General features: G+C 35.0%; 2 protein-coding genes across 2 annotated transcripts; one reads left to right on the top strand and one right to left on the bottom strand.

The window, feature by feature from the left end:
• Window positions 1-4,537: 4,537 nt before the first annotated feature.
• LOC149415161 (uncharacterized) lies at window positions 4,538-24,071 on the top strand. The gene is made up of 5 exons (XM_089643021.1): window positions 4,538-4,890; window positions 7,567-7,719; window positions 10,741-10,896; window positions 10,992-11,075; window positions 23,989-24,071. Exons 1-5 carry the CDS (start codon window positions 4,755-4,757, stop codon window positions 24,069-24,071), a joined length of 612 nt encoding a protein of 203 aa, XP_089499147.1. The 5' UTR covers window positions 4,538-4,754.
• Window positions 24,072-50,926: 26,855 nt separating this feature from the next.
• LOC149415162 (uncharacterized) lies at window positions 50,927-51,613 on the bottom strand. The gene has a single exon (XM_089643022.1). The coding sequence runs from the start codon at window positions 51,611-51,613 to the stop codon at window positions 50,927-50,929; it is 687 nt and encodes a 228-aa protein (XP_089499148.1).
• Between the last annotated feature and the right edge of the window lie 20,476 nt (window positions 51,614-72,089).

Consider the following 72,089-nt stretch of genomic DNA (forward strand, 5'->3'; position numbering starts at 1 on the left):
GGAATGATATTAAGTTCTGGAATAAACATTTTTATTGTTTTAACTAAAGTTCGTGTACTAATCTCAGAATATTATTCCTTTTCAAGTAACATTGAACAAATGTTTACCTTCATAATCTTCCTCAATCCTTTTGGAAGAAGGATTTTTATATTGCAAGACGTAATCATGGTCTTTGGTGACATCACACCGTCCTGTAATGTAGGGTGGACTGTCTGTCAGTACAGCCCTTCGCACAACAGAGCTTGATAATTTTACCTTCAGACATTTTCACAAAAAACAACTCATGAATTCACGACAACAAACAATCTGAATCTGTCAGAAGGACTCTACAATGGGGTCGGCTGGTTTCCTGGGAAATGGAGCCTAGCCTCTCTTTCTGTCACACGGGTTTTATGCTGGGGAGAGTGAGAGACCAAACCACGACGGCTTTTCATTGGATAGTCGTGTGAAGACGTCATCAAAAAACCAAAAAAGTATCGGAGTTATACCCCCCTGGAGGGCGATTTTCGTTCTTTAAAGGCCTGATTATAATAGGAATAAGCGGTAAGAATAGGCCGGTGCCGTAATCCGTAATATTTTAGATCATCGTTTATAATTGAAATAGGAATAGAATAGAATACGTCCATAGAAGTGACTATGCCGCTGTCACCTGTCAATTTCAACTGTCAACCGAGAGTATATTCTTCCTCCATCTTATAAAAGTAATATTGTTTTATATAAATAAATATTGAAACGATGGATTCATCAGATATTGTTGCATGTGGAATGTTTTTGTCAATTCTGGGGCTAGCATACGCTGAAATAGGAGACACACAATTGGAATAAGGAAAAAACGACGTTGGAGTGTGCGTCCCATTAATCATAAAAGGAAGAAAACAGGACATTTCCATAATTTGTTAAAAGACATGGCGACGGTAGACAACGATCAATTTAAGAAATATACAAGAACGTCGCAGACCAATTTCTATAAATTGTTAGGACTTCTACAACACAAATATTACTGTTCGATTGTCAAATACATAAATAAACCATTCTTGTCTTTAGGCTACTCAGAACGAGAATCAGCGACGAAAAAAAATCTAACCTTTTAAACAAAAATACACTGGTTTTTGATATAATATTTTTTGCGTCCGAAATGGAATCTTGTAGCCACCCCCCCCCCCCCATGGATTTCGAAAAATTGTTGTGGGGAATCACATATGATGTAGGCGGAATTTTTCTCAGCGAAGTTCCATAACAACCCCCCCCCATGGATTTCAAATATCTTGAGGGGAGCACTCATTTTGAATTTTTTTTGCGGGGAATTATGTTTTATAGAAATTCTCTAACAACCCCCCCCCCCATGGAAATAGGAACCGTCAGTATTCAGTGGCCCGCCAGTGATTTTAAATCGTCAATTTGGCCCAACTGTTAAAAAGGTTGGGCAGCCTTGCCATAGAGTATCGATCGAAAATACATAAATCTCGGTATATATCTCAGCTTTCTATCTTTTATATCCGTAACCGCAAAAGATAAAGTTGGACCATCTTTTCGGTTATGGAAAAAAATAAGAGATTATTGCCATCTATTATAAACGGTTACACAGGTTTCCTATCTTCCAACTTCTACGGCCAAGGGCTTTACGGCTTATTCTTACCGCTAAATGAAGAAATCACCTTGAAATACCTTTCAAAAATAGATATTAAAAAAGGACCAGGAATTGATAGGCTACCCGGAAATTTTATACGCAACTGTAGTAAGTATATCTGTCTTCCGGTTTGCGCCATCTATAAAAAATCATTGACAGAAGGAACGTTTCCCCTCAAGTGGAAATCAGCAGTTATCACACCCATCTATAAAATCGGTGATAAGCATGACGTTAAAAACTACCGTCCAATTTCCCAACTTCCTATTTTAAGCAAAGTTCTAGAAAAAATTGTCTTTGATCAATTATACTCGGCTATTTCCACAATAATTACACCGAATCAGCACGAATTCATGAGAGGTCGGTCTACGACATCCAACCTGGCCCTTTTCATTAACTTCTTGCATGACAAGATGGATGACAAAGAGCAGGTTGATACTATGTATACAGACTTTTCTAAGGCTTTCGATCGCGTAATACACTCAATTCTTTTGAAAAAGCTTGTCTTATTTGGTATACACGGTGACCTATTTAGATGGATCAAATCTAACATTAGTAACCGTAATCAAGTAATCTTAATCAACGGTGTCTTCTCAAAATCCATCGAGGTAAAATCTGGTGTCCCCCAAGGATCCCACCTATGTGGGATCATGTTTTCAAAATTCCAAATATGTACTTTATGCCGACGACATAAAAATATTCAAAGTTATTCGTTCTCTTTATGACTGCGAAGCGTTACAGAGTGACCTAGATAGGCTTTGCAAGTATTGTAAAGTTAACTGTCTAGATATAAACGTTTCTAAATGTCACACTATGACATTCACCAGAAATAAACTTGTAATTAAGTACTCATATTCACTCAACAATGAACCTGTCATCTCTAAAACGGAATGTAAAGACCTCGGCGTTTACCTTGATAGCAAACTTATATTTAATAAGCACATTGACTCAATCGTTAATAGGTCATATAAAATGCTTGGTTTCGTGCTACGTATAAGTAAAATATTCAGTAATTAGCGTACAATTGTAATGTTATATTTCGCATTAGTCAGAAGTACACTGGAATATGCATCGCCTATTTGGAATCCGCAATACAAACTTTACATAGATAGTATAGAACGAATCCAAAACAAATTTATAAAATATATTACCCACAGATTCAACAATAATTTTGGGTGTACATTTGAAACTTTGCAGCGAAGACGAGCAGTAGCTGACTCAATATTTATACACAGAATTTTAAACAATGAGATTGACTGTTCTGAACCTTAGTCCCTTATTAACATTAATATACCTTTGAGACGTACACGACATACAGTGCTATTCCACACGCTAAATTATAAACCAAATGCAGCATCTAATTCGACAATTAACCGAGCTCTTCATACTCTAAATAATATTTGTATTAACTCTAACATTGACATTTTTTCGGATTCACTGCCCAAATTCAAACGTGGCATCATGTCAATAATTTAAAGAATTCAATGCGCATACATACAGACACACACACACACAAACACTCACACACACATTACACACGTCACACACACACCTATAAACTACACAAGTCACCTGGAAATTAAGGAATAAACATACCACTTAGCAGACATTACAAGGAAACATATCATAGGTACACAACATGAAGAATCTTATTCCTGTATATTGTTTCATCTCTGTAAATCATGTACTGTTTGTTTCAATAATATAAAATAAATAAATAAATACAAAAATAAACAGGCCTTAAGCGAGTATATATTTTTAATGATTTTATTGGTGTGGTGATTTATTGTTTTTTCCTGTTATTAAAAATAAATAGCTGTTTATTAATAAAAAAATATAGATAATATGCTCAGGTACCTACCGTTGTTTTCTTATTTAAATGCTTAGTAAAAAGCTTACGAGAAACATGTTTTTATTTATTTTCGAAATAGTGCATCACTGTCTAGAAGAGACGTTTTTACGAGATTATCTATGTGTATGAATCATCGGTGTTTGATCAAATAAATCGATAATTTCAATATAAAGTAACGTTTCAGAGAAAAAACGAAAAAACATGAAGAACTAGATTGAGTTAGTATGTATTTTAATAAATGTTGTGAAAAACCTCGGTCATCAGCCCGATATATTCATTTTATATTGGGTTTTTATGTCCGTGGAGACGAAACATTATAGTATTTCTTTTATCAACTATTGATTTCACTGAAATATTATTATTTTAATTCATAGTCTAAGAAAATGGTCATACAGAGTAAACAATAAAAATATCATTGTCAGTATGAAAACATTGCTGTTTCCCATTTATTACAAATTAATTAAGAACATTATTACCAAAATGCGGCCCAATGGATGTACAATATTCATATCCCCCCCACCATCTTCGGAAAACAAAAAAAGCAGCATCTGTCCGCAGCTACTGAACCCCGTGCGATTACATCAATTAATCACTCGATTCTTTTGATGTTTCGTTCTCAATAAAATAATAATAAACATATATATTTGGATGATTTGTATAGCGCCGTTTTTGTGCAAAATCACCTCAAGGGGGTCAAACATATAAATGTTTCGGTGCTGCACATCACTAGTTAGTAGGCACTTAACTAGTTTGTCAGAGTTCTGGAAATAAAATAAACTTAAGAAAGGTTCTAGGGCAAGTTTTTTACATTATTTTTTTATAAATTTTTGTATTCTCATATTATTTGTTTTCAATTATTCATTTATTTGTATTAACTTCATTTGTATTATAAATTATTATCAGCAATAATTAGTCGCCTGTAATATCAATACAAATTGATAAATATCTCCCGAGTAAAAATAAATGCCGCCGACGAAAATTGCAAATGAATACTATAAAACGTACGTGCGTTAAAAAAATTCTTCAAAAAAATACTTGAATATTACTGAAGATATGGCAACACTTAGATTTCACCATAATCCCAAAAATTATTTTCTTTTCCGTATTATCTATGGAACTACTTCCGTTGAATGCTTGTCATTTTTTTGTTGGTTATGTCATTTGGTTTTCTTCCTTTAATCAATTTGTACGTCTTGACCTGAAACAATGAACCCTATTCTCAAGAAATCCTCATTAAAGTTAAAGTAAAACAGAACTACAAGATCCTTACTTAAAATCATGAATTCCACCGCCCTCAAGTTAGAGCCAGGCACAAGTGCCGAAGAAAGTGTTGCTATGATATATACGAAAATCGATAAAGACTATCCTTTAATGAAAAAAGAAAGCCCGGAATCCATTACCGAAACGAATTCAGGTATTTTGTTGTCTTTTTTTGGAACACAACAATTATTGTTATACAGACCCAAAATTCAATTGCAAATAAAACTGCAGGTTTTTTTTACGTATCAACATGTTCATACCTACATCTCGATTCTTCATAATACGCTATTCTACTGGATTATGTTACTTTCGTTTATTTTATTTTCAGGCCGTATCTGCATTCTCGTATTGCTCATACCTACAATTAGATTCTACAAAATTTGCTGTTCTGCTGGGTTGTTATTTTAGTTTTATGATATAAACCTGACATCTCACTGGAACGTCTTTTCTGTGCGTTAGGCAGACGGGAAACTCTCTAACCTTAGGTTGAGCAACGTTTTGAAGTGGGTTTGGGAAGAGTGTGGTGGTAGGGACTTCTTTAATGCCTACCTTGAAGAGGTCTGCATTCGTTGATGTATTTGATTATTTTAAAGCGGAGTCAGTATATATATATAGATTACGCGAGCACTCGCCATGTGTCCATTGTGCTTTTGCCATTTTTCCTCCTTCCTTTGGGCTTGTTTCTGGGTCCCGTGAGGAGCACTGTTTGAGTTTCATCGCATTTAAAAAAAAAAAATTCACTTATTTAACTAGAAAAAACTAAAATATATATTTTTTAATTACTTCACACGTAAATAGATTAAATAACAGTATTTTTCACTGTAATTGTTTGCTAATTGTGAATAAAAGTAAACAATGTTCTTTTAAATGTACCTCCCCTTTTTCGTTTTTGATTTTGTCTGGAAGGCAATTATATATGTCGCCCACCTCGTAACCAATACTGTTGCTGTGTAAAGTGTGTATGTATTTGGGACGTTTTAATGAATTATGTATTTGTATAAATGCGTTTATTATTTATTTTGTATTTAAGGAGACATGTAGGTATTATATTCATATAGTTTTCTTTATGAAAACAGTTTTGTTTCCATTTATCATTTTTGTGGATGTTAAAGGTTTGAAGTGAAATAGCTTTTTGATTACTTTGTTTTGTTTTACCTGTAGTTCATTTATGTTTCATTCTCAAATTTCAATCGAGTATTTTAAATGTTAATGTACGAAGCTATAATATAGTCCTTTTAACATTTTATTTGGTAACATATATGATAACCGGCTAGCAGGGAGATTTTATCTTTATATGGTTGCAGAAGTCGTGAACGCCCGAGGAAGACATGGCACGATCGAGTGAATTAGATACTTGAGTCGTGCCATGTCAAGAGTCAGAATAATAGAAGAGTATGTATGAGAAGATATATGAATGTGCATGAGGCAAGAAGTGTGTGCCAAGACCGAGTTGTTTGGAGGTATGTTCTCTCTGTCTACCCCTTCGGGGAAACGGCGTGACGGTTAGTTACTTTTTAGTTTTATCTTTAATATCTTAAATATGCTGGTTAAATGTTTAATAGTTATTAATGATAAATTTATTACAATAAGTATTCGAAGTATTCGATTGGTTCTATATGATGTTTTTAATTTATTTCCAAGTGTTTATAAATATTTTCATTAATTATCATCTACTTTTGTTTTAGTCTATTTTCGTCTTAACTGCATCAATAAGTACACTCCATTAGTAAACTTTTCTTTTCACAAAATTGCTACCAGATTGTCTCTATACAGGTGAATTGGAGTTCAACGGAGCCTTCAAATCTCAAGGTGGTCACTAACAAACCAAGTGAAATTTCATATTCTGAAATGGATCTCAAGGTTCCTTGTATTAAAAAGGAATACTTTAAGCCTTCTGAAAGAATTCATGAAACGATGGATAAGCCAAATTTCCTCAATAATATTTTTGTAAACTCGTATTTACAGTATTAGCTACAGGTTTAAATAAAAGTTTAATCAAAATATATATTACTCTCCTGTCTTCAAGACCCCCTACACAGCATCCCTAAATATGACATAGGCCTCGGGGAAAATAATTTCCCTGCTTTTTAGAGTTAATGTAAAAAAACACGAATAGCTTAGACGTTTCATAGTAGTAATAGGCTACTCAAAGGGAAGTTTTCCACTTCACACGAGGACCTCCGAGCCTCTCCTGGATATTTAAAAAAAATATCTTCTATTTTATTATATACGATGTTGATATGATTGCCCAAATGACTCGGAAATATTTGCTAATAGCTGGAAGTTGAACGTTGCCTGTGCATGTTTTCTACAGCGTACTATTAAAAGTCTAGCTGAGCAAAAAAACAAATAAAATAAAAATATATTTGATCACTTATGCTGCTACACGGCTGTAATTGCACGAATACTTTATTAGTAAAGCGCACTTGAGGGAAAATAACACAAAAATACTGTGTAATGATTATAATCCATATCGGATGAGCGTGGCCTGGGGGCGGGCGGCCTGTCTTTGTTTTTTATACAAATATATGTATTCATCGAAGGAAACCATTCTCAAATTCGGAGAATAGTCATTTGCTTGCTCCGCGTGTTAACTATGATTTAATCCTGTTGAATGCTCTTATGCATGATCAGCCTTCAGTTAAAACCGGTCTTGTACTCCAGTAAGAATAGTCATTTTACTCTGGATGAATCGATCGTGAAGCAAGTTTCTTTAATTAAAACAATGTGGGATAACTATACTTTCTCGGAGAGAAACGACTGTAATTTTTAATGTAATGCATAGTTCGACTCGGTATTTCAATATAGTATTATTCTTTTATTTTTTCAGGTAGCATTTATCTGGAGAATGTTCCCATCAAAGCAGAACCGGGAAGCCGTGTAAAGGGTGAAGCTAGTATTCCCTTTACGGAAATGGACATAGAACTCTCGGATGTTAAAAAGGAATTCTTAGAGCGCTCTGAAAGAATTATCCAGACACCAGGTAAAACAGATTTTTGGTTTATTTAAATTAATAATGCGCGCTTTCCCAATTTTAGCGTTTATGTAAATCCTCTGTACTTGTGCTTATCTGTTATCCTTTTCAGACTTATTAACAAACTTGATGAAGCATCCTGGTGAAAAACGATACTCTCGTCGCCATTGTAATTAATTTTGCTCTCATGAACTAACGTTAGAACAGCACTTGCGTTCGCATAGTAGAAGAAAACCTTTTTCATATTCCAACTGTACATCTTCATGTGCTAGAAACACATATTTACGGCGTCACATGCTGACTCGCAGTCGAGCTAAACCTCTTTCGTGTCTCGTCTGCAACTATCCGAGTTCTCAAAAAGCCCTCAGTAGTGAAAAACCCTTTTCGTGGACCGACCATAACTTTTCATGTTGTGGGAAGGGATATTTAAAAATTCACATATACATATATAAAAAACTTTTTTCATGTCCCGACTGCGACTTTTCTTGTTCTTAAAGGGGAAATTTAAAGAAACTAATGCCGATTCCAAGTGGAGAAAAACCGTCTTCATGTGCCAAATGCAACTATTCTTGTTTTCAAAGGTGAGGTTTAAAAAAACAAATGCAGATTCACAGTGGAGAAGAACATTTTTTTTCTTCTAACTGCAACTTCTCATGTTCTCGAAGAGGTTTATTAAAATCATTTGCTCACAGTAGAGAATTTATCTTTTTGATGCATGATGTTTTTTTTATTCGGGTATTTTGGCTTTCCCGACTTTGATTTTTACCCACAGTTGTGAAAAACCATTTTCATGTCTCGACTGCATCTATTCATTTTCACTCTAAAGTTATCTTCAAAGCGTCACGTCGTATGCTTAGTCACAGAAGACTTGTTTTATCCTCTTTATGTAACTATTCACCTTCAGTCACGTTTGCCTTGGTAATACACATACGGAATCATCAACAGAATGTCTCGAAACTGTTTCTAGGTCTAAAAGGTTTGAAGTAACACTAGAAAGCCACCAGCATTCAAAATTAAAATGTTAAAAATTGTGGACCCTTTTGATTTTCTACAATTTATCCTGAATCTTGTGGTAAAAGATTTGTTTTCATTTTTAAACAAAGTAACAAATATTTTCTAAAATCAAATTAATTGAGATTTTATTTACTGAATAATGTTTTTTACTGTGATTCCATCTAACGCAACTTTGTTCAGGCTCTTACTTGATTATTCTCTGTAATTTATAAATAATATGTCCTGCTGACAAAATGTTCTGCTGACAAACTGCTTTGGCAGTTTAGCGGGTGTAAATGATAAAAAAAAATTTAAAAAAATAAATGCTTTTGCTTTGCTTCATTCATTGATTGCGTATATACCCTTCACTTTCTGTAACTTTTAGTTTTTATCATTTCATGTTATATGTATTGCATAATTGAACAGTAGTCTGTTAGTAGAAAAAAATAAATAACAAAGAAATGGTTAATATTTTTGCACTTAAAAAAAGGGAATACCAAATAAGTGCCTCAACCGCATAAAAAAAAATAATGATTAAAAAAAACACCACCTATCTGTAATATTTGAAACTACCATCACATGCCATTATTCTATCAACTTCACAAAAGACACAATCAAACAAAATACACGACATCACCAAACTAATGGAAAAATAATTGTTTAAATTTAACGACTTGAATCTATAAAACTGAAGGCTTGGCAACATCTATTCGAACATTAAAATCGGGAAGAATTATAATTATACACTTTTTATTCGCTTCGGAGATCAGCTAACTCAGAGAGTGAAACGGAACATATTACTTTTCGTTCGGACGATCGATACAGGTGTAACCTGTTCCTCAGTGAACCCGTGAAGGGGTTGTTAACGTTTATTACATTGTCTGACTTATTGAACTGCCTATAAATACATGACATACTTGCAAATTGATTTTACCCAAAAATGAAGACTGATTGTGTTAAAATTGTGAATTTAATTAAAAATCCTGGTATAATTACTAAATAAATCATTTAGTATAGATTTATGTCGATATATTATACCTGTCCAATATTTTGTTTTGTATGCAATGTTATCTAAGACAACCAACTGCAAGTAGTTTATCAGGAGGAACTTTGTTTAACAATATAATTCAATCCAACAAAAAATACAAATAAAAATCATGCACATAAAACCAACCCAACACGATTTTTTAGTGTAATGCAAGCAAGTCTTTATTTTATTTAGTTTTTCGCCCAGCTAGGCTTTAATATGTATTATGAAATCAGAATATACCTAATGAGCTATCGAAAACTATACACAATGGTTTTAAAGCATAAAATAACATTAAACAATATCAGTAAAACGTGTAACAGTAACTTGAACAATACAACATATAAGAAAAATCAAAGTACATTACAAACGCTACTATAATAGTAGCATTTAACAAAGTGCTTGTTTGGATAACGCTTGGTTCTATAAATGGTCTCAAAAAATATAACAATAGTAATCCAAACTTGTTGCCTTGATCATGCATCTTATTGGTTATTGAGTGTGTCTCATAGTTGGTTGTATATGTATTGCAAGAAGAATGTTTCATTTTGCCTTGAATTCCTAGTCGGTACATGGAATTTAATAATGGGGACGATAGCATGGCTGTATTCCTAGTTGGTTCATGGCATTTAATAATGGGGACGATGGCATGGCTGTCAATTAAGTTGTTAATGACTCTTCTGTGTTACAACCAGATATATTGACATCCATATTTTTTTTTATATTGACATCCATAATTCAGACAACGTTTTTAGATACAATTGGGGCCTCAAACTAATAAATGTATTCAATTGGAATTTTGAGCTCAAAATTTTTGTACTTACATAAGAAATTTGTGCCGTACTCGTCGTTTATTGTTAGAGTAAACTTTACATAAATGAGACCAAATAATTGAATTATATTCTACTTGACTTCTATGAAATGAAATATAGAGCGTTTTCATACAATCTACAGACTTAAAATCACTGAAAGTTCTAAATACACATTTTTTCATTGTTTTGTTGTTCCAGGTAGAATCATTGTGGAGACTGTACCCATCAAGGCAAAACCGACACCCCCAGAAGAAGATGGAGGTGGAATCTCTTATACGGAAATAGACATAGAAGTTCCGGATATTAAAAAGGAATGCTTAGAGCAATATGATAATATTACCGAGACTGCTGCAGGTAAAATATTTTTTTATTTGTCTTAATTCGTTTTCATAATTTTCTGTCTTCATTATAGATACCTACTTAATGAACTTTTTCCACCATTTTTTTAGACATGCTAACGGACCTGAAAACGCATCCTGGAGAAAAACCTCATTCATGTTCTCATTGCAACTACTCCTGCTCGGAAAAATCACGTTTAACGAGGCACTTACGCACCCATACTGAAGAAAAACCTCATTCATGTTCCCATTGTAACTACTCTTGCTTAGACAAATCAAGTTTAACTAGGCACTTACGCACCCATACTGGAGAAAAACCTCATTTATGTTCTCATTGCAACTACTCCTGCTCAGAAAAATCACATTTGACAATGCACTTACGCACCCATACTGGAGAAAAACCTCATTCATGTTCTCATTGCAACTACTCCTGCTCGGAAAAATCGCGTTTAACGAGGCACTTACGCACCCATACTGAAGAAAAACCTTATTCATGTTCCCATTGTAACTACTCTTGCTCAGACAAATCAAGTTTAACTAGGCACTTACGCACCCATACTGGAGAAAAACCTCATTTATGTTCCCATTGCAACTACTCTTGCTTAGACAAATCAAGTTTAACTAGGCACTTACGCACCCATACTGGAGAAAAACCTCATTTATGTTCTCATTGCAACTACTCCTGCTCAGAAAAATCACATTTGACAATGCACTTACGCACCCATACTGGAGAAAAACCTCATTCATGTTCTCATTGCAACTACTCCTGCTCGGAAAAATCGCGTTTAACGAGGCACTTACGCACCCATACTGAAGAAAAACCTTATTCATGTTCCCATTGTAACTACTCTTGCTCAGACAAATCAAGTTTAACTAGGCACTTACGCACCCATACTGGAGAAAAACCTCATTTATGTTCCCATTGCAACTACTCCTGCCCAGACAAATCACGTTTGACAATGCACTTACGCACCCACACTGGAGAAAAACCTCATTCATGTTCCCATTGTTACTACTCTTGCTCAGACAAATCAAGTTTAACTAGGCACTTACGCACCCATACTGGAGAAAAACCTCATTTATGTTCCCATTGTAACTACTCCTTCGCAGAAAAATCACGTTTAACAAGACACTTACGCAGACATACTGGAGAAAAACCTTTTTCATGTCCCCATTGTAACTATTCCTGCTCAAACAGGTCAGATTTAACAGTGCACTTACGCATACATACTGGAGAAAAACCTTATTTATGTACCCATTGTAACTACTCCTGCTCAGAAAAATCACGTTTAACCGTGCACTTACGAACCCATACTGGAATAAAACCTTATGCATGTTCCTACTGCAGCTATTCATGTTCTCGAAAAGTACATTTAAAAAGTCACATTCTCATCCATACTCGAGAAGTGTTGCCTCTGTAACTACTCCTGATAAAAATAAAAAAAACACATTTAAAATTCACCTACGCATTCATAGTGGAGAAAATCTCATTGTCACTACTTCTTTAAATCTGATTTTTGTTAACGAAAGCGTAGATTAAAAATGTCCGATCCAAAATATATTTATAACTTTGTAAATTGTCTCAAAGAACACAATGTGTGTCCTAGATCAATGTACTCGGGGCGTAAGCATGCAGACAATGATCAGGAAATAGTTGACCTCATTACTTAATATTTTTTAAGTGCTTATCAACAAAATTGTGATATTGTAATAATACCTGAAATTAAATCTTCAATATACAACACGTCACATTTCTCTTCATGTCATTAAGAAAAAAAATTCTTCATTATAAAATGGGATTAAGTTTTGACAAAATTCCACCGGTATTCATAAAGGAATGTATTCATTGTATATCAGTTCCTCTTGAAAACATATTTGTGTTTAATCGGGCGATAAAATTTGTGTTTTAATAAAGACCAATTTTTATACTGTCTACCATTCCGAAAAAAATATTGTCTTAGATAACATTGCTGTTTAAATTAGGCATATGATTATCCGGTGACCGGATAAATCATCACAATGTTATATATATATATATATATATATATATATATATATATATTTTATTTTATTTTTTCTTTGGTTTGTCAACAGTGATTCATATCAAAGCTCTCGAAATACAATAACATTAATTAAACTTGGTTAATACTATCACTAATTATAGACAAACACAACATTGATGAACACAACACTGTAAGTAAAGTCTAATGTACATATATGCACCTACATGCATGCATGTATACACACATACATACACTTACATATACATTTCATAACAGCAACAGTAATTATGTTTTAGATCAACACGATAGGTAGCTTTAAGTCTTGTTTACGTTTGATTTGAAGGTGGCCAGTGATGACATTGACAAATCAATGGGATGACTTTTATATGTCTCGTTAAAATAACGGTACATTCTCGGTAAAGGTGAGTCAAACCCCAGCTTAGTTTTATATTTTTTAATATGTAACGGAATATAATGTTTAAGTCGGCAACCAATTCTAGGAACGTTGAAAATAATTTGATAGAGTAAAAAAGGGCAGTTTATTAGAGCATTAACAATTTTGAAAAGAAAATTTAAATCAATATTTAGTCTTCTCTGTTCAAGGGTGCGTACATTGTAGAAATTTAGTCTATCGTTGTAATGAGGAAGTGATCGAGCTCGCTTATCACAATACGCTAGGTGGTACATAAAATGTTTTTGAACCCGCTCTATTCGCTGAATATGAACTTTGTAGGTCGGACTCCATATAGAACTTGCGTACTCCAACACGTTGCGGGTGAAGGAATTGTACAGCGTTATTTTGATTTGGGATTCTGAAAATTTTTACTATTTCGTTTGATAAATCCTAGCATTTTCAGGGATCTAGAAATAATGCTGTCGATATAAGGTGTGAAAGTTAGTTTTTTATCAAATATTACGCCTAGGTCCCGAATGGTTGTGACTTCCTGGAGTTTAGTACCGTCGACAAAATATTGAGTTGAGATAGAGTTGCGTTTACGTGTAAAAGTTATGTGGACACATTTTAAAGAATTCAGAAACATTCTATTGTCAATGCACCACTTAGAAACTCTGTTGATATAATTTTGAAGAAGTATTGAATCAAGTAATGTGTGGATAATTTTAAAAATCTTACAATCATCGGCGAACAATAAAATTTGAGAATCCAAAATAACATCGCACAAGTCATTTATAAAAACAAGGAACAAGATCGGGCTCAAATGGGACCCTTGAGGTACTCCAGACGGCACATCTAATCCTCTTGACTCATAACCATCAAATACTACTCTTTGTTCACGGTCAGTTAGATAGGAGTAAAACCAGTTTAGCAAGGTACCATGAACACCCATGCGTTTTAGTTTATGTATTAATAATCTGTGATTTACCTTATCAAAAGCCTTGCTAAAGTGAGTGTAGATGCTGTCTATCTGTTGACCTTTATCGACAGCTTCGGTTAAGGTAGTGACATAGCAAAGTAAATTAGAGGATGTAGATTTCTGGGAGAGAAATCCATGCTGTTTTGGAGTAATAAGATTTTTGAGATGATAATTCAGACTTGGACAAATTATTTTTTCGAAAATTTTAGCAAATGAACAGAGAATGGAGATGGGTCTATAGTTTGTGACGTCGTGAAGGTCGCCACTTTTAGGTATAGGTACAATATTTGCTTGTTTCCATCTTGTTGGGAAAACGGATGAAGACAACGATTTCCTGTAAATGATAGTCAGAGGGAGTGCGAGACTGTGTGCAAACTTTTTAATTAGGATAGGAGGAATTTTGTCGGGACCCGGACCTTTGCTCTGGTCGAGGTTAAGCATTGCTATTTTTATATCGTGCACACTAATATTTACTGTGTGCAGAACGCCGTTTGATTGATCAATTGAAACGGGATGAGGTTGAGTCTCTTCGTTGCCTCTTATGTTATCTTTCTCATATACTGATGAAAAGTGTTGGGCAAATAGTTCACTGGTTTCCTCGCCATTGGATGACTTTTTTTCTCCATACGTCATATTTTGGGGGATGGTACTGTTATTTTTTTTCTTTTGTTTGATAAATCTTCAAAAAGTTTTAACGCTATTATGATTAACCAGACACGATTCGATTTGTTGAATATATTTAAAGTAGCAATTACTAATGAGTTTGGAACAACGGGTGCGTAAGAGTTCGTAAGAATTTCTATCACGAGGATTTTTATATTTTTTATAGAGAAGTCGAAATTTATTTTTTTCCTTAATAACTTTAACGTCTAAAAGTAACTAACTATCCAACTTATACGTCTTTAAAGTCCAGTGAGTACCAGTGGGGATTCTGCTTGTTACAATTTACAATTTTGGTTACGCATTTCTCAATTATACGATTCAGATGAGTGTAAAATATAGAAACCATATTGTCTACCGACATGAATTCAGGTAATAGTAATGCCCAATCTAGTTCTTGTAATTCCCGATTGAATTGAATGTTATCATTTTTGTTAAAATCATATTTAAGTAAGGTTTTATTTTTTAGCATTTTTTGTTAATTTTAAATCAAAACTATAGTCAATCTCTAAGGGTGGATGATGTACATCAATGCGACTTAAGATATCGGTACTTTGCCTGACTTGTAGTTCATGTGAATTGGATAAATCGAGATCTAAGATTCTACCGTTACTGTTTACAATGTCATTGAATTGATTGAGGTTATTTAGGGCAAGAAAGTTCACAAGATGGTTGCCGATGTCATAATTATAATTTTCTGGAGATAAGAAATGAGTCTGGTTAGGCTCATTGCGGGTCCAACGAATACCTGCCAGGTTGAAATCTCCTATAATTCATCACATCTTTAAAAAGTTATATAAATTCATGGAAAGTGATGAAACAAAAACTTTATTAACTGGGTTAAGTAGCTTACGTTAGGTTAGGTTAAAAAAATTTCATTGTTTCTAATGACTTTACATCACTTTTTCAAAGTGTGTTGAATTGTCAATGTGTTGAGTTATCATGGAACTGATTATTCCAGAACAACACGGTTTTGTAACTGGCCGATCTGCCACAACCATTATTTTATTATAATAGCCTATATTCGTCTCGTACACAAGTAGATTCTATATATTCTGACTTTTCATAAGCTTTTGACAAAGCAAATTTTATCCCCTCGGCTAAATTGTTTGTTTTTGGGAACAGCTCTCGTTGTCTCTCTTACTGTCATGGTGAGAAATACGATCTAAACCGTGCACCGTTAGAAAGAAAAAACACCACGCTTTATGTTCAAATCTAGAAGTTAACCACCTCAAATCCAGAAGAATCAAATCGTGCACCTCAGTAAAATCTATGTTTCCGACCGCAATTTAGAAAAAAAAATAAACTTTATGGATGTTTTATTAATTATGTTTATATAAAACGAAAAATAAGTGAGTTAACAATAACGTTGATGATACGTTTGTCAAATGAAAAGTGCGTGCTTTTCTTATTTTTCGTTATCAGTAATTTAGTTCGAATAAACGTAATGTAAGCGAGTTCTAAAACTTTTTATGTTAGGATTTAAAATTTTAATATTTAAAAATGATTAGTTTTTTTCTTAAAATAAAGTTTGAATGCGTTTTTCATATCCCTTCTAAAACAGTTTTTAGTTTCCGGAAACGTTCGGAAAAAATCCATTTATTTGATTTGATTGATTTCATATTTCAAAATCACAATTAACATATCATCTTGCAACTATTTTTCCTATAATTATTTATGAGCTAATTGTTGAGAGTTGATCACGTGCGTTGTGCAGGCTGTCTGCACGAAGCTAGTCAGTGTTTGATTATCTGACGGGCCATATTTTTCGCGGACGGACAGGAATTCTCTGCGGACCGGCAGTTGTTGGGAAACGTTGCTGTAAAGTATACAATAATACCCGATAAGTTAACTAAACGAAACAATTTAATTGTTGTGGAAATGGTTTTATTTTAACGCATTTTTACAATCCAATAACGGTAGTGACGAGATGTCAGAACACATTTTACATGGTGTTCTTTAATTAAAATCTGTTTATTTTTTATAAAAAACGTCTCGGTACTTAACTGAGTAATAACTGAATTTACCCTGTCGAAATTAAAAGTAAACTCGTGGTGACGATTTGTTGCGTTTTGGCAATATTTTAACTATTAAAACCGTAAACCTAAAAAGCCCTGAACGGAGCTATTCGAGAACAATTAGAAGCCGCGGGGAAGGGGGAAGGTGTATGGAAAATGACTTAACGTACTTAATTTTTCAATTACATGTCCCGTTTCCCGTCTCATCAAATACCCCAAAAATCATAAACCGATCGTTATAACTGCATTAACAACACAAAAATACCGCCTTAAATAAAAATAATTTCAAAAGTTTGCCATACAAGGTGGCTGCCTGACAATATCCCCTATTTTGCTTCAATGGCATATAAAATAATTCTGAAATCGCACTAATGCTCTATCCAGGGCTTTTTAGGTCCATGATTGGAACTATAACAATAAACAATACGCAGATGTTAGAGGGTTAGTTGGACAAACCGCAACTCCAGAGACCGTGAGAAAACAACACTGGCGCTCTGCTTGACTTGAAGCCGCTTAAATTTTTCAATTTAAGTTTGAACATCTCGAAAGTATATTGACAAGTGTGAACCTTCTTTTAAAAGAGTTGGTCAACGTCGCTCTTGTTCGTTTTTGTCCAACAGACCATTTATGGCGAAATTGAGTTAAGTATGCAGTTGTTCTCATAAAGCATGTATTTATAAGACCAATTGAAAAAAAAAAAATTTAATGTGTTTTCAAAACGCAGTTTGTTAGCCTATGTATGAAATTCAAACTCTCCATTACGGGCGTATTACTCTAATAGACAAAGCAGCCAATGGCAGCACAGCGGGAAGACCACGTGATTGCTGTTTTACCATACATTCGTTCGTTAGCGCAAAAAAAGTAAATGTCTTCGCTTGTGATTTTGCTATTTACAAAGTTATTTTAGTGGTTTTCTGGAAAATTTCAACAAACACAGTGCCTTAATATGTACGCTATAGAAAACAATAAAAAAATACATGGAAAATGCAACAGGTTAATAGTTTTTCATTATTTTATCAGAAAATTTTTTCAACTTATCGCCCGTTACAGCCCTGTACAGGGTGGTCATAAATACATAGTTTTTTTCTAATTTTTTGTACATAACATTTTATAATACATGCCAAATTCTACATTATTGTAAAATATCGTACTAACTAACTGACTAACCATTCCCCGCAAGGGTAGGCAGAGAGGATGCCAAAAAACTCGGTCTTGGCACACACTCCTTGCCCCATTCACATTCATACATACTCTTCTATTATTCTGACTCTTGACATGGCTTGTCTCGAGTATCTGATTCACTTGATCGTGCCATGTCTTCCTCGGGCGTACCCGATTTCTGCTAACATTCTTATTTGCATCATATATCCTTATATTTCTTTCTTCTCTCATTCGCTCTACGTACCCAAACCATGTAAGCGTCCCTTTCTTAATCTTACTCATTACGTTTACATCAGCCTTGCATTCTTTGTACTGCACTTTCGTACTAAAAATTGAAATAACAAAACGTCGTTGCTGTTTTAATCGCGCAGTCAATTAATTAATTGAAATAAATCACAAACAGTGAGGCATTTTACTGAGAGTAGTGGCTGCAGGATGTCTACAATATTTACAAAAACACAACAGTATTGAAATATGTTCAAGTATAGTTAAAACATAAAAGCTTAAAAATAATAATTAACGAAACAGCTTCTTAATACTAGGGCTATATGTAGAGAAAACAAAAAATAATTAAAATGGAAAAGAAAACACATTACATACATTCATATTACACCCTTTCACTGGCAGTTCATCAAGACTTCCAAAAGGAATGCATTGCTCATAATGAAAAATATAAGTAAAGGGGAGCTTGAATAGTTGGGCTCATGCAGTGTCAGGGGAACGTATGACGCAAAAATGAACACTTATTGTGGATCATGTTAAATGTTGTAATAATGAAAGAGTATCTGAGATTATTTTCGAATATGGATGGAGCAAGGATTGGGGGCCAAAACACAGTTGCTTGGCGATTCATCCACTCTGCCTATTCCTCTGGATCTTTGATATAGCAGCAGACAAAGTTGTTGTTTATTTAAATGATACAATAAATGATTCTTTGAGAGATTGTACTTGTGATGTTTAAAACAAGACAGAGGTAAACGTAATAGAATGACAATGAAAGGTTTTCATCATTTTGTACATTTAGTACCTAACATTAAAGAAAGAATAATAACAATCTCATGGGTTCGTTTGTTTCTTACTTGTTCCTTTTTTTGTGGTCAAGAATTATGATTTAGAAAAATAAGTATTTATCGCAGAGCTAATAGAATGTCGATAAAAACGTTTTTTTCGTACATTTAATTTTTATATTTTTCATTTTGTTTATTTACCTACATCTATTTCCAATCTCTTCATTAACCCACTTTTGTAACCCATGCCCAACTGAATGGTAAGACGCAATGGTTCGCCGATATCTCAAACACTGGAACACTTGTAACGGAGCTAAATGTGGTAAGAAGGTTTTATGACCTCTACTCTTTACAAGGTAGTCTTTATTGTGTAATAAATATAAATCCTACTCCATGTGTTCCAATGTAAAATCATTTTTAAAAAGGACTCGTCGTCTATTGTTTTACACATTTCTAAAGATTTATTGTGTTTCGAGATCCTTTGAATTATCTTACTATTTTTAAAGCTCCGATTTATATTTATATGATGAAAAAAAATTGAAAATTTGTGTGGCGCCGTTTAAGTATAAAATCACCTTTAAGGCGTTTTACAATAATAATGAATACACAGGCTTAAGCCCCGGCATTTTCAATTTCTACCGATTTTATAGCAAGTTTCTCGCTAAATCCTTAAGTCTTGGAGTTCCAAAAAAAAAATGTTGTTTTTGAAGATAATATCCATACATTTGTTTTGCCGAACCGTTATTTGAAATTCCCTCGATAGAAAAAAATCGCAAAGTAAGCTCCGAAAATTATTAAAAACACGTTTTGTTCTGCTATTTAATATGTTACAGGCACGACAAAATTCAGAGTGTATGTTTAAATGCAACTAAAACATTGTAGAGAGATTTTTGCTTTATTTCAAATGAGTCGTGTTTCATAGAATATGTTCACAGCAGTCGCTTACGTCTGTTCGTTCTAATCGTTTTAAATATTAGCGCGCTCTCTCTAACATTCGGATTTGCATAAGTCTATTTCAAACAATCGCCATTCGCCGTCCAGACGGCAAGCTTGGTGGACTTGTTCTAGTATTTTTGGCATCTAAAATTACGTAATTTATTGTAAATAATATTTAATTTCAAATATTTGATTAACTTATTTTAGGTGCATTTTCAGTTAAGTAATATTTTTTTTTTAAATGGGAAATAAACAAAAAAAGTGTCGAATTTCTAAAAAAAAATTATATCTCCAAAAGTTTTAACCCATGTTGCAATCTAAACGGTAAGAAGAAACCAATTTCAGTTTATGTTACATCGTATATTTATTATTATTTTGAAAATAAGTATTTGAAATATTTACTAGTATATTATGTACTAAAAATTATACCTATTTTATTATTTCAGAATTCATACATTGGGTGATATTTCTAATTCAAATGCATTGGAAACTGGAATTTCCGGGTAAGTTTTTTTATTTAGTTTTTATTGTTGAGGAATATTGCGATTTTTATTGTTGAGGAATGATGGTTTGGGCATGTAGAGCAAATAAGCGAAGAAAGGAGTGTAAGGAGAATAGACGATACAAATGTGAATGGTAGCAGAAGTCGGGGACGCCCGAGGAAGACATGGCAAGACCAAGTGAATCAGAATAATAGAAGAGCATGTATGAGACGATGTATGAATGTGAATGAGGCAAGAAGTGTGTGCCAAGACCGAGTTGTTTGGCGGGCCGTCCTCTCCGCCTACCCCTGTGGGGAAACGGCGTGATGGTTAGTAAGTTAGTTAGTTTGTTGAGGAATATTATACAAGCCAAAATAATTATCGTGATTTCTTTTTGGGGTAACTTTCTGTATACAAAAACACAAAATTCACCACAATCTACACATCTGCCCTGACGATGGACAATGCTAAGCTGCCCGAAATGTTATCTAAAGCGCAACACGGCGTAATACCCCAAAATATATCCCGACGATACTTTTCGCCGTCAGAATGTCAAATCATAAAATTATGCAACGTCTAGAATTTTGCGACCCATTACTAAGCGAGCTTTCACGTAAGTTTTTTCTCTCGTGTTTTTTGTTTTTTGCACCGGGGAGTTGAGGAATCTTAAACTGTGGGACGATTATTTATTTAATGAGTCAAGCAGTTTTTTTAAATATTAATAATAAATTTAACTCTTACGTATAAATTTATAAAATTTACATATTTATTTGTAAAATTATATTTTCATTTAATTTAAAAAAAACAGTCTACGCAAAAAAAAATAACAAGCAAACTTCAGTATCAGAAATTATCGTTAAGGGACAACTCTGTATAAAAAATGCATTAAACTTCTGCTAAAAAATATTTTTTCTATTGTTTTATAGCTACATACTTATTTGTACTTTTAATTTATTTCAGAATGCGTTTATTTGAAGATACGAGTATATATAATGCATTGGTTACTGGAAATGCCGAGTAAGTTCGTTTTGAATTGACCATTGAATAATGATTGGACAGATTGACAGGAGTCACTGAAAAAAATAATTTCCCTAAAAGCCTGTGTCATCTGTGAGGATGCTGTGTGGGGGTCTTTTGAGGAAAGGGAGGAGTTAAAAAGTGTCTCGAAAAACTGTTGTTTTGTGTAAAACTTGTACCTTGAACTTTATGTTTGAATACAATAAATTCGATATACATATGCAAAGACGTGTCTACATAAACAAGAGTAAAAACAAGAAACCTACTAACCGAAGTGGTCTTTTGCATTGCAATGACAATAGGTATGTTATTTTACAAACGATAACAAATGTGTTCCGGAGAGATGAATTACGGATCTACAAAGTTTCTGCCTCATTTGAACAAATCTATCTTCGGCTAACACACACTTTTTATCATTCTTTAATAGTAGTATTGGCCACCAAATAAATGCTATCCACTTTCAATGCTGCTTTTGCTTTTCTAGGTTTGATAAAAATAATGCAGTCGAAGGAGGAGTGGACATCACAAATGTGATGTGTTATTATATTTTTTAGATAATTTACTAATATCTACACATATTCAAATTATCATAAAGCATTAAACGTTATAAAAAATTACGTTCCAAGTATTTCGAATTTCGATGCTTATTCAGCTTAGTTATTTGTAAGAATATAATGTCCAGTTTTGAAAAATTAATAAGATTAGACGTTACGTTAGACTTACATTATTTGATAGGTTTACTCCAAGCTCAGTCTATTTAAGGTCCCACTTTTTTTAGCCCAGTTCAGAAGTTTTTACACATCAAATTATTTATGTACAACATTTACGGTTATAAAGTCATTTAAAGGTTATTTACAGATTGTTTTTTAACGCATTTCTATATTTTCGAATCCATATTCAAAACACCAGCTGTCGCACTTTTCCAGCCTTAAGATTGCACCTGCGGTCGGATATAATTTGTCCAATTTTGGAAAAAATTCGTTCACAAGGAACGGATGTTGCTACAATACCGCATTGTTCAATGAAGATTTTTTCAAATTAGGAAAATATACTCTATGTTCCTCACTCCACTTCAGGGGACAACTCTTTCTATCAAGAAGACCCATTTCGAGATACATGTCCAGTTCTTTGCGGAATTTGTTATTTGGATTATTCACTGGCATAATTTTTTCGACTACTGAATTTAATTCATTCCAAAATGATAACGGTTCGTCTGAAGATTCTGTTTGATTTTCAGAAATATCTTGCGTATAGTCTTGTTCTTCCAAGGGAGTAGGTATCCCCCTTAAAAAAGTTCGTGAACTATATTTTTAAACATATTAACAGTGTTGGGATTAGAGTAATAAATCACCCTGTTTAATATTTATCATCAGTTCAAAGTTCAATCACACTACGACACTTACACTAATAATTATTATTCACTTAGAAATTAGTTTAGTCATCAAATTTATATCGAACACTTATGTATTTTTACATCTACAAGCCAGTATAATCAAACTAAACGTATAGGAGATCGACACGATACCAACAAAAAACAAACAAAAAATAGATCAAAATCGTATTAGGGGATCCCCATTAACGGGTGGTTCTCCGGATCATTGATGTATTATTATTATCTCTATGCCCCATACACGTGATAATAATCCTATAATAAAGTTGAAACTGTTGGAAGACGTTGGTTTCGGTGTTAAAAACATTACCCTGTTGAAATATTAAAGACATTGAAGATATATTTTACTTGTCGTTGATAAATTAGATTGTCCCTTGGCGCTGCGTATCGGCCGTATTGGATGGGAAAATAAAAAAAAAACGTGCAGTAGGTACGTACATTACCAAAAGACCATTTCAAATTAGGCATAATATCGTTCACGAAGTGTAATCTCTTGACCCTTTTGATTTAACAAGCCAAACTGTTGAAAACAATAGGTACAAAACGTAGCTAGGCGGCCGACGTTGGTTATTTTTTGCTAGTCGTTGATAAATTTGATTGTCCATTGGCGCTGTGTATCGGCCGTATTGGATGGAAAAATAAAAGAAAAACGTCTAGCAGGAGTTACATAACTAAAATACCATTTGAAATATCGAGTAATGTTGTTCACGAAGTGCAAACTCTTAACCCTTTTATTTATTAGGCAGTTGAATCGTTGACTGCGTTGAATAATATTCCCAAGTAGGTATTATATTTCAACTATTGGCGCTAATTATTATCAACAGCGTTGGACGTTGAAACAATATAACTATCGTTTCCAACGGCTAGTTATATTTTGATACAGTACTAGTTCATACGTGTGACCCAAACCCTAAAAATACCATGGACATCAATGTAGCAGCAGTATCGAGGATGACTCCTGCAGGAATTGGTCTTGCTCAACTCTCTGAATTTGTGACGGCTGTCAATATAGCCCCGATGTCTCAAACAATATATGATAAGACAAATGTGTCTGTGTCAAGGGAGTGGGAGAAATGTGCATTACTCGCCATGGATGCCACAGCGGAACGGGAGCGTCAAGCTGCTATCGAAGAAGGTTGTATGAAGGACGGAGTAGCAATGATAGATGTGATCGCGGATGGGTGTTGGTCGAAACGATCATATAGATCAAATTATACAGCCCTCTCGGGTGCGGCAGGGATTATTGGCAGAAGATTTGGAGAAGTTTTGTATCTCGGCGTAAAAAATAAATAGTGTTGTATTTGTGCTAGAGCTGAACCGACGAACATTGCCCAAAAAACATGCTTGCTTCAAAAATTATGCAGGGCCTTCAACTGGAATGGAAGCTGAAATTCTTCTAGAGGGGTTCAAGAGTTCCGTTGAATCGCATAAATTGATATATGGGCGACTAATAGCGGACTGAGATAGTAATACCTATCATAAGCTTATCCAAACGAGACCAAATCCGAACCATACCATCGGAAAGATTGAGTGTCGCTATCATTTACTTAGAAATATGTGCAATAAACTATCTGCTTTAACGAAAGACACAAAGTATCCCTTATTTCAGCGAAAAATGATCACCACACAACGGCCATAAGAAAGGTGATTTGTCATGCCATTCGAGAACATAAACAAGTCTCTGAGAACTTGTCAAATAGAATTAATAAATTATACGTAGACGTCAGCTACAATCACGCTTTCAGTCAACATGAAGAATGCCAAAGTCATTATTGTCAGAGTGATAACCTTGTCAAAAAGCTTGTTGGTTCTGCCTTGTGGTGTAGAGTACAGTTTATTGTCGGGACTGTTGCATCGAACGCAAGAAGTTTGATCCACGATGTAGACAGTAGGTAATCGCGAGTGTAATAGCAAAGTTTGTTGGGGGGAAAAATGGTTAATTATAGTCTTCCACAGTTTTACCAGAGCCGTTGTTCTGCAGCAGTCGTTTCATTCAATACCGAGAGACCCATTTACAGTCTCCACAAAGCAATATTGGGGCACAGTCCTAGTAGCAAAGCTAAAGAATTTGCAGACAGAAGAATTAAATAAAATTTCCTAAACCGAAATTGTCTTCGTCGTAAATTATTTAATAAATCACGGTCTGCTCAAGAAGACAAACATTATGGTGATCAATGTCAAAAACCTGACTTGGCTCTAGAACAACTCCAGCAGTTAAAAGAAACGTTTCTCAAAAACCTTAAAAAAACTGAAGAAGAAAGGATTATAACAGAAAGAGACACAATTCTTCAACGCGATTTTAGTGAATGGCTTGAATTGCGAAGGAACCTTATAACCGCCTCAAATTTTGGAAAAAATATCAAAAAAGAGAAACAACGGGAACTTCAATCGTTAAAAGTTTACTTTACAAACAAGACCTTTCTAATGTACAATCCATCAGGCTAACTAACTAACTAACTAACCATCACGCCGTTTCCCCGCAGGGGTAGGCAGAGAGGACGGACCGCCAAACAACTCGGTCTTGGCACACACTTCTTGCCTCATTCACATTCATACATCGTCTCATACATTCTCTTCTATTATTCTGACTCTTGACATGGCCCGACTCGAGTATCTGATTCACTTGATCGTGCCATGTCTTCCTCGGGCGTCCCCGACTTCTGCTACCATTCGCATTTGCATCATATATCCTCCTTACACTCCTATCTTCGCTCATTCGCTCTACATGCCCAAACCATCTAAGCGTCCCTTTCTTAATCTTACTCATTACGCTTACATCAGCCTTGCACTCTTTGCGGATCTCCACATTCCTCACACGATCAAACATGGTTTTACCACACATACGCCTCAGGGATCTCATTTCAACAGCATTCAATCTACTTTCATCCTTTCTTTGCCAGTTCCATGCCTCACTTCCATACATTAAGGTAGGTACCAGCACTCCGTTGTGGACTGCTAACTTCGCTTCTTTGGACAGTTTTTTGTTAGCGCCAACGGCGTTCAGTCCTCCATTAACGGAATTACCTGCATTTACCCTTCTTTCAATATCTCTGTCAGCCTTGCCATCTCTCGTAAACATACTTCCTAAATACACAAACTCATCAACCTGCTCCAAGTATTCCTCATTCACAATTATATTGCACACTGTTTTCGTACTCTCTCTTTCAAACACCATTACTTTAGACTTACTTACATTCATCATTAACTCATTCTTCATGCATACTTCGTTCATCCTAGACACGAGAGACTGTAGATCTTCTATACTATTAGCAATCAGCACCGCATCATCAGCATACAACAGGCAACATACTTTCAACAATCCATCAGGCATGGTATCAATAATGAAATGAAAGCATTAAAACAGTTGTCATCACAATTTGGTATTACCATACGCCCATGTGAACTTATAACGTTGTTACATTGTACATAAAATTAGGTAGGTAATAGTAGGTAATAGTGAAAAACATATGTTATTGAATTTCTACTCCAATGAATAGTGCTAGCTCTTGAGCTTGGCGTAGGAGTTATTTCACAGTTATTTCATGTTTATATCAGTAATTAACATAAATACAGTACAATAAATAATATAAACTTAAAAAAGAATTGTGACGTTAATTTTGGTTGTAACATGAATTGAAGTTTATAACATTTGAAAGGTGATATTAATTTTTTTTAAAGATAAATTTGACCTTCTTTTTGAATAAAATAAAATCTGGTATTTTTTTCACTTCTTCGGGAAGACTATTAAAATATCTTATGCCTTTGTAAATGTAATTATTGTGCATTTGTTGTGTTGAAAATAGAGGAATTTGGATGTTAAAATTATGCCTTAAGGATGAGTTAAATTTAAGTTTTTTTATTACAGTTTCTTTATATTTTTGTAATATTGCATCTTTTTTATAGAGGTCTTCAATTTTTGGTACTTCGAAAATTTTGAACAATGATGCTGAAGAGAATGTTGGTTGTTTTTTCAGAATTACTTTGATAGTTAGTTTTTGAACCACTTTTACAGAGCTTTAATTTTTTCATAATTGTGAAATTTTTTCATTGATTGTGAAATTCCATATACAGGTGACACGCCCGATGGCTTGGTTGACGATGATCAAATTGTTGAAATTAAGTGTCCGTTTATAGCGTACAATTCGATATCAATAATAGAGTTGGTACAACAAAATAAATTTAACTTCTATAAGCTCAAAGGAACAGAATTGGTTATCAATAAGAATCACAATTGGTATTTTCAGGTGGGTTGTGTAGTTCAGCAATAATCTCTATTTAATAAATTCGTTTTCGATTAGTAACAATAATCAAGAAATATTCAAAATTATTAAGATATATTATATAATTTCACACACCATTATTTTAAATATTTACAAAATTGTTCTCTTATCAGGTCCAAGGTCAACTTCATGTTACCAAAAAAGATATTTGTATTTTTGGAATATGGTCCGGTGAGAATAACCATCTCAAATTAGAGATAATTCAACGAGACGATGAATTTTGGAAGAAAACTATGGTTGAAAAGCTCAAAGTTTTTTATATGGAATATGTATTGCCTGAGTTAGTAGACCCTCGCCTCACAAGGAATTTACAAATCCGCGAACCATCAATCAAAAAACACAAAACATCTGAACTTTCATCAACACTTAAATCTGAAAGTTCAAATAAAAAGAGTAAACCTACGACATCATCTCCAATTTCAGAAGCCACTGATTGCATTGTAACTTTTGTAAAGTTACACTAATAGGTACAACTTCTTCTATCAATATCTGTAACAATGGTGTATTGGGTATGTGCGTGTGCGTGTGAAGATACCGGTGATAAATCTTGCCGCAGCGATGAAAACGGATTGCAATTTGTTATATGGGAAGACTTGCATAAATTGCATTGCAATAATCCCATGGGAGGCAGTGCAGGAGAATTTGTAGTATGTAGTGGGATGAGCTGCACAAGATACGCTAAGTGAGTTTCTATCGCAACGATAAATGTTATAGTTCTTAAGAGGAAGCTACAAGCCAAAAATATGTATATTCTTGGTATGCCTTATTTCTTGACGAATACAGATAGGCATTAAAATCACTTGGCAAACGGAGTCAAGAAACGCTCGATTTCATGCGCAAAAGTGGTTTTTATTTATTTTATAAAAAAAAAATTATAAGTACGCAAAAAAGTTAATCTATGGAAATTGTCACAGATAATCTTTACCATAATACGGTATTTTTTTAAAGTTCTTTCATTTGTACGTTCATAAATTTTTTATTGAATAAATACATTTTTTAGTGGTTTAAATTTACATTTTGTTTTGAGTAAATAATTTTTTATTTGAATTCTACCCAAAGGAGACGATAAGAAAAGCATAAATTTATATAAAACATATTTTTGGTATTTATAATTTAAACCAATTCGTTATAAAAATTAATGAAAAATCACTATTTTGCATTAAGCTTCTCCTTAAGTCCGAGTTCTGTTGATTTTATTTCCGAGTAGAGCCGATTTTCCGTCAGCACATTTACGTCGTAATGGGGTAAAGTATGGTAGATTGTAGTTCACAATTTTATTATTTTTGTAAATTTCAGATATTTTTTTTTTATTATTATTTTTTTTTATTATCAATATAAAGTTTTTTTACAGGTTTTTTTTCGATGTCTGTCTCACTAGGATAAACCTGTGTCGAGACAGACGTATTTGATACATGAATTAATGTTTACATATTTTTTGATACATAAAATATTTCATTACATTAAATGACACTGTGAAAAAGATAAAAAATAATAAATAATAATAATAATAATAAATGATAAATTTGTTAATCAGCATCTAGTTGGAGTACATACTTATGAAGGGATTTTTATAAAATTTTTGATCTTGGATCTGTCTTGGCTGATGATCCAAGACTTGATGTCTGTTTTATATTTCAAAAATTTTTTTTCGTTCAGTCTAATGGCTAGTGGGAGAGCATAATATAGCCTTGTTGCAAAATATCTAAAAATTCTCTAGCCAAAAGTTGTTTTAGCGAAAGGGATTTGTAAGAAATTATGTCCTTTGGTTCTAGTATCACGAGCAGTTTGGATATTGTCAAAAGTAGTTTTGTGTTTGAAGAGGTATGTTAGTAACCCAAGAAAAACTTGGAAAACCATTAACTCAATTCTGTCTAACCGTGTACATAAACCCACCAACACAATTGAATCTCTCATCGTAAATAATTGTGAAATTAGGGAACCCCGTGAAATAGCGTTGGCATTTAATGAGTTTTTCCTGTCAGTTGGAGAAAAATTGGCAGCTGCCATTCCATCATTCCCGGATGACTGTAATACAATATATGTACAACCAAAGGCACGACAATCCTTATATATGACTAGGACGAATAAGGATGAGGTAATAAAGGTCATCTCTAAACTTAGGTCGAATGCAGCGGCAGGAATCGATGGAGTAACACCGTGCATTCTTAAAACCTGTAAAGAAGAACTAGCGGGGCACCTAACCCAACTTATCAACTTCTCCATAGGCTCGGGAATATTTCCAAACCAGTTAAAGCTAGCAAAAATTATACCAATTTTTAAAGAAGACTGCAAGAAGTGTATTTCTAACTATCGTCCAATATCGATTTTATCGGTATTTTCAAAGGTGTTCGAGTCAATTATCAAAGATAGACTGATAAAATACATCTCTAGAAACGATATCCTAACACCACAGCAATATGGCTTTCGGAAAAACTCCAACAAGGTGGCACATTAAGATGTGCCACCTTCGATTTCATTTCTAACATTCAGCAGTACATAGACCAGGGCGAATATGTGGCAGCTATATTTATAGATCTGAAAAAAACCTTTGATACGGTAGATCATGAAATACTAAGTACAAAAAATGGAACATTTGGGAATAGTCGAGAAATCTTTAAATTTGCTCCGAAGTTACCTAGCTGATAGATTTTGCCTTATCGATAACGGAGGGAACCTAAGCGACGTTGGAAAAATCACATGTGGAGTGCCACAGGGCTCGATTCTTGGACCTCTACTTTTCTTACTATACATCAATGATATAACTAAATGTGGCATCTCGGGAAAACTTCAACTTTACGCTGATGATACTGTGATTTACTACCATTGTAAAAATCTGAAAGAACTTGAAGCTTCAATGAATAAAGATCTCGCAAAGCTGGCTAAATGGCTTCGATTAAACAAATTAAGCCTAAATGTTAAAAAAACCCATTACCTTACTTTCGGAAAAAAAGATAACATGGGTATGAATATCATTCTTGGAAATGAAAAGCTACAACATGTTCAAGTAACGAAATATTTGGGGTTACTCATAGACTCTAACCTCTCGTGGAACTCCCATGTTGAGAATGTAAAATCCGAAATTTCCCCGATAACCGGTGTACTTTATCGACTCCAAGGTGTGCTCCCCACATTTTTACTGCGTGCAACATATTATGCTATGATCCACTCCCACCTGAGTTATCTAGTTAGTATCTGGGGAACCATAACCAAAAAAAAAGTTATGAAATACAAGCAATTCAAAATAGAGCCGTACGTAATATATATAATCTGCCATGGGATACACATGTCAAAGATATATACTCACAGACACAAATACTTCCTTTTACAGTCCTGCCAAAGTATAACATCACAACTGCCATTCTACAAATAATTCAACACTCCTCACACACCAACACTGAACCAGTCTTCAATTCTGACATACACCAGCACAAAACACGATCACAAAATCAAATACATTTATCATCATCTACTTACACGACCAAATTTGGAATTAACTCCTTACAATACATTGCACATAAACAATATAACGCATTACCTAGTAATTTAAAACTTCCGGCAACTAACAAAAAAACATTGACAAAAGCTCTTAAAAGATATTTCCTTAGCAGTTTCATTAATGACTAACACAATCTTTCTCTGGTACTCCATAATAACATCTGCGTTTATTTATTTTAATGTATTTATTTTAATGTATTTTATTTATTTGCCTTGTCCTTTCTAATGTTGTCTTTCCCGAAATGAGTTTTATAAACTCATTGGGAATAGTACATTATTACTTTGTTATCATTTTGTAATGTATTATCTTGTAATAAAATAAAAAAAAAATAAAAAAATAAGTATGTTTTTGGCATAAAGTTGCCTAATGTCCATAACACAGATTTTCCTAAAGATTTCATCCGAACTGCTTGTGATTGGTAGTTTGAGGATAATCTTTATTATAAGTTTCTGAGCTTTAGATATTGGATCAATGGCGGCAGCGTTTGCTCCTCCCCATGCTATGATACCATATTCTATTAAAGATTGACAAAGTGCATAGTAGATTGTTTTGAGCTGGCTTAGGTTGAGAAAGTTGCGAGTTTGTCTAAAAAAGTAAATGAATTTTCTAAGTTTGTTTGCTGTAGTGGTTATATGTTGTTTCCACTTTAAATTGTTGTCAAAAATAATACCTAAGTATTTAATTTTAGTTACCTGTTCTAAATAAGGGCAATCACATATTATCGTATTTGTCAGGTTGCAAGCACATATTTTAATTTGATTTTCTGGGTTTCTTAAGGAAGGATTAATACTAAATTCAATGTATTTAGTTTTGGTCACATTCATTGTTAGTGTATTATTGTTTAACCATCTTTTAACCACAGTTATGCCCCTGTTAGCTTTTATGTATACATCATTCCAATTGCTTGATTTGAAGAGGAGAATCGTATCATCAGCGAAACTTACAATTTTGGCATCTATTTGAAGATTACAAAATTCATTTATGTATATTAAGAACAGGGTATGACCTAAAACACTTCCTTGAGGCACGCCGTAGCTAATTGGTAATTGATTGCTATTGCAGTTGTTGATTTTCACACTTTGCTTTCGGTTTGACAGGTAATCGCTAATAATAGTAAATTTATCACCATTTATACCAAAATTAGATAGTTTTTGTAAAAGTTTTGAGTGAGAGATAGTATCGAATGCTTTGCACAGGTCTAAGAATATTGATATGCATTTTGATCCCTTGTCTAAGTTTTCATTTAGAAAATCGGTAACTGTTGCCAGGGCTTCGGAGGTGCCTTTATTTTTCCTGAATCCAAACTGGTTGAGTGATAGTATGTTATTTTGTTCTAGGTATTCGATCAGTTGATTATTAATAGTTTTTTCAAAGACTTTAGATAGTGAATTTAGTAATGTAATTGGACGATAGTTAGTTATGTCCGCTCTAGAGCCTCCTTTATGTATTGGGATTATGATTCCGTGTTTTAGTTTGTCAGGGAATCGGCCTTTTAGGATGCTTAGGTTAATAAGATTTGTTAACTCCTTGAGGTACGAACTTTTTTTTCTTATTTTTTACCTTTTTTTTTTTTTTTAATCAATTGATGTAACTTATAATAACGAGGAAAAAATATTTAAAAAAAAATTGGACTGAAGGCTTTTCAGGAATGAGGTGGTCAAAATTTTATACCACAGTACACATGGGAAAAAAATATTAGGTTCAAATCAAAAGTTTATTAGAAATAAAAAAAGGCCATTTTATATGACTAATAGTGGAAATTTTCAAAACAGTTTTTATCTTTTTTTACACAAAGGGGTACTTTGCAAACACAACATATCCAGTTGGAACGTATGGGCCTGTCTTTTGTACTACAATTCGCACAACGACGTGAAGTAGTATGTTCTGGCCGGTGGGCGCTATTTTTCAGACGTATTTCAGGGTCCACGTAAGGCTTATGTCTCTTAATTTCCACCACCTCCGATGTGGACCCACGCTTTTTGGTGCATTTCAGCTCCTCTTCAGCCAAAAGTCCTCTGTAAACTTGCCTCCTGAAATCTTTGAGCCTCAATGGATTGTCTTTGTCAGCCTTACCCAACTTGCAGAGCTCTGTGTAAACAATGTAAGAATTTACAATTGTTGCATCTAAAAAGTGGAAAAATAAACGATGCCACCATTTTTTAGACTTTCTGTTTATCGAGTAAACCGCCTTCTTTTCATCAAACTTGTCCACATAATTCATGCAGTTGTTATAATTATTTAGAGCCAACGGACATGGCACCCTTGTGATCTCACCAGTTTTCTCTTTACGGTTGACATGCATGGCATCCTTTGGGTTGTGAAAGTTTGAAAGGAGGTGTACAGCTCTTCTATCTCTCCATTTTATCATGGAAATTCCTGTATCACTCACGTACCAGTCATTTTTATCATCCTTCATCTTAGGCAAATATTTTCTGGTTGATTGGACAGTTCCACATGAGCGAATATTCATATCTTTCAGCTGATTTTGTAGGGGGTAGCAATTAAAATAATTATCAAAGTAAACTGTGTAGTTACGACCTTGAATAGATTGACAAAAATTTAAGACAACTCTTGGCCCTAAGTTAGACTCAGCGTAGTCACCAATTTTTCCTGTGTATATTTCAAATTTTAAGTTGTATCCATTTTCTGCACACATCATCCAGATCTTATAGCCTCTTTTAACTCTTTGAAGTACTGTGGTTTCAAAATTGGGCCACCTTGAAAATAAATAATTATGCTAAAACGGCCATCTATTGACAAGTTTTTTAAATGCCATGTGAGACATAGATTTTCTACCATTTAGTTTCCAATAGCGATAATAGGTGGCTTTGCACGGTTTGGTTATGTGTTTGACAATTGCCAGCGAATTGTGGTTTTTTGTGATCTCCGACTTTAAAGTGAAATATAACGGTATGTATTTAGAATTTTTGTCCATTTCTTATGAATTCTAGTGCCCTTGTATTTCATTTGTTGAATTATCAATAAGAAATGTCTATAAATATAGTATTTTTTTGTAAAATCGAAATTTTTTGGTGGTTTTGCTTTTCGACCACCGTACTTGAGGTAATTTTTTTAGTCTTACAACATGGTTATTCTGATTTTATAATTTTACAGATACACCATGCCGAAGAAAGGTCTTCGCCAAGAAGAAATCGCAGGAATACTTTTAGAAGAGATACCTTCTGATGATGACAGTTGTTATGGGTGCTCAGACAATGAGGAAGAGGATCTACAGGAGGAGCATCTAGCAAATGTCACAGTTAGCGCCTCTTCGGACGATGATGATGATGAACTGCCTCTATCTTGTGTGAGGAATCAAATCCCGGCGTTTTCTTCATCTACCACACTCAATCACCCTATAGCAGGCACATCCAGCCCTTCTGGTTCACAATCACCATCTACTTTTGATGTTCATCTTTCGCGTACGCGTAACCGACCAGTATCGTCTTCTCCATCTTCCCAGTATAGTCCTAATATCTCAATGTCCGTTTTGTCATCCACCGCTGCTGTTCCAGGCACAACTGCATCTACACCTGTCATACCTGCGATTATAGTCGTGCTTAAATGGAGCCGTACGTTCAATACCGCCCTCCCTGGTGAATTCCGTGAAGAAACAGGACTACATAATGACTTTCTTACGATGGAAAATCCCACACCTTTGGAAATTTTTCTGAAATTTTGGACTCCTAGTTTGATTGAAAATATCTGCTTCCAGACCAATCTATACGCACAACAAGTCGGGAAAAATCACCAACCCACAACCGTTCAGGAAATTAAAAAATTCATTGCACTAAGTTTAGTAATGGGAATTAAAAAATCCCCCAGTTATAGAGACTATTGGTCATCGTCCCCTGATTTACACGACCCCTATATTTCAAGATTTATGACAGTCTATAGTTGGCTGGCTGTTGTCAAACCTTCATCTCAACGACAATTCATTGATGCCTGCTAGAGGTCAACTTAATTTCGATAAATTATATAAAATAAGGCCTTTGTTGTACTGCTTGTCAGACACCTTTGATCGAAATTACATGCCATCACCTACTTTGGCAATTGACGAGAGCATGGTCAAATTCAAAGGCCGCAGCACATTGAAGCAATACATGCCCAAAAAACCCATTAACTCCTTGAGGTACGAACTTTTTTTTCTTATTTTTTACCTTTTTTTTTTTTTTAATCAATTGATGTAACTTATAATAACGAGGAAAAAATATTTTTAAAAAAATTGGACTGAAGGCTTTTCAGGAATGAGGTGGTCAAAATTTTATACCACAGTACACATGGGAAAAAAATATTAGGTTCAAATCAAAAGTTTATTAGAAATAAAAAAAGGCCATTTTATATGACTAATAGTGGAAATTTTCAAAACAGTTTTTATCTTTTTTTACACAAAGGGGTACTTTGCAAACACAACATATCCAGTTGGAACGTATGGGCCTGTCTTTTGTACTACAATTCGCACAACGACGTGAAGTAGTATGTTCTGGCCGGTGGGCGCTATTTTTCAGACGTATTTCAGGGTCCACGTAAGGCTTATGTCTCTTAATTTCCACCACCTCCGATGTGGACCCACGCTTTTTGGTGCATTTCAGCTCCTCTTCAGCCAAAAGTCCTCTGTAAACTTGCCTCCTGAAATCTTTGAGCCTCAATGGATTGTCTTTGTCAGCCTTACCCAACTTGCAGAGCTCTGTGTAAACAATGTAAGAATTTACAATTGTTGCATCTAAAAAGTGGAAAAATAAACGATGCCACCATTTTTTAGACTTTCTGTTTATCGAGTAAACCGCCTTCTTTTCATCAAACTTGTCCACATAATTCATGCAGTTGTTATAATTATTTAGAGCCAACGGACATGGCACCCTTGTGATCTCACCAGTTTTCTCTTTACGGTTGACATGCATGGCATCCTTTGGGTTGTGAAAGTTTGAAAGGAGGTGTACAGCTCTTCTATCTCTCCATTTTATCATGGAAATTCCTGTATCACTCACGTACCAGTCATTTTTATCATCCTTCATCTTAGGCAAATATTTTCTGGTTGATTGGACAGTTCCACATGAGCGAATATTCATATCTTTCAGCTGATTTTGTAGGGGGTAGCAATTAAAATAATTATCAAAGTAAACTGTGTAGTTACGACCTTGAATAGATTGACAAAAATTTAAGACAACTCTTGGCCCTAAGTTAGACTCAGCGTAGTCACCAATTTTTCCTGTGTATATTTCAAATTTTAAGTTGTATCCATTTTCTGCACACATCATCCAGATCTTATAGCCTCTTTTAATGGGTTTTTTGGGCATGTATTGCTTCAATGTGCTGCGGCCTTTGAATTTGACCATGCTCTCGTCAATTGCCAAAGTAGGTGATGGCATGTAATTTGGATCAAAGGTGTCTGACAAGCAGTACAACAAAGGCCTTATTTTATATAATTTATCGAAATTAAGTTGACCTCTAGCAGGCATCAATGAATTGTCGTTGAGATGAAGGTTTGACAACAGCCAGCCAACTATAGACTGTCATAAATCTTGAAATATAGGGGTCGTGTAAATCAGGGGACGATGACCAATAGTCTCTATAACTGGGGGATTTTTTAATTCCCATTACTAAACTTAGTGCAATGAATTTTTTAATTTCCTGAACGGTTGTGGGTTGGTGATTTTTCCCGACTTGTTGTGCGTATAGATTGGTCTGGAAGCAGATATTTTCAATCAAACTAGGAGTCCAAAATTTCAGAAAAATTTCCAAAGGTGTGGGATTTTCCATCGTAAGAAAGTCATTATGTAGTCCTGTTTCTTCACGGAATTCACCAGGGAGGGCGGTATTGAACGTACGGCTCCATTTAAGCACGACTATAATCGCAGGTATGACAGGTGTAGATGCAGTTGTGCCTGGAACAGCAGCGGTGGATGACAAAACGGACATTGAGATATTAGGACTATACTGGGAAGATGGAGAAGACGATACTGGTCGGTTACGCGTACGCGAAAGATGAACATCAAAAGTAGATGGTGATTGTGAACCAGAAGGGCTGGATGTGCCTGCTATAGGGTGATTGAGTGTGGTAGATGAAGAAAACGCCGGGATTTGATTCCTCACACAAGATAGAGGCAGTTCATCATCATCATCGTCCGAAGAGGCGCTAACTGTGACATTTGCTAGATGCTCCTCCTGTAGATCCTCTTCCTCATTGTCTGAGCACCCATAACAACTTTCATCATCAGAAGGTATCTCTTCTAAAAGTATTCCTGCGATTTCTTCTTGGCGAAGACCTTTCTTCGGCATGGTGTATCTGTAAAATTATAAAATCAGAATAACCATGTTGTAAGACTAAAAAAATTACCTCAAGTACGGTGGTCGAAAAGCAAAACCACCAAAAAATTTCGATTTTACAAAAAAATACTATATTTATAGACATTTCTTATTGATAATTCAACAAATGAAATACAAGGGCACTAGAATTCATAAGAAATGGACAAAAATTCGAAATACATACCGTTATATTTCACTTTAAAGTCGGAGATCACAAAAAACCACAATTCGCTGGCAATTGTCAAACACATAACCAAACCGTGCAAAGCCACCTATTATCGCTATTGGAAACTAAATGGTAGAAAATCTATGTCTCACATGGCATTTAAAAAACTTGTCAATAGATGGCCGTTTTAGCATAATTATTTATTTTCAAGGTGGCCCAATTTTGAAACCACAGTACTTCAAAGAGTTAAGGGAGTGGTTATTTCTGATACAAATTTTTTTAAGGCAATATTTGATATATCGTCCAAGCCAGTTGAAGACGAGTTTTTTAATGAGTTTATGATCAACCTAGTATCTTCATTTGAAATTTGTTTTAGACTAAAATGCAAGTTGTTGGGCAAATTTGTATTACAGCTTAGTGAACTGGAGTTGGTATGGTTTACATCGATATTTTTTGCGAGTTGTTCACCTATTTTTGAGAAGTATTTATTTGCATGATTAAAAATAATATCGGGATTACTAGAAAAACTAAAAATTTTATCATTTACTTTTAGTTGTTTTAAGTCATTCGTAGGATTAGGTTGAGAGTGGGTGGCTTCTTTAAGTGTTTTCCAAAGTTTTTTAGAATCATTATTACAGTTTTCTATTTTCTGTTTGTAATATATCTCTTTGGCTTTTCTTATTATTTGGGTACAAATGTTTCTATATCTTTTATAAAAGTTTCGAAGTTGTATATCATAAGGATTGTTAATAACGTTTTTGTGGAGTTTGTTACGTTTACGGATAGATTTTATAATAGTGTGGTTAATCCATGGCTTAATTGGTAAAATATTATTTGGTAACTGTTTTATAATTATGTTTGTATGTAAATAATTGATAAAGTACGTCCAGGCGTCTTCTGGATTTATGAAGTAATTCTATGTTAAGTAATTCTGACCACGATTTACTCATCAGAGATTGACGAACACAATCATAATTGATTTGAATGATTTTTTTCTTATTTGTTGTGTTTTTATGTTTGTCTTTTCTGTTGCATGTTTGTATGGAAAGAATAGTGGTGTAGTGGTCGGTAAGTGTAGATTCATATACACTAGATATTACTGGGCAGTTGGATTTGACAATGATGTGGTCAATGCATGAAATGGAGTCTAATGTAGCACGTGTGGGAGTGTTTATGGTGCTTTGGAATCCATGGTATATGAGCGTATTTAAGTATTCTTGGCACTGAGAATGTTCGTTTGTGGGCAGAATATTTATGTTGAGGTCACCAGCAATAATACAATTTTTAATATTACATAATTCAATTAAACAGTTATTAATTGATTTTAGGAATGGTGAAATATTATAAGAGGATGGAGAACGGTATATAGCTAAGATACATGCGTCATTATTGAGAGTTATTTGCAAACAGTTTGCACCGCTGACTTAGATTTCCTTGACAGATAAACCAATCAGGTCAGTTCTGGTATAGACAACAACTCCATCATTTTGTTTAGTATGTATTGAAGTGCTGTAGTGATCATACCCTTTCAAAATTTTAGGAGCATAATTTTTTGGTATCCAGCATTCAGTAAGAATAATTATATGAAAAGAGGTTCCAATATTATCAAGTTGTAGCAAGAATTCGTCAAAATTCTTGGAAATTGATTTAATATTTTGCTGTAAGATTTGAAGAGAGGATGAGTGTGTTTGTAGTACATTTTTACAGAATTTAGGATTTGACGTCCTATAATTGGTAATACAGTCCATTTTTAATAATATCCATTACAATAAGGGTTTTCTCTAGAATTTAAAATCTACAATACCATTTTTTTTAATGTCACTTTCATGTTTGATTTGAATGATTTTTTCCCCCGGACCCTTACGAACAAGTAATTTATTGGCTTTAAACCACACAAAATCGAATTTTGTCTCTTTAGCCTTTTGTTTTGCTTTCCACAGCAATTCCTTATAATAAGGCGTAAGCACTTCACTAAGATAAATAGGTGATTTTGGGTTAAGTATTTTGGCTGTATTTTTGAAAGATAAGACCATATCTCTCGTTTTCTGGTTGTAGAAATTTACTTGCAGTTTATCGGGGGCGTTAGTTCTGCGGTCCTGGGTCCTGATCACAAGGCGTAGATCCTGCTGCAACAATGGCATACCAAGGGAATTGGCTACCCGAAGAACGGCTTCAGCTGCTTGTTCTCCCGGCCGCAATTCAACACCCGCCATTTCCACACAGTCGCAGAGATCATTTTGTTCCATAGTGGCTAGTCTGGTTTCCAGGCTTGAAATTCTTAAGTCATTCTTTATATTTATTTCACGTAAGGATTGTGTATCTTTTTGTAGGTCTTGTAGTACTTTAAAATTTGATAACAGATCTTCATATTGATTACTTATAAATTCGTTGCTTCTCTTCAGTTCCTTAATTTCGTCTTCGAACATTTTTTTAAGTTCAGTGACCTTTTGGTCAAAATGTTTGGTCAGACGAATAAAGAGAATATCATCATCATCGGTATTTGCAGCCGAGGATGTAGACGGTGATCCTGATCTGATTAGGCATTTTGGGCATTTCCAAGAAGTTTTATTTTTTTCTGCCATTTTTTTGTATTTGGAATCAGAGATATTGAGGCAATTATTGTGAATTTTATGTCCGGGTTAAATCTTCCCCACAGAAAAAACTAAACCCTTCCACAAATGATCATCTAGTCAATCAACATTATGCAAGTGCATTATATAAGCAAAATAAATACAAAACAATACAAGAACAACATGTCAACTCACCAGAGATCAAATGGGAAAATAATTCACCGACTCCAGATTTTCATATCAGAGGGTTCGGCTCGGTAGAACTCCTAACAGGGCCTATAAATCCTACTGATCCCTCAACATAAATACTTAAAAAATCTTTCGTTATCCTACATGTATTTAAAATGACTGATTTTTGCATTTTTATATATAATTTTTTTGATAGATCTAATACGCCTAAATTTTTAATGAGAGAGCTAGGTATAATGCCTGTAGCCGAAATAACAAATGGTAATATATTTGTAGTCTGAGAATGCCAAATTCTTTTAATCTCATTTCATAAATCTGTGTATTTTCTTATTTTTTCATTAACAGATTTTTTAATATTACAGGAATTTGGAATAGCGACATCAATAATATAAGTTATTTTTTTTAAATTTGTCATGTAAAACTATATCGGGCATATTATGACTAATCGTTCGGTCTGTTAGTATAGTTTTATCATAATATATTTTATAAAATTAGTTTACTAAAAATGAATTTGGTTCGTATTCATAATATGGTATTATATTACGGCAGTCAATCAAGTTATGTTTAATTATCAAACTTTGGTGAATTATTTTTAAAACTTGATTGTGCCTAAATGTATATTTGGACGGTGCTAATATAGAACATCCCAATATAATATCTTCTATAGTTTCCGGAAAAGCCAAAAATTTTCTACATAAATCATCAATTTGATTTGTATCTTTGATTATATGCTTCCTATAATTTTTAGTATTAATAACTCTATCCTGAATGGCAAGCATAAATCCTTATATTTCTGCGCTCAACTCTCCAATACTCAACCATTTTTTTGACGAAAATTTGTCAACATACGCTTGGTTGAGATAATTGAAGTGTTTTGCGTTTAAAATTTTATTTGACCAGGAATCTAATAATTCCTTGTTGGGATTTATAAAAAAATTGGCATTCTCGTCGTATAAATTTAAAGGTGTAATGTTTCTATCTGCCTTTCAAATTATTTTGTGCATTTCTGAGCTATGAGCTTTCCTATGGAAAACATTTCTTAGCATTTCTACCTGATTATGTTTCAAAGAAGTTATTTTGACTATACCTCTACTTCCTAAATTTCTAGGTAAATTAATTTGTTCTGTAGCTGAATTTGGATTCTGGCAATTAAACTTTTTTAGCCTAGTTCTAATTAATAGTTCTAAGTTATCTAAATCTGTATTGGACCATTTAATTATGCCATATGAGTACGTTAATAGAGGTATTGCCCAAGTATTTATTGCTTTTACTAAATTTTTAGCAGATAGATTGCATTTTGAAATTTTCCTGATCCTAGTTTGAAATTTAATCCTAAAATCATTTTTAATACTAGAATGGTCTAACCTTTTTGATTGTGGGTATACTAAATACTTATAAACCTCGTCCCTTTTCATACTAGTAATTTGGAAATTTCTAAATATACTCTCGTCTCCATCTAAAATTTTGCCTTTCTCTTTATAGGTTGTTCTACATTTATCTAAACCAAGAGTCATTTTGATATCATCTGAAAAATTTTTAACTACCTCGATCATTTTCTCTAAATTTTGTTCAAAATTCGAAAATAATTTTATATCATCCATAACAATTGCGAAATTGTAATACTCTCCCTTGTATTACCCTTAATTTTTATTCCAAACTTGCTTTTAATTAACATTTTAGATATAGGATTCAATATTTCGCAAAACCAAAAAGGACTCAATGAGTCTCCTTGAAAAATCCCTCTTTTAATTGAAATGCCCGGTATTACTATTTTCTTACCTTTAAAATTGAAAAGTAAATTGGTATTCAAAAGGACATCATATTTTTCAAAAAGCTTATAATAATGGGGTTGATTTTATATATATTTAATACTTTGATCAGCCACGAGTGCGTTATTTTTATTATAATGTTATATTGCAAACATATTAGATAACTCTTTATGTTGTACTGTTTAAATGAATAAATAAATAATTTTAAAAAGTCTTCTGATTTACAAGTCATTAGGAGGAACCTAGAGTTCAAACCCTGTTGATATAAAAAGCTTAAAACAATAAAAATTATCTTTATGATATATAATTATTAAAAGTATACATGTTATAAGTGTATGTTATGTATAGAAAAGTAGGTTTAATATATTAATGCATAAATCTTACAAGAAAAAATCGGGCAAGCCACCCAGTGAGGCCAACATTACTGGAAAACTAAAAATGTAAAAAATATTGTACCAAATAAAATAATAATAAAAGTAAACCTTGATTCATTTCGAAAAAAATGGGTTTAGATTTATAGGAGAAATTTTTAAATATGTATTCATTTAATAAAAGTATAAATATGCATAAGTTACATTTTAATTTAATATAAAAAAAACATTTAATTAATTAAATCTGTAATATCCTTAGTTTGAGAATTGTAGGCGTTTTAAGTCCCGCGCGCGTCCAGGTCAAGTAACGTCGCTAGTATTTGTCCACCGAAATAAAAGTTTATTTATCAAGTACCAAATACCTAACGATCGGCGGACTCCTGTCGACCCTTACTACGTATTGCCGTTAAATGCACGGCGAATTTTGTTGGTCACATGGAGAGTATGTCCAACTTTTGGTAAAATTAATTTTAGTTCTCAATAATATCAACAGATGTAGCAAACGCAAGAAGTGAAATATGTAAAATTGCTATCTTAGCGCCAATTAAAACCCTATGCGCAGTTGTAAAAACTAAAAGAGGTGGGTGTCACCCAAATCGCAATTCCAAACAGCATATCTGTTATCACAGTTAAATCTCTGACATCTTATGGCATCTGGAGGTTTAATTTTAGGCGATAATTTTTCCGCCCAGGCGTTGTAAGTTTTTACATCATTTTCGGACTATGCCGCCCATTAAAGATTTCAATTTAACCTGCCCTGAAAAAGGATTTAGTCTATTTCATGTTAACATTAGAAGCATAGAAAAAAACATAGAAGAATTAATAATATCATTAAAAGATTTAAATTATCCTCCGGGATGCATAGTGTTAACAGAAACGCATTCAGCCGGGGAATTGAATTATACTATTCCGGGGTATTCATATCATACAACAATAACAAAATTAAACAAAAACTCTGGTGTCGGAATATTCATATCCAACCAGTACAATGTACTCAATATTAAAGAGATTAACAGTGTTTTTTTTTTTTTTTTTTTAATTTTTTATTCTAGATAAAAGAAAATTACATTTTTCACTTATTTAACTAGAAATAACATATATATTACACATAAATATATTACACACCGATATTATTCACTTTCATTGTTTTGTTGATTGAGCATGAAACTGAACAATTTTTTTTTAAATATACCTATACTTTTTTCATTTTTAATTTCGTCTGGGAGGCAGTTATATATGTTGCTTCCCTCGTAACCAATGGATTGCTTGCCATAATGAGTATGTATCGTGTTTATGTATTTTATCGTGTTGCCGTGTAAAGTGTGTGTGTACTTGGGACGTTTTAATGAGTTCTGTATTTGTATGTATGAGTTTATTATTTATTTTGTAAATAAGGAGACATGTATTATATTGATATAATTTTCTTAATTTTAATAGCTTTGTTTCTATATATAATTTTTTTGTTGATGTTCTAGGTTTGAAGTGAAATAGTTTTTTGATTACTTTGTTTTGTGTTACCTGTAGTTCATTTATATATGTTTCACACGTATTTCCCCAGATTTCAACCAAGTAGTTTAAATGTGAGTGTACGGGGCTATAATATAGACCTTTTTTAATTTTATTTGGTAACAGATATGATATTCGGCTGAATACGCTAATTAAGGGGGTGATTTTATCTTTAATATCTTGAATATGCTGTTTAAAAGTTAGGTGTTTATCAATGCACAGTCCAAGATATTTCTCCTGTATCAGGATTTGCAGGTTGTTATTTTCAATTTTTAAGGGTACATGAGGAGGAATTATTTTACGAGTTGAGCTTAAAATCATGTATCCTGTTTTTTTAACATTCATTGTTAATATATTTGATTGGAGCCAACTGTTAATTTTGTCTAAGTCACTCTGTGCATTTTTTAGTAAGATGTTTAAATCTTTACCCCAGTAGAAAATTGCAGTATCATCTGCATATAAAAAAATATCACCGTTTAAATCTAATTGGGAGATATCATTAATATAAATTTGGAACAGAAGTGGTCCTAATATGGATCCTTGCGGAACTCCGTAGTTTATTGGTAGGTGGTTGCTATTTTGATTATTGATGCTAACGAATTGCTTTCTGTTGCTAAGATATGATTTGAATAGATTAAGAGCAGGACCAACTACACCAATTTTCTCGAGTTTCTTGAGAAGTATGTCATGGCTTACTGTATCGAAGGCTTTTTGAAGGTCAATTAGTATGGATAAAATATAATTTCCACCATCAATGCTGCTTCTAAGTTTACTGATTAAGTCATTTATTGCCGCAAGTGTGTTTGATTTTTTCCTAAAGCCATATTGTTTTTTATATAAGAATGATTTTTTTGTTAGAAAGTTGTTTAATCTATCGTAGATTACACGTTCAAAGATTTTAGATAAGATTGGTAAGATAGAAATGGGTCTGTAATTTGAGGTATCCGTTTTGGACCCACCTTTGTGAATTGGTATATTACCTTAGCAATTTTGCAACTATCTGGAAAAGTTCCCTCTTTAAGACACTGATTAATAAACTTTGATAAAATAGGAACCAATTCTGTGGAGAGACTTAGAACTGTTTTACATTTGAGTGTATCATAACCAGCGCTTGCATTTAGTTTTAAGGATTTTATTATTTTACTTATTTCTAATTCCGTGGTAGGTTGAAGATATAGTGATTCCATGCTATCATGCACTAATGTTATTTCATTGGCTAGATTGTGTGTCATTTTGTTGTGTATATTATTAGCTAAGGAGGAGCCAATGTTACAAAAGAAATTGTTAAAGTGGTCGCATATCTCTACGTTGTTTGTGACTGTTTCGTTGTTAATGATTAATTTATTACAAAAAGTATTCAAAGTATTCGATTGGTTCTGTATGATGTTGTTTATTAACTTCCAGGTTTTTTTACTGTTATTTTCGCATTTTTTAAAAAGATCACCGTAGTGTTTTTGTTTTAAGTTTCTTTTTTTCTTAGTAATATTATTTCTTACTACTAGGAATTCTGTTTTCAATAACGTGTTGTTTGGTTGTTTTTTTAGTTTCAGGTGTAATCTGTTTCTTTTGTTGATTAATTTTATAAGGTCTTTGGTTATCCAGTCTGGGTTATTTATGTTTTTTGTGTTAATTTTAGTGATGCTATTATAATTAATTTTATTTGTGAGGTAGTTTACAAGATTGTCATAGTTTAATACCGAGTCGTCATTCATGTTAAGATGAAAGGGATTTTGGATGATATCATTCTTTAGATTATCAAAATCAATATGTGTATATTTTCGGGACGACTTTATAGATGTGTTTTTACTATATGTGTGAATTACATCAAGGAGTAAAATATTGTGGTCGGATATTGAATTATCACAGTTCGTTAATGAGTATTCTAGTTTTATGTCGGTGAGTATATGATCAATGATTGTGTTTGTATTTTCTGTGATGCGTGTTGCGTGTTTTTTGTTTATTTTGTTCAAAATGATATAATTATTTAAACTAATTGTATTTGTGTATTTACGAGTGTGTGTATTAGTTGGATCAAGCAGATTTATGTTAAAGTCTCCAAATATAATACCTCTTTTATATGTTTCTAGCTGAGAGGAAAGTGTCTCTAAGAAGTCTTTGAAAACAGTATTTGGTTTTTTATATACTAATCCTATATTAAGATTGAGCTTGCTTACATGAATCCATAGAAAGTTGTTATCAGAGTCGCACGTGTTATCAATCACATTGTATTCTAAAGTTTTTTGTAGAAAAATAGAGAGTCCGCCACCAAGTCCAGCTCCCTGCGGCCGGCAGGATGCTTCGTGTTTGTATCCTTCTAAGTTGAAGTACTTCAGGTCCGCTTCTTTAAGCCAAGTCTCACACAAGAGGATGATGTTGAAGTTCGAGTTAGTGGATTTCAGTAAGCATTTGATGTCATCTAGTTTACCTCTCAGGCTTCTGACATTTAGGTACATAAAAGAGAGTAGGGTTTTTCCTTTAGATGTACTTGGATGTGTATGGCACGAATTTTTTTTAATTCTGATGTGTTTTTTTAGTTTTTCTGAACTTTTAGTTTTACTTAACATAACCATTTGTGGCTTTCTCTCCTCTAATAATATTTGGAGCTCTTCATGGTGTGATATAAAGCTTTGTATGTTTGGGTATAAGATCTGTTCCTTCAGCCTAAAAAATCGATTTTTTTCCTTTCTATTTCAACTTTTCTTTTATATACTGGGCATTCCTTACTTGTAGCTGAATGATTTGTATTAAGTTTGAGTCCCAATCTTTTATTTGTTATTATGCAGTTTATGCCTGAATATCCTCGTCATCTGTGCATTCTTTTATGTCATGTTGTTTTGCACATTTAGAGCATGATTTTTGATTTTTGCATTCTAGTGCCTTGTGGTTATATCCATTGCACTTAAAGCATCTCATTATATTTATGTTATTGTACACCCGGCATCTGTCCCACCCTATATATATCTTTTCGGCCTTTATTATTCTCATGTAAGTGTTTCCGTCGACTTCCGCATATACTGTATAATTTATCTGGTCTCTTTTATTTTTAAACTCTTTTATGTAAGTTACTTCAATATTTGAACTTTTTTCGAATATGTCTTCATTTTGTGATTTTATTTTTGTGTTAGAAATGTTAACATTTTGAATATTGAATTTAAGGACATAAATAAACATTATAACGTTATTGCTATTTATCGTACGCATATGTCGATAATATCACAATTTATAGATGAATTAAAAAATATTTTATTCAATTTTAGAAACAAAAATAATGTTATTGTTGGGGATATCAATTTAAATATCGCAAACGGATACTCTAGTATGGATAAAGATAAGTACCTCAATATGTTAGCAGAACTCAACTATTTATCGTGCATAAATTCATTTACTAGGAACGTTCCAGGTCAACGACCTGCATGTTTAGATCATATTTTTACAAATATTCCTGATATCCACAATATAAAATCAGCTGTCATTCATACTAATATTACTGATCATTACTCATGTATGTTTATCCATAAATTTAGCAATCCAATATTGCCATCATTTAAACAAAATAATACCTCAAAAAAAGTACTCGATATGGATAAATTAAAAAATAAATTAGAATCGGAAAATTGGATAGAATTATTTCAATGTAATGATGTTTATTGTAAAATATTTGAAGAAAAATTTTCCAAATACATAAATGACTCATCAAATAATATAATACCCAAATCCAAACTATCTAAATTCAAACCTATAAAACCATGGATTACTCACGGTTTAATAGTATCTGTAAGACATAAGCAAGCTCTATACAAATTGACTACTCAACAACCAAATAATAAAAATTTACTCAATCATTTGAAAGCATATAAAAACAAACTTTCCTATATTATAAAACATACAAAAGAAAGTTATTACACACATAAGTTGGATCAGGCTGAAAATGATAGTAAAAGAGTATGGACGGTGATAAATGAAATAATTGCCAAAAAAAATAAAGGAATAATGAAATCAGTGCTATTAATCATGATAACTCGAAAATATGTTGTAAAGAAAACCCATCAAAAGCTGCAAATTAATATATTTAACACCTAATTTGCAAACGTAGGGAAAAATCTAGCCAACCTTATACATATTTTTTTTTTTTTTTTTTTTTTTTTTTCTTAGGTTTGTCAACAGTGATTCATATCAAAGCTCTCGAAATTTAATTACACAATTTAAACTTGGTTGATACTATCACTAATTACAGACAAACACAACATTGATGAACACAAAACTATAAGTAAAGAATAATGTACATGTATGCACCTACATGCATACATGTATACACAAATACATACACTTACATATACATTTCATAACAGCAATAGTAATTACTTTATAGATAAACACGATAGGTAGCTTTAAGTCTTGTTTACGTTTGATTTGAAGGTGGCCAGTGATGACATTGACAAATCAATGGGATGACTTTTATATGTCTCGTTAAAATAACGGCACATTCTTGGTAAAGGTGAGTCATACCCCAGCTTAGTTTTATATTTTTTAATATGTAACGGAATATAATGTATGAGTCGGGAACCAATTCTAGGAACGTTGAACATAATTTGATAGAGTAAAAAAGGGCAGTTTATTAGAGCATTAACAATTTTGAAAAGAAAATTTAAATCGATATTTAGTCTTCTCTGTTCAAGGGTGCGTACATTGTAGAAATTTAGTCTATCGGTGTAATGAGGAAGTGATCGAGCTCGCTTATCACAATACGCTAGGTGGTACATAAAATGTTTTTGAACCCGCTCTATTCGCTGAATATGAACTTTGTAGGTTGGACTCCATATAGAACTTGCGTACTCCAACACGTTGCGGGTCAAGGAATTGTATAGCGTTATTTTTGATTTGGGATTCTGAAAATGTTTACTATTTCGTTTGATAAATCCTAGCATTTTTAGGGATCTAGAAATAATGCTGTCGATATGAGGTGTGAAAGTTAGTTTTTTATCGAATATTACGCCTAGGTCCCGAATGGTTGTGACTTCCTGGAGTTTAGTACCGTCGATAAAATATTGAGTTGAGATTGAGTTGCGTTTACGTGTAAAAGTTATGTGGACACATTTTAAAGAATTCAGAAACATTCTATTGTCAGTGCACCACTTAGAAACTCTGTTGATATCATTTTGAAGGAGTATTGAATCAAGTAATGTGTGGATAATTTTAAAAATCTTACAATCATCGGCGAACAATAAAATTTTAGAATCCAAAATAACATCGCACAAGTCATTTATAAAAACAAGGAACAAGATCGGGCCCAAATGGGACCCTTGAGGTACTCCAGACGGCACATCTAATCCTCTTGACTCATAACCATCAAATACTACTCTTTGTTCACGGTCAGTTAGATAGGAGTGAAACCAGTTTAGCAAGGTACCATGAACACCCATGCGTTTTAGTTTATGTATTAATAATCTGTGATTTACCTTATCAAAGGCCTTGCTAAAGTCAGTGTAGATGCTGTCTATCTGTTGACCTTTATCGACAGCTTCGGTTAAGGTAGTGACATAGCAAAGTAAATTGGAGGATGTTGATTTCTGGGAGAGAAATCCATGCTGTTTTGGAGTAATAAGATTTTTGAGATGATAATTCAGACTTGGACAAATTATTTTTTCGAAAATTTTAGCAAATGAACAGAGAATGGAGATGGGTCTATAGTTTGTGACGTCGTGAAGGTCGCCACTTTTAGGTATAGGTACAATATTTGCTTGTTTCCATCTTGTTGGGAAAACGGATGAAGACAACGATTTCCTGTAAATGATAGTCAGAGGGAGTGCGAGACTGTGTGCACACTTTTTAATTAGGATAGGTGGAATTTTGTCGGGACCCGGACCTTTGCTCTGGTCGAGGTTAAGCATTGCTATTTTTACATCGTGCACACTAATATTTACTGTGTGCAGAACGCCGTTTGATTGATCAATTGAAACGGGATGAGGTTGAGTCTCTTCGTTGCCTCTTATGTTATCTTTCTCATATACTGATGAAAAGTGTTGGGCAAATAGTTCACTGCTTTCCTCGCCATTGGATGACTTTTTTTCTCCATACGTCATATTTTGGGGGATAGTACTGTTATTTTTTTTCTTTTGTTTGATAAATCTCCAAAAAGTTTTAACGCTATTATGATTAACCAGACACGATTCGATTTGTTGAATATATTTAAAGTAGCAATTACTAATGAGTTTGGAACAACGGGTGCGTAAGAGTTCGTAAGAATTTCTATCACGAGGATTTTTATATTTTTTATAGAGAATTCGAAATTTATTTTTTTCCTTAATAAGTTTAACTAAGTCTGGTGAGTACCAGTGGGGATACTGCTTATTACAATTTACAATTTTGGTTACGCATTTCTCAATTATACGATTCAGATGAGTGTAAAATATAGAAACCATATTGTCTACCGACATGAATTCAGGTAAAAGTAATGCCCAATCTAGTTCTTGTAATTCCCTATTGAATTGAATGTAATCATTTTTATTAAAATCATATTTAAGTAAGGTTTTATTTTTTAGCATTTTTGTTAATTTGAAATCAAAACTATAATCAATCTCTAAGGGTGGATGATGTACATCAATGCGACTTAAGATATCGGTACTTTGCCTGACTTGTAGTGCATGTGAATTGGATAAAACGAGATCTAAGATTCTACCGTTACTGTTCACAATGTCATTGAATTGATTGAGGTTATTTAGGGCAAGAAAGTTCACAAGATGGTTGCCGATGTCATTATTATAATTTTCTGGAGATAAGAAATGAGTCTGGTTAGGCTCATTGCGGGTCCAACGAATACCTGCCAGGTTGAAATCTCCTATAATTAACAAATTTGATTCACCAACGCCTTCCATAACATTGCTAATTTTTTTAAAAAGGTATTCAAAATTATCAACAAGCAACGGGGGGGGTATATAAAGAGCACAGATATAGAGACATCTCGTTAATTTGTTCTGGCTGAATTTGATAGTCACCCATACGTCTTCCAAGGTACTTTCCCAATGCTTGCAGCGGTTAGTTTGGTACTCTTGTAAAACGGCTATCAATACACCCCCTCCGTCACTTTTATGGTTAGAAGAACTGTTACGGTCCCTTCTGAAAACATTATAACGCGAGCCAAAAATTTCTGCATCAGATATAGAGTCGTTCAACCATGTTTCAGTTAGAATAATAATATCAAAATTGTTATTAAGTATTTCTAGATAAACTTCATTAAGTTTAGTTCTTAAACCCCTGCAATTCTGGTAATAAATTCTTAGGTTGTCCATGTCAGTATACATAATTCACAGATAATATACCAATTGAAATTAAACAAAATACGGTAGGAATCAGGTAAGCGAAGCTAACGAGTCCTGGTTGCGAATCACAACTACATGCGCTGAGTTTTCATCTTTACGTACAAATATTTTACCATTACGGATCCACACGAATTTATAATTAAGTTCTTTCGCTTTAATCCTCGTGGCTGCATGCAGGGCCTTGTTTGCTGGTGTGAGGTGTTCGCTGACGTATACCGGTGATTTGATGCCGTCGATGCCTAGATGTGTTGAGTTTAGCTTGGAGTTCATGTTTTTCTTGTTGTAGCTGACGACTGCAGCCAGGACTTCATCCCTTGCCCTCACGCTCGGGAGCTTCACGACGATTGACTTGGGCCTTCTGGAATCTGGTTTGATCTTGGGGACTCGATGAATGTTAAGTATTTCCGACTCGGCAAAGGGGCGAGAAATCACGGTTCCAAGTTGTTTAACGATCGATATCAGGTTCTCAGATTTATGCTCAGGTACGCACTGGATCTCGACGTTGGTTTCCCTGGCTGTCTGTTCCATGTGGGACACGCGTGCGTTAAGATCGCGCACTTCTGAGTTTAGCTTAACATTCTCAGCTTGTAAATTTTTTATTGTGCCCAATGAATCAGATAACATTTTTTTCAGGTCTTCATACTCGGCGGAAATGAAGCTGATGGAGTCTTTTATATCTGGCAGAATATTTAGTTTCGTATTAATTGTTTCGTTCATTTCTCGAAACTTTTTATCGATATAACTAATGATTTTATTGTCATCTTCCTCAGCGTCACTAGATGTCGTTGATTTTTTTTGAGCATTCCTCTGTCGACTCATGTTAAAGGAATTATTTATTTAAATATTTATTTTTAATTTGAATGTAGACACAGTATCGTGACTAATGCACAGAGCGAGAATGATTATGCCTGGTTGTGATTTTGGCTAAAAGTGATGTTGTCAATAATTAGTTCTTATTTCTTCAGATAGATGGTGTAGGATTATTTATTCAAATTTATTTATTTTTAAAAAAAAAAGTAAAGGTTTTTTTTTTTTTTGGTCGGTGTGAGGATCGAACTCGATGCGCCGCGGCCGGATAATGTGCAAGCGATAGTGGTGCGTTAACCCGCGCTGCCACGGCTCTCTTCTGTGTGGTGGCGTATTTCACTCCTATATACTGTAAATTGCCTTAGCACAGTATATAATAACAGATGGTTGATTTTTCGGCAACAACACTCTGACACTTCACAGTTAGTTTAAAACACTTGTAAAATATAAATGAGACTTTATAGATTTCACAAAATTCGATAATTCTCTAGAGTGTTCTTCGGGGACACATTTAACGATAAATTATTTGGTTATTAGGAGTTATAATCTACAAATTTTGGATATTTTTGTGGAGCGATTTTTTGACATGCACTCTTTATCACTCTTTATCAAATTATGACCCAAATATAACATCTCCAGACTGTAATATTGATGCTGAAAAAAAAATGGCAACATTTGAAATCACCACAGAGGATGAAATAGTTTCTATTATAACTGATATGAAAGGAGGTTCTGCTCCGGGCTTTGATGCAATTACAGTTGATATTTTAAAAAACATCAAAAAACTAATTTCCAAACCATTAATGCATATAATAAATACAAGTTTTCAAAGCGGAGTATTCCCATCAGTTTACAAACAAACTACCATTACTCCAATATTTAAATCAGGTAATCCAGAAGAAGTAAACAATTACCGACCCATATCAGTCATCTCAAATATAGCAAAATTTTTTGAAAAAATAGTTAAAAAAAGAATGAGCCAATTTATAAAATCCAATGGTATAATTAATGAAAACCAATTCGGTTTTATGGAAGGGAGAAGCACACAGGATGCAATTGCAAAATTGAGTAGCCTAGTATATAATTATTAAGATAAATCATTAAAATGCCTTGGAATTTTCATAGATCTCAAAAAAGCATTTGATAGCATATCACATGACAAACTTATAAGTAAATCAAGAAACATTGGATTAAATGGTACAGCTCTAGAATGGGTAAAAAGTTACCTTTCCAAACGACCTCAAGTCGTAAAAATTAACAATGTGTTTAGCTTGCCAAAAACGAGTCAATTCGGCATACCGCAAGGTACAGTTCTGGGTCCGTTACTGATTATCATCTATGTTAATGACATATTCATACAAAAACTAAACGGGAAAATAATATCGTATGCTGATGACACTGTCATAATAATCGAAGGTACGGATTGGAATACTGTTAATAACTTGGCAAATGCTGATATTAATATACTGAAAATTTGGTTCGATAAAAATCTTCTCTCCTTAAACACAGAAAAAACAAAATTTATCCCATTTTCAATCAATAAATTTAAATCAGAACCAGAGTAAAACATTATAATACACCAACACAAATGTGGCAGAACTAACTGCAATCAAACTTGTTCTATCCTTAGTCCAAAATCCAAAATCAAATATCTTGGTGTATATATAGATCAATATTTTAAATGGAAAACACACATTTGTGAACTCGTCAAAAGGATTAGGAAATGTATTTATATATTTATAAGACTTAGAAATATTCTTAGACTAGAAAACCTAAAAAGAGTGTACTATGCGATTGTTCAATCTATATTACAATATGGTATTATTGGTTGGGGAGGAACATATAATGAAATTTTGAATCCACTTAAAGTAGTTCAAAGATTGGTAATCAAAGTAATTTTGAAAAAACCGTCAAAATTTTCTACCGAAATTCTTTTTACAATTTTTAAAGTACCTACAGTAGACAAAATGTATCAAAAATATTCAATACTTCAAATTTACAAAGAAATACAGTCAAATACTCATAACTTGCAATTCAATACATCAGCAAGATACCAGAAAACTATTAAAATCCCAAAATTTAACACTAAGCTCATTCAAAATACCTATCTTTATCTAGGCATAATTTATTTTAATAACCTTCCATTAAATTTAAAAAATATCGAAAATATTCAGGAATTTCACATTATATTAAAAAATTACCTTAAACTATTATAAGTCCAAAATACGTTCACTACTTACATCTAGAAGTAATATTGTTTAAATCTTGTGTTGTTTCTTAATAATTTATTTACCTTAATGTATATAATGTAATATGTATAACATGTACATAATTGAACTAGAATTCCCTCACCAAACACAAGAGCATTGTCTCTTTATGGTGAGGAAAGGCTACTTTAATTTCTATTGTTTTATATCTTGTTTATATCCTGTATACTTATCGATGTAAAAATATATTTTTTTCAAATATTAAAAAAAAAAAAAAAAAAAAAAAAATTCCAATGGAATGGAATGATCAAGTATCAACTCTGTATCGCCATTCAAGGCATGCATTCTTTTGTTCCAGGGTGGAATGATCAAGTATCAACTCTGTATCGCCATTCAAGGCAAGCATTCCTTTGTTCCAGGGTGGAATGATCAAGTATCAACTCTGTATCGCCATTCAAGGCATGCATTCCTTTGATCCAGGGTGGAATGATCAAGTATCAACTCTGTATCGCCATTCAAGGCAAGCATTCCTTTGTTCCAGGGTGGAATGATCAAGTATCAACTCTGTATCGCCATTGAAGGCATGAATTCCTTTGATCCAGGGTGGAATGATCAAGTATCAACTCTGTATCGCCATTCAAGGCATGCATTCCTTTGTTCCAGGGTGGAATGATCAAGTATCAACTCTGTATCGCCATTCAAGGCATGCATTCCTTTGTTCCAGGGTGGAATGATCAAGTATCAACTCTGTATCGCCATTCAAGGCATGCATTCCTTTGTTCCAGGGTGGAATGATCAAGTATCAACTCTGTATCGCCATTCAAGGCATGCATTCCTTTGTTCCAGGGTGGAATGATCAAGTATCAACTCTGTATCGCCATTCAAGGCATGCATTCCTTTGTTCCAGGGTGGAATGATCAAGTATCAACTCTGTATCGCCATTCAAGGCATGCATTCCTTTGTTCCAGGGTGGAATGATCAAGTATCAACTCTGTATCGCCATTCAAGGCATGCATTCCTTTGTTCCAGGGTGGAATGATCAAGTATCAACTCTGTATCGCCATTCAAGGCATGCATTCCTTTGTTCCAGGGTGGAATGATCAAGTATCAACTCTGTATCGCCATTCAAGGCATGCATTCCTTTGTTCCAGGGTGGAATGATCAAGTATCAACTCTGTATCGCCATTCAAGGCATGCATTCCTTTGTTCCAGGGTGGAATGATCAAGTATCAACTCTGTATCGCCATTCAAGGCATGCATTCCTTTGTTCCAGGGTGGAATGATCAAGTATCAACTCTGTATCGCCATTCAAGGCATGCATTCCTTTGTTCCAGGGTGGAATGATCAAGTATCAACTCTGTATCGCCATTCAAGGCATGCATTCCTTTGTTCCAGGGTGGAATGATCAAGTATCAACTCTGTATCGCCATTCAAGGCATGCATTCCTTTGTTCCAGGGTGGAATGATCAAGTATCAACTCTGTATCGCCATTCAAGGCATGCATTCCTTTGTTCCAGGGTGGAATGATCAAGTATCAACTCTGTATCGCCATTCAAGGCATGCATTCCTTTGTTCCAGGGTGGAATGATCAAGTATCAACTCTGTATCGCCATTCAAGGCATGCATTCCTTTGTTCCAGGGTGGAATGATCAAGTATCAACTCTGTATCGCCATTCAAGGCATGCATTCCTTTGTTCCAGGGTGGAATGATCAAGTATCAACTCTGTATCGCCATTCAAGGCATGCATTCCTTTGTTCCAGGGTGGAATGATCAAGTATCAACTCTGTATCGCCATTCAAGGCATGCATTCCTTTGTTCCAGGGTGGAATGATCAAGTATCAACTCTGTATCGCCATTCAAGGCATGCATTCCTTTGTTCCAGGGTGGAATGATCAAGTATCAACTCTGTATCGCCATTCAAGGCATGCATTCCTTTGTTCCAGGGTGGAATGATCAAGTATCAACTCTGTATCGCCATTCAAGGCATGCATTCCTTTGTTCCAGGGTGGAATGATCAAGTATCAACTCTGTATCGCCATTCAAGGCATGCATTCCTTTGTTCCAGGGTGGAATGATCAAGTATCAACTCTGTATCGCCATTCAAGGCATGCATTCCTTTGTTCCAGGGTGGAATGATCAAGTATCAACTCTGTATCGCCATTCAAGGCATGCATTCCTTTGTTCCAGGGTGGAATGATCAAGTATCAACTCTGTATCGCCATTCAAGGCATGCATTCCTTTGTTCCAGGGTGGAATGATCAAGTATCAACTCTGTATCGCCATTCAAGGCATGCATTCCTTTGTTCCAGGGTGGAATGATCAAGTATCAACTCTGTATCGCCATTCAAGGCATGCATTCCTTTGTTCCAGGGTGGAATGATCAAGTATCAACTCTGTATCGCCATTCAAGGCATGCATTCCTTTGTTCCAGGGTGGAATGATCAAGTATCAACTCTGTATCGCCATTCAAGGCATGCATTCCTTTGTTCCAGGGTGGAATGATCAAGTATCAACTCTGTATCGCCATTCAAGGCATGCATTCCTTTGTTCCAGGGTGGAATGATCAAGTATCAACTCTGTATCGCCATTCAAGGCATGCATTCCTTTGTTCCAGGGTGGAATGATCAAGTATCAACTCTGTATCGCCATTCAAGGCATGCATTCCTTTGTTCCAGGGTGGAATGATCAAGTATCAACTCTGTATCGCCATTCAAGGCATGCATTCCTTTGTTCCAGGGTGGAATGATCAAGTATCAACTCTGTATCGCCATTCAAGGCATGCATTCCTTTGTTCCAGGGTGGAATGATCAAGTATCAACTCTGTATCGCCATTCAAGGCATGCATTCTTTTGTTCCAGGGTGGAATGATCAAGTATCAACTCTGTATCGCCATTCAAGGCATGCATTCCTTTGTTCCAGGGTGGAATGATCAAGTATCAACTCTGTATCGCCATTCAAGGCATGCATTCCTTTGTTCCAGGGTGGAATGATCAAGTATCAACTCTGTATCGCCATTCAAGGCATGCATTCCTTTGTTCCAGGGTGGAATGATCAAGTATCAACCCTGTATCGCCATTCAAGGCATGCATTCCTTTGTTCCAGGGTGGAATGATCAAGTATCAACCCTGTATCGCCATTGAAGGCATGCATTCCTTTGTTCCAGGGTGGAATGATCAAGTATCAACTCTGTATCGCCATTCAAGGCATGCATTCCTTTGTTCCAGGGTGGAATGATCAAGTATCAACTCTGTATCGCCATTCAAGGCATGCATTCCTTTGTTCCAGGGTGGAATGATCAAGTATCAACTCTGTATCGCCATTGAAGGCATGAATTCCTTTGATCCAGGGTGGAATGATCAAGTATCAACTCTGTATCGCCATTGAAGGCATGCATTCTTTTGTTCCAGGGTGGAATGATCAAGTATCAACTCTGTATCGCCATTCAAGGCATGCATTCCTTTGTTCCAGGGTGGAATGATCAAGTATCAACTCTGTATCGCCATTCATGGCAAGCATTCCTTTGTTCCAGGGTGGAATGATCAAGTATCAACTCTGTATCGCCATTCAAGGCAAGCATTCCTTTGTTCCAGGGTGGAATGATCAAGTATCAACTCTGTATCGCCATTGAAGGCATGAATTCCTTTGATCCAGGGTGGAATGATCAAGTATCAACTCTGTATCGCCATTGAAGGCATGCATTCTTTTGTTCCAGGGTGGAATGATCAAGTATCAACTCTGTATCGCCATTCAAGGCATGCATTCCTTTGTTCCAGGGTGGAATGATCAAGTATCAACTCTGTATCGCCATTCAAGGCATGCATTCCTTTGTTCCAGGGTGGAATGATCAAGTATCAACTCTGTATCGCCATTGAAGGCATGAATTCCTTTGATCCAGGGTGGAATGATCAAGTATCAACTCTGTATCGCCATTCAAGGCATGCATTCTTTTGTTCCAGGGTGGAATGATCAAGTATCAACTCTGTATCGCCATTCAAGGCAAGCATTCCTTTGTTCCAGGGTGGAATGATCAAGTATCAACTCTGTATCGCCATTGAAGGCATGCATTCTTTTGTTCCAGGGTGGAATGATCAAGTATCAACTCTGTATCGCCATTCAAGGCAAGCATTCCTTTGTTCCAGGGTGGAATGATCAAGTATCAACTCTGTATCGCCATTCAAGGCAAGCATTCCTTTGTTCCAGGGTGGAATGATCAAGTATCAACTCTGTATCGCCATTGAAGGCATGAATTCCTTTGATCCAGGGTGGAATGATCAAGTATCAACTCTGTATCGCCATTCAAGGCATGCATTCCTTTGTTCCAGGGTGGAATGATCAAGTATCAACTCTGTATCGCCATTCAAGGCATGCATTCCTTTGATCCAGGGTGGAATGATCAAGTATCAACTCTGTATCGCCATTCAAGGCATGCATTCCTTTGTTCCAGGGTGGAATGATCAAGTATCAACTCTGTATCGCCATTGAAGGCATGAATTCCTTTGATCCAGGGTGGAATGATCAAGTATCAACTCTGTATCGCCATTCAAGGCATGCATTCCTTTGTTCCAGGGTGGAATGATCAAGTATCAACTCTGTATCGCCATTCAAGGCATGCATTCCTTTGTTCCAGGGTGGAATGATCAAGTATCAACTCTGTATCGCCATTCAAGGCATGCATTCCTTTGTTCCAGGGTGGAATGATCAAGTATCAACTCTGTATCGCCATTCAAGGCATGCATTCCTTTGTTCCAGGGTGGAATGATCAAGTATCAACTCTGTATCGCCATTCAAGGCATGCATTCCTTTGTTCCAGGGTGGAATGATCAAGTATCAACTCTGTATCGCCATTCAAGGCATGCATTCCTTTGTTCCAGGGTGGAATGATCAAGTATCAACTCTGTATCGCCATTCAAGGCATTTATTCCTTTGATCCAGGGTGGAATGATCAAGTATCAACTCTGTATCGCCATTCAAGGCATGCATTCCTTTGTTCCAGGGTGGAATGATCAAGTATCAACTCTGTATCGCCATTCAAGGCATGCATTCCTTTGATCCAGGGTGGAATGATCAAGTATCAACTCTGTATCGCCATTCAAGGCATGCATTCCTTTGTTCCAGGGTGGAATGATCAAGTATCAACTCTGTATCGCCATTCAAGGCATGCATTCCTTTGTTCCAGGGTGGAATGATCAAGTATCAACTCTGTATCGCCATTCAAGGCATGCATTCCTTTGTTCCAGGGTGGAATGATCAAGTATCAACTCTGTATCGCCATTCAAGGCATGCATTCCTTTGTTCCAGGGTGGAATGATCAAGTATCAACTCTGTATCGCCATTCAAGGCATGCATTCCTTTGTTCCAGGGTGGAATGATCAAGTATCAACTCTGTATCGCCATTCAAGGCATGCATTCCTTTGATCCAGGGTGGAATGATCAAGTATCAACTCTGTATCGCCATTCAAGGCATGCATTCCTTTGTTCCAGGGTGGAATGATCAAGTATCAACTCTGTATCGCCATTCAAGGCATGCATTCCTTTGATCCAGGGTGGAATGATCAAGTATCAACTCTGTATCGCCATTCAAGGCATGCATTCCTTTGTTCCAGGGTGGAATGATCAAGTATCAACTCTGTATCGCCATTCAAGGCATGCATTCCTTTGTTCCAGGGTGGAATGATCAAGTATCAACTCTGTATCGCCATTCAAGGCATGCATTCCTTTGTTCCAGGGTGGAATGATCAAGTATCAACTCTGTATCGCCATTCAAGGCATGCATTCCTTTGTTCCAGGGTGGAATGATCAAGTATCAACTCTGTATCGCCATTCAAGGCATGCATTCCTTTGTTCCAGGGTGGAATGATCAAGTATCAACTCTGTATCGCCATTCAAGGCATGCATTCCTTTGTTCCAGGGTGGAATGATCAAGTATCAACTCTGTATCGCCATTCAAGGCATGCATTCCTTTGATCCAGGGTGGAATGATCAAGTATCAACTCTGTATCGCCATTCAAGGCAAGCATTCCTTTGTTCCAGGGTGGAATGATCAAGTATCAACTCTGTATCGCCATTCAAGGCATGCATTCCTTTGATCCAGGGTGGAATGATCAAGTATCAACTCTGTATCGCCATTCAAGGCAAGCATTCCTTTGTTCCAGGGTGGAATGATCAAGTATCAACTCTGTATCGCCATTCAAGGCATGCATTCCTTTGTTCCAGGGTGGAATGATCAAGTATCAACTCTGTATCGCCATTCAAGGCATGCATTCCTTTGTTCCAGGGTGGAATGATCAAGTATCAACTCTGTATCGCCATTCAAGGCATGCATTCCTTTGTTCCAGGGTGGAATGATCAAGTATCAACTCTGTATCGCCATTCAAGGCATGCATTCCTTTGTTCCAGGGTGGAATGATCAAGTATCAACTCTGTATCGCCATTCAAGGCATGCATTCCTTTGTTCCAGGGTGGAATGATCAAGTATCAACTCTGTATCGCCATTCAAGGCATGCATTCCTTTGTTCCAGGGTGGAATGATCAAGTATCAACTCTGTATCGCCATTGAAGGCATGCATTCCTTTGTTCCAGGGTGGAATGATCAAGTATCAACTCTGTATCGCCATTCAAGGCATGCATTCCTTTGTTCCAGGGTGGAATGATCAAGTATCAACTCTGTATCGCCATTCAAGGCATGCATTCCTTTGTTCCAGGGTGGAATGATCAAGTATCAACTCTGTATCGCCATTCAAGGCATGCATTCCTTTGTTCCAGGGTGGAATGATCAAGTATCAACTCTGTATCGCCATTCAAGGCATGCATTCCTTTGATCCAGGGTGGAATGATCAAGTATCAACTCTGTATCGCCATTCAAGGCATGCATTCCTTTGTTCCAGGGTGGAATGATCAAGTATCAACTCTGTATCGCCATTCAAGGCATGCATTCCTTTGATCCAGGGTGGAATGATCAAGTATCAACTCTGTATCGCCATTCAAGGCATGCATTCCTTTGTTCCAGGGTGGAATGATCAAGTATCAACTCTGTATCGCCATTCAAGGCATGCATTCCTTTGTTCCAGGGTGGAATGATCAAGTATCAACTCTGTATCGCCATTCAAGGCATGCATTCCTTTGATCCAGGGTGGAATGATCAAGTATCAACTCTGTATCGCCATTCAAGGCATGCATTCCTTTGTTCCAGGGTGGAATGATCAAGTATCAACTCTGTATCGCCATTCAAGGCATGCATTCCTTTGATCCAGGGTGGAATGATCAAGTATCAACTCTGTATCGCCATTCAAGGCATGCATTCCTTTGTTCCAGGGTGGAATGATCAAGTATCAACTCTGTATCGCCATTCAAGGCATGCATTCCTTTGTTCCAGGGTGGAATGATCAAGTATCAACTCTGTATCGCCATTCAAGGCATGCATTCCTTTGTTCCAGGGTGGAATGATCAAGTATCAACTCTGTATCGCCATTCAAGGCATGCATTCCTTTGTTCCAGGGTGGAATGATCAAGTATCAACTCTGTATCGCCATTCAAGGCATGCATTCCTTTGTTCCAGGGTGGAATGATCAAGTATCAACTCTGTATCGCCATTCAAGGCATGCATTCCTTTGATCCAGGGTGGAATGATCAAGTATCAACTCTGTATCGCCATTCAAGGCATGCATTCCTTTGTTCCAGGGTGGAATGATCAAGTATCAACTCTGTATCGCCATTCAAGGCATGCATTCCTTTGATCCAGGGTGGAATGATCAAGTATCAACTCTGTATCGCCATTCAAGGCAAGCATTCCTTTGTTCCAGGGTGGAATGATCAAGTATCAACTCTGTATCGCCATTCAAGGCATGCATTCCTTTGATCCAGGGTGGAATGATCAAGTATCAACTCTGTATCGCCATTCAAGGCAAGCATTCCTTTGTTCCAGGGTGGAATGATCAAGTATCAACTCTGTATCGCCATTCAAGGCATGCATTCCTTTGTTCCAGGGTGGAATGATCAAGTATCAACTCTGTATCGCCATTCAAGGCATGCATTCCTTTGTTCCAGGGTGGAATGATCAAGTATCAACTCTGTATCGCCATTCAAGGCATGCATTCCTTTGTTCCAGGGTGGAATGATCAAGTATCAACTCTGTATCGCCATTCAAGGCATGCATTCCTTTGTTCCAGGGTGGAATGATCAAGTATCAACTCTGTATCGCCATTGAAGGCATGCATTCCTTTGTTCCAGGGTGGAATGATCAAGTATCAACTCTGTATCGCCATTCAAGGCATGCATTCCTTTGTTCCAGGGTGGAATGATCAAGTATCAACTCTGTATCGCCATTCAAGGCATGCATTCCTTTGTTCCAGGGTGGAATGATCAAGTATCAACTCTGTATCGCCATTCAAGGCATGCATTCCTTTGTTCCAGGGTGGAATGATCAAGTATCAACTCTGTATCGCCATTCAAGGCATGCATTCCTTTGTTCCAGGGTGGAATGATCAAGTATCAACTCTGTATCGCCATTCAAGGCATGCATTCCTTTGTTCCAGGGTGGAATGATCAAGTATCAACTCTGTATCGCCATTGAAGGCATGCATTCCTTTGATCCAGGGTGGAATGATCAAGTATCAACTCTGTATCGCCATTCAAGGCATGCATTCCTTTGTTCCAGGGTGGAATGATCAAGTATCAACTCTGTATCGCCATTCAAGGCATGCATTCCTTTGTTCCAGGGTGGAATGATCAAGTATCAACTCTGTATCGCCATTCAAGGCATGCATTCCTTTGTTCCAGGGTGGAATGATCAAGTATCAACTCTGTATCGCCATTCAAGGCATGCATTCCTTTGTTCCAGGGTGGAATGATCAAGTATCAACTCTGTATCGCCATTCAAGGCATGCATTCCTTTGTTCCAGGGTGGAATGATCAAGTATCAACTCTGTATCGCCATTCAAGGCATGCATTCCTTTGTTCCAGGGTGGAATGATCAAGTATCAACTCTGTATCGCCATTCAAGGCATGCATTCCTTTGATCCAGGGTGGAATGATCAAGTATCAACTCTGTATCGCCATTCAAGGCATGCATTCCTTTGCTGGGTCCAAGCCGGAAACCTTACGGAAGGTCGTATTGCAGACGACGGAAAAACTAGTAAGAAATCTTTTAAAATTGCTCTCCGAAAATGTCAGCACTCGGAAAATCAAGCAAGAATGGATAGCATAGCTACGGCTATGCACAACAAAGACTTCGAAAAGTTTTGGCAAAAAACTTCAACAGTGCTGAAAGCCAAGAGCAAAGCTCCACTAAGTGTCAACAACATCACGGGGGATAAAAACATTGCTAACGAATTTAGAGACTTTTTTTCTCTAAGCAAGGATCAAGGAGATGGCATGAAACCATATATAATGACATGTTTGCCTGCGGTAAATGATGACCTGATCATGAACATTACTCCTGAAATGATCGAATGCGCGATTAAGCAAACCGCCCTCGGTAAAAGTCCAGGATACGACGGTATTGGTATCGAGCACATAAGGAAATCATCTCCATACTATTCTAGCCGCCCTGTACTCAAGCCTCTTACGACACACACATATGCCTATGGACATGAGTCGAGCTGATATCATACCAATCTTGAAATCCAACCAACTGGATGCATCGATACTAGGAAACTACCGACCTATTTCCCTAGCGACAATGATCTCAAGACTATTTGAAAAAATTCTATTCACGCTAGTAAAAGACAAGCTATTTACCCTAGATAACCAATTCGGCTTCAAGAGCGCCTCATCAACCGATATGGCCATTTATGGAGTTAAACAAACAATAGAATACTACAAAAAAAGAAAAGCCACCGTTTATGGGTGCTTTTTCGACATAAGCAAGGCCTTTGACCGTGTTTCTCATAAATTATTATGGGAAAAACTCATAAAACGAGATGTCCCAGCAGCAGTGGTTAATATGTTGGCTATTTGGTACGGACAGCAGAAAAATTACGTTCAATGGGCAGGAGCTTCTTCAAGACACTTATTCCTAAAAAGCAGAGTAAGGCAAGGGCAAGGGGGTAATATGTCTTCTATTAAATTTAATGTGTACATTAATGACCTCTTACAAGAACTGAATAATATACGAATTGGTTGTCATATCTGCGGTCAAGGCAGTAACAACATTAATTACGCGGATGACATGATGCTGTTGGCGCCTTCGATTAAAGCGATGAGACGACTTGTGCAAATATGCGAAGAGTATGCAATCTCACATAACCTGCTGTACAATGCAAAAAAGTCAGTAATCGTGGTTTTTAAATACAAGAAGGAACCAATAAATATTCCTCCAATCTGTTTAGACGGAAAAGAACTACTTGTAACCTCGCAGGTTAAATATCTGGGACATATCCTAACCAAAGATATAAAGGATATAGAAGACATGGAACGACAATGAAGAGCAATCAATATACGGGCCGGAATGCTCTCAAGGCGGTTCTACCACTGTAGCGATGATGTCAGAAAATTACTTTTCAAGGCATTCTGCACTGCACTGTGGTGACACATCTGAGCTGTGGACACAATACCCAGCAGCGCAATGGGACAAGCTGAGGGTGTGCTACAATAATGCATACAGGCAGCTCATGCAACTACCGAGGTTCTGCAGTGCCTCCACAATGTTTAGGGTGCACTCATTCCCCGCCTTACTTCGCCACCGACTAGCCAGCTTCTGGGGTAGGACTCAACCAACATCATCGTTGTGGCTGCATCCGAGTGGCTCAGTTCCCCACTCAATGAGCGATGGATGCAGATGATGCGGCGACCTCCCTGATGGACGGTTTAATTTAATTTAATCTAATTGTTTTTTATTGTATTATCTATTAATATGACTATTTTATTTTTGAATTTTTATTTTAATTTTATGTTTAGGTACCTGCCAAATATATTTTATTTTTTTTCTCTCTTTGTTTTATCTTATATCAATTTTTATAATTTTATACTTTATTTTATTGTTTCCCTGTTTTACTGCATTTCATGTTAAATGGCAGACTGGGATTGCACTATCCTCCCAGTCCTGATGGATTAAAACCTAAATAAATAAAATAATAATGATTTAAAGAAATATGATTATTATAAAAATACATGTAAATAGACAATAAAAGTTAGTAAAATGACATGGTTCACAATGCTATAACTGGGCCACTCGGCACATTTCTATTTTAAAATGTTAATTATAATGTTAATACAATCGAGTTAAAATATGTACATTTAAAAGATATAAAATTAAATTATTATTAATAGCTGGCTATCATAGGAGTTACAAATTTTAATAATCATTCGCCCATTTTGCATTACTTTCAGAAGATGTTTTTAAAAAACGATAATAATTAAAAAATGAAAGCGAGAATAATGGGTAAGTTTCGGTTTTCGGTACCATCGGTTACAGTGCATCCGCTGTCGTTAGCAAGACTTTGATGATGAATGTGTATATTTGTTTGTGAGATCATTTACATTGTTCAATATCCCCGTCCCGAGTTCACTCCGAGAGACAGCTAATTGCTTGCGAAGCAGTAAAGTTTATTTTTTTTCTAAACCAGGTTATTAAACCAGGATAGCTTGTACTAGATATAAAGTATCTTTTGTGCGAAATTTAGGTCATTCAGTCCAATTTTAATTAAGCGCGGCCAATTGGCCGGCATTATCGATCTTCAACACATCCATCTTTTCGTTCTTGTTTGCCGCATTTTCATATTTTCTTTTTGAGATACACTTTGAACGTTCGCAGAAGCACGAGCTGTGTGAGAGTCAGATCTGCTTCCAAACTATATAAAATTAAACAAAGCTTTTTAACCTTAGCTTTACTAACGATTAAAAAATTTTGGTGTGCACCATAACCTTGCATTTCATAAAGAAGTTGATGAAAACCAATGTAGTTGAATATTTAAATTAAAAATGTTTTCCCTAAACTTTTAAATGTGAGTCAGCATGTAACTCGTTAGAAAAGATAAATATTTGTTTCACTCGTAACGTGACAAAAGTTTTCTTTCACTGTGAGTCAGCATGTGTCTTATCAGATTACCCTTTTGAAAACATGAATAATTGCACTCGGAACATGAAAAAGGTTTTTTTCCACTGTGAGTCAGCATGTGTTTCGTCATATCGCCTTTTCGAGAACATGAATAATTGCACTCATAACAAGAAAAAGGTTTTTCTCCACTGTGAGTCAGCATGTGGATCTTCAGATTCCACTTTCGAGAACATGAATAATTGCACTCAGAACATGAAAAAAAAATTTCTCCACTGTGAGTCAGCATATGTTTCGTCAGATTTCCCTTTCGAGAACATGAATAATAACACTCAGAACATGAAAAAGGTTTTTTTCCACTGTGAGTCAGCATGTGACTCGTCAGATTGCTTCTTCGAGAACATGAATAATGGCACTCAGAACATGAAAAAGGTTTTTCTCCACTGTGAGTCAGCATGTGTATCGTCATATAAACCCTTTGAGAACATGAATAATTGCACTCAGAACATGAAAAAGGTTTGTCTCCACTGTGAGTCAGCATGTGCCTCGTTAGATGGCTTTTTCTAAAACATGAATAGTTGCACTGAGCACATGAAAAAGCTTTTTCTCCACTGTGAGTCAGCATGTGTTTCGTCAGATTTCCCCTTCGAGAACATGTATAATTGCACTCAGAACATGAAAAAGGTTTTTTTCCACTGTGAGTCAGCATGTGACTCGTCAGATATCCCCTTCGAGAACATGAATAATGGCACTCAGAACATGAAAAAGGTTTTTCTCCACTGTGAGTCAGCATGTGTATCGTCATATAGCCCCTTTGAGAACATGAATAATTGCACTCAGAACATGAAAAAGGTTTTTCTCCACTGTGAGTCAGCATGTGCCTCATTAGATGGCTTTTTCTAGAATATGAATAGTTGCACTCAGCACATGAAAAAGCTTTTTCTCCACTGTGAGTCAGCATGTGGTTCTTCAGAGTGCTCCTTTGAGAAAATGCATAGTTGCACTCAGAACATGAAAAAGGTTTTTCTCCACTGTGAGTCAGCATGTGTCTCGTCATAGGGCCCCTTTGAGAACATGAATAGCTGCACTCGGAACATGAAAAAGGTTTTTCTCCACTGTGAGTCAGCATGTGTCTCGTCATAGGGCCCCTTTGAGAACATGAATAGCTGCACTCGGAACATGAAAATGGTTTTTCTCCACTGTGAGTCAGCATGTGCTTCGTTAGATGGTTTTTTTGAAAATATGAATAGTTGCACTCGGAACATGAAAAAGGTTTTTCTCCACTGTGAGTCAGCATGTGGATCTTTAGATTCCACTTTCGAGAACATGAAAAATTGCACTCAGAACATGAAAAAGGTTTTTCTCCACTGTGAGTCAGCATGTGCCTCGTTAGATGGCTTTTTTGACAATATGAATAATTGCACTCGGAACATGAAAAAGGTTTTTTTCCACTGTGAGTCAGCATGTGCCTCGTAAGATGGCTTTTTTGAGAAGATGAGTAGTTGCACTCAGAACATGAAAAAGGTTTTTCTCCACTGTGAGTCAGCGTGTGTTTTGTCAGATAGTTCTTTTGAGAACATGCATATTTGCATTCGGAACATAAAAAAGGTTTTTTTTCTGTATGGGTGCTTAAGTGCCTTTTAAAATTCGACTTATGAAAATTGGAATAGGTGCAATGAGGACAAAATAACTGTTTTTCCATAGGATGCGTCTTCAGATCTGTGGAAAAAATAAAGAAATACGATTATAAAGGCTCAGTACGACTTAATATCAATACTAAGGATAAGAAAGCACAGAAAATTGATAAAAATTTATAAAAAAATGAGAAGACAGAAATTATAAACAAAATAAATTATTTTTACCGGACTGGTCAATTCTTTCAAAGCGTTCTATGCATTCCTTTTTTACATCCTGCAGGTCTATATCAATTTCCATACAAGAGAATCCCCCATCATTATCTTCTCGGCGTCCGAGTTCCGCCTTGACCGTTATAGTCTCCTCATTAATGCAAGCTATAAAACAACATGTTCGTACATTGACAATCGATTATTATTTTTTTGGTAAACTAATGTTTTAGACAAGATTTTTTATGCATAGCACAAATGGTAACAATTATTTTTATAAGCAATAATTATTAACCTGAAACACTCATCCACATTGAAAAATCTCCTGATAAAAGATACATGAAGCCAACGGGACTTGAACCCGTGTCCTTTCGATTTCCGGTCGACAGCTCTGACCACTGAGCTATGGCGGCTTATCTCTTATCCGCCAAATAATTCAATATATACTAATGTTTCATTCAACAATTACTACTTATTACATTTTTTCACCTGAAAACAACCAACTTTATTTTATATGAGAAAGGCATTGTAAGTGCTAACTCTCTCACTAGATGGCGTCGAGACAAATTGTCTACGTTAACGTATGAGTATAAAGTGGACAACTTAATGAATCAAGCACTTATTGTAAGCATTAGCGGCTTCTGTGATTGTAGGGTATGGCTCTCGACTAGTAATCTGGAGGTCCCGGGATAAAATTCCAGCGGATGCAAGTAAATTTTATTTGATGACTTCATGATATCTCACAATTTATTTTTGTAGCGCGTTCCAGCGTGGGAGATACTTTCGGTATCGCCTTGGTGAAATATAAACAATTCACAATTTAAACATTGATTGAAATAATGCCATCTGAATAGCCAGGACTTCACACCTATCACCTACCCATCTTCATCTCCTCCTTTCTATCAGCCTTTCAACATACACATATTAAACCAAGAGGTTCAGAGCAGTTAGGACTCATTTGGGGAATTCACAAAAACTAAATAAAAATTACTAACTTTGACTAATGTTGTAGTTTGGCTGTTCTGGTAAAGATATATATCATGATAAAAATTAAAATTACTACGGCAAAAGAGGACCGCGTGAACAAGCATATTATGTTCTGTCGCCATGGCAATCCAAAATGGACTTGAATTAGTAATATATAATTTATTTTACGGATGTAATACAACTAACTGGCTGTCTGAGTACTCTCCGCATATTGCAAACATTCCTTCTTTACATCTGGGAGGTCGAAATCCATAAACGTGTTCGGCATTACACATCCGCCTCCTTCCTGGGGCCCTGGTTCCGTCTTGACGGAAACAGTTTCTTGGTTTTCTAGATCCATGGCACTGCTGTGGTAGGGTTTGGTAATTGGTACAAGCCCAAACACACATATATGTACCTGAAACAGAACATAGTTGTAACGGAACCCTCTTTTGAATGAGCTTAATATTTTTTGGTTGAAATATTCTGTCAAAACAATGATATCTTATGCGATACTCATATTTGGAAATAGGGATATACATATTGTGACTATCTTGACCTTGAAATGACATTTGAAATCCGTTGAAAGATTTGTCGTTAATCGTCTGATAAGTTAATATAACTATAACTAGAAGTAAAGTTTAGCGGGTCAACCTTTTGTTAAGTCCGCGCTAATCCGCTTTTAATAAAATATTTTTAACTAAAAATTTAAATATTTTCCAAACACTTTATTAAAATAAGCAGACGTCTAATTGACAGTTTGAACGTTACGCAAACAAAACGCCAATAGATTTCCTAACTTAGGTGTACCGACAAGGGCCACTACCGAAATGATTAGAGTAATTATTAAAAGCATTAGAACTCCATTATAAATATCACAAGTATGGGAATATAAATTAAACTTCGTGGGTTAAACAGTGTAAGGGATAAAATGTAGAATTAGAGAGTAAAAACCGGGTGATACGACTGGCGATGACAAAAGGATGAGTCAACAAATTAGGTTAGTTTTACAAAGACAATAATGAAGTCATAGACAAGTATTATGACATCAGCAGAATCACACTCATAAATATACCACTCTCTAGATTCTAGATCGATATCTTCGGGCTTTTTGTATGTAACGGAATTATACAGTACTTAACCACAAATATACAAGCAGTACTGAGCAGTACCTACCGTGCGGAGCAGAGCAGTAGACAAGGTAGAGGAAACTCAAGGCCATTTAAAAAAAATGCGACCATAGACAACATAATTGCTCTCAGCCTACTCTATTCGTTCACTAGCCCAAAAAAACTATTATAAAAATAAAAATGTCCTTGAAGCAGAAAAATGTCGAAATGTTTTCCAAGGGCAAGGTTCATCTGACTAAGAAAATAAACTTTTACAGTGCATTTCCTTAAGATGAAACTTGTTAATCTGAGAAGAAGAAACCCAAAATTACAAGAAATTTGCAAAAACACTGAAGAAAATTTCCAAAACATGATTGTCCGACAGTACGACGAAGAATTCCGACATTTTTCAGCCTCATGAACTCATGGTTACATATGTTTAAAAAACTTTAATTTCACCAAAACAATAAGATAATACAGGATAACACTAATCAATAACATGAATAAGTTTATCGATATAATAAATTTATACGTTGTGGAGGAAGACATATGCCAAGTATAATAAAAATAATAATAATAATTGGATAATTTGTAGAGCGCCGTTTTTGTGAAAAATCACCTCAAGGGCGCTGTACAATTTATTTCCTAGGATCTACATTTGTTATTTAGTATGAAGCATTGTTCAAAAAACCGAACGTAACCGAACGAAAAACCGAACCATAACCTAAAAACTGTCAATTCACTTTAAACATGAACTTACGTAGGTAGGTTGAATATATGTTTGTATCTCGCTAACACTATACTGGCTTATATTGTATTTTTATCACGAACAACTTTAACACGCAATATTTTCGACGTAAATGATAGTATTTCGGCAGCAAATGACAACCCGCGTGTATAAATAAACCACACTCATTTTGTTTGAATGATTTGAAACTGTCAAACGGCAAAATTCCGTCATCTCTTTCTGTTACACGAGTCATTATGGTAGAGAGCGAGAGATCAAACCAATGCTACTATATTTCATGACAACATGAAAACATGTTGTAAAGAAAATCCCTCAAAAGCTGCAAACATATTTAACACCTTCTTTGCGAATGTAGGGGAAAATCTTGCCAATCTCATTCATACTGACCCAAATATAACATTTCCAGTCTGTAGTATTGATACTGACAATAATATAGCAACATTCCAAGTCACCACAGAGAACGAAATAATATGTATTATAAACGGTATGCAAGGAGGTTCTGCCCCGGGTTTTGATGGAATAACAGTTAATATTTTAAAAAATATTAAAAATCAAATTTCTAAACCGTTAAAACACATAATAAATGTAAGTTTCCAAAGCGGAGTGTTTCCATCAATCTACAAACAAACTACCATTACTCCAATATTTAAATCTGGTAACTCAGAAGAAGTTAGCAATTACCGACCCATATCAGTAATCTCGAACATAGCAAAATTTTTTGAAAAGATAGTTAAAAAAAGGACAAACCAATTTGTAAAATGTAATAAATTAATTAATGAAAATCAGTTCGGTTTTATGGAAGGTAGAAGCACTCAGGATGCAATTGCAAAATGAACTCGTCTTGTTCATAATTCATTAGATAAATCATTAAAATGCATTGGAATTTTCATAGATCTTAAAAAAGCTTTTGATAGCATATCACACGACAAACTTATAAGTAAATTAAGAAACATTGGATTAAGTGGTACAGCTATAGAATGGATAAAAAGCTACCTTTTCAAACGCCCTCAAGCCGTAAAAATCAACGATGTACTTAGTCAACAAAAAACAAGTCACTTCGGCATACCTCAAGGTACAGTCCTGGGACCGTTACTGTTTATCATTTATGTAAATGACATATTCAATCAAAGATTAAATGGAAAAATAATATCTTATGCTGATGACACTGTCATAATAATTGAAGGTACTGATTGGAATAATGTTAATAACTTAGCAAATACTGATATTAATATACTGAAAAATTGGTTCGATAAAAACCTCCTCTCATTAAATACTGAAAAAACAAAATGTATCCCATTCTCTATCAACAAATTTAAATCAATACCAGAATTAAAAATTATAATACATCAACTTAAATGTAACAGAACTAATTGCAATCAAGAATGTTCTATACTTAGTCTAACTTCTGAAATTAAATATCTTGGTATATATATAGATCAACATTTTAAATGGAAAAAACAATTTCGTGAACTTGTCAAAAGAATTAGAAAATGTATTTATATATTTATAAGACTTAGAAATA

This window comes from Hesperophylax consimilis, chromosome 19, assembly GCF_061612785.1.
Source record: "Hesperophylax consimilis isolate HC1 chromosome 19, BYU_Hcon_1.0, whole genome shotgun sequence".
Classification (NCBI taxonomy): Eukaryota; Metazoa; Arthropoda; class Insecta; order Trichoptera; family Limnephilidae; genus Hesperophylax; species Hesperophylax consimilis.

Coding starts and splice junctions, on each gene's coding strand:
- LOC149415161 (XM_089643021.1), top strand. CDS start 4,755: ATGAATTCCACCGCCCTCAAGTTAGAGCCAGGCACAAGTGCCGAAGAA. Junction 7,720..10,740: donor AAGAATTATCCAGACACCAG/GTAAAACAGATT, acceptor TTGTTGTTCCAG/GTAGAATCATTGTGGAGACT. Junction 11,076..23,988: donor CTCCTGCTCGGAAAAATCAC/GTTTAACGAGGC, acceptor GTCTGTGTCAAG/GGAGTGGGAGAAATGTGCAT.
- LOC149415162 (XM_089643022.1), bottom strand. CDS start 51,613: ATGAACGAAACAATTAATACGAAACTAAATATTCTGCCAGATATAAAA.